The 72,089-nt window shown below is 39.8% G+C and overlaps 1 protein-coding gene and 1 pseudogene across 1 annotated transcript; one reads left to right on the top strand and one right to left on the bottom strand.

Moving 5' to 3' along the window:
- Positions 1 to 24,316: 24,316 nt before the first annotated feature.
- LOC100398408 (small nuclear ribonucleoprotein D2 polypeptide 16.5kDa pseudogene) lies at positions 24,317 to 24,853 on the bottom strand (annotated as a pseudogene).
- Positions 24,854 to 38,804: 13,951 nt separating this feature from the next.
- Positions 38,805 to 44,699, top strand: NUDT11 (nudix hydrolase 11). The gene is made up of 2 exons (XM_008989312.4): positions 38,805 to 39,424; positions 43,247 to 44,699. Coding segments are annotated over exons 1-2 (495 nt in total). The 5' UTR covers positions 38,805 to 38,930; the 3' UTR covers positions 43,248 to 44,699.
- The last annotated feature ends 27,390 nt before the right edge of the window (positions 44,700 to 72,089 follow it).

Genomic DNA, 72,089 nt, shown 5'->3' with positions numbered 1-72,089 from the left:
TTAGGAAAATTTTCCTGAATAATATCCTGAAGGGTATTTTCCAGCTTGGATTCATTCTCTCCGTCGCATTCAGGTACACCTATCAAACGTAAATTTGGTCTTTTCACATAGTCCCACATTTCTTGGAGACTTTGCTCATTCCTTTTTATCCTTTTTTCTCTAATCTCTTCTTCACGTTTTATTTCATTAAGTTGGACTTTGACCTCTGATATCCCTTCTTCTGCTTGAACAATTCGAGTGTTTAAACCTGTGCATACTTCTTGGAGTTCCTGTATTGTATTCTTCAGTTCCATTAATTCACTTATACTCGGCTCTAAGTTGTCTATTCTCAATAGGATTTCATCAAACCTTTTTTCAAAGTTCCTAGTTTCTTTACGTTGGGCTACAACATGGTCTTTTAACTCACCGAAGTTTCTTATTATCCATTCCTTGAAGAGTGATTCTGTCATTGGGATGCGCTCGTTCTCCATCAAGCCTTGTTCCATTGTTGATGTGGAACTGTGATCATCTTTAGAGGGAGAGGCGTTCTGGCTTTGAGTATTCTCAGCTTTTTTACGCTGGTTTCTTGCCGTCATTGTAAATTTATCCTCCTGTCTCTTTGAAATTACCAACTTTCAGATTAGGTCTCTTGGGTGGACGTCCAGGTTGTTAGTTCCCAGGGCCAGAGCAGCGGCGCTAAAACTGATGGTGCTTTTCTGCCCAGGATCCTCCTGTCTGGCTTCCTTCTTGTGTCCGTAGTAGGCGACTCTGCCTTCCTGGGGCTCCAAACCTCGGTCAGAAGGGAAACCGGTCCTGTTTACTCTGCGCCGAGCGCTCCCGCGCCGAGGTGCCGTCACAGCCGCTGCCGGGCTCTGGTGTCCTGCTGGGGACCCGGGCCGGTCCTCCGAACCTGTTTACTTTGCTCCGAGAGCTGCCGCGCCAAGGTGCCGGCGGAACCGCTGCACCGGCCACGAGAGTCGCGCAGGCCACCCGTGTGTTTCCTCCACTGGGGGATCTCCTGCTCCGTGAGCGACCAGAATTTGTCTGAAAGTGTGGCGTCCTCTAGTTCTCCGCGCCTTTCCTGAGAGCTGCAATCCCGGGATGTTAGCGATCGGCCATCTTGGATCGTTCCTCAATAAATATTTGTTTAACCAGTATCATGATGGCTAATGTGTATTTTAATTTGGGGGACCCTATGCAGCCAATTTACTCTTCTTTTTCACTAAATCTTCTTTATTGTTTTTTTTTTTTTTTTTTTTGAGACAGGGTCTCTTTCTGTTGCTCAGGCTGGAGTGCAGTGGTGTAATCAAGGTTCACTTCAGCCTTGTCCTCCTGGGCAAAAGCAATCCTCCCACCTCAGCCTCCCCAGTAGCTGGGACTACAGGTGCATGCCACCATGCTTGCTAATTTAAAAAATTTTGTAGAGACAGGTTCTCATTATGTTGCCCAGGCTGTTCTTGAACCCCTGGCCTCAAGTGACCCTCCCACATTGGCCTCCCAAAGTGCTGAGATTATAGGCAAGAGTCACCATGCTTGGCTTGCTTTTTAATTTTTTAAATATTACTCACAGAAATTTGTGTCTTTGTTTATTTTATTATACTTTAAGTTCTGGGGTACATGTGCAGATCTTGCAGGATTGTTGCATAGGTACACGCAGGCCATGGAACCTACATCAGGCATTTCTCCCAGTGTTATCCCTCCCCAACCTCCATACTCCCCACCAGCCCTCCCATAGCCCCCCACCCCCTAACCTACCCCATTGTGTGATGTTCCCCTCCCTATGTCTATGTGTTCTCATTGTTCAACACCCACCTATAAGTGATAACATGGTGTTTGGTTTTCTGTTCTTGTGTCAGTTTGCTGAGAATGATGGTTTCCAGATTCATCCATGTCCCTGCAAAGGACACAGACTCATCCTTTTTTATGGCAGCATAGTATTCCATGGTGTTCATGTGCCACATTTTCTTTATCCAGTCTATCATTGATGGGCTTACTCTAATCTTTGGCTTACTCTTATATAATTGTCGTTGATACCAAGTTGGTTGGTTTGGGTTGGTTACAGGTCTTTGCTGTTGTAAACAGTGCTGCAATGAACATACATGTGCATGTGTCTTTATAATAGAATGATTTATAATCCTTTGGGTATGTACCCAGTACTGGGATTGCTGGGTCAAATGGAATTTTTATTTCTAGGTCCTTGAGGAATCACCACACTGTCTTCCACAATGGTTGAACTAACTTACACTCCCACCAATAGTGTAAAAGTGTTCCTATTTCTCCACATCCTCTCTAGCATCTGTTGTCTCCAGATTTTTTTAATGATCATCATTCTAACTGGTGTGAGATGGTATCTCAATGTGGTTTTGATTTGCATTAGTCCAATGACCAGTGATGATGAGCATATGATATGTTTGTTGTCCACATAAATATTTTCTTTTGAAAAATGTCAGTTCATCTCCTTTGCCCATGTTTTGATGGGGTTATTTTTTTCTTGTAATTTTGCTTTAGTTCTTTGTAGAGTCTGGATAGTAGCCCTTTGTCAGATGGGTAGCTTTTGAAAATTTTTTCCCATTTTGTTGGTTACTGGTTCACTCTAATGTTTATTTTGCTGTGCAGAAGCTCTTAACTTTAATTGGATCCCATTTGTCTATTTTGGCTTTTGTTGCCATATGCTGATGGTTAGGAAGAATCAATATTGTGAAAATGGCCATACTGCCCAAAATAATTTATAGATGCAGTGCTATCCCCATCAAGCTACCATTGACCTTCTTCACAGAACTGGAAAAAACCACCTTAAAATTCATATGGAACAACAACAAAAAAAAAGCCTGCATAGCAAAGACAATCCTAAGCAAAAGAACAAAGCTGGAGGCATCATGCTACCTGACTTAAAACTACATTACATGGCTACTGTAATCAAAACAGTATGGTACTGGTACCAAAACAGAGATATAGACCAATGGAACAGAACATAGGCCTCGGAGGCAATGCCACACATCTACATCCATCTGATCTTTGACAAAACTCACAAAAACAAGCAATGGGGAAGGGATTCCCTGTTTAATAAATGGTGTTGGGAAAACTGTCTAGCCATGTGCAGAAAGCTGAAACTGGACCCCTTCCTTACACCTTACACAGAAATTAACTCCAGATGGATTAAAGATTTAAACATAAGATCTAACACCATAAAAACCCTAGAAGAAAACCTAGGCAACACCATTCAGGGCATAGGCATGGGCAAGGACTTCATGACTAAAACACCAAAAACCTGGCCTGCTTTAGCTTTTAAAATTATTATGTTTTTAGTCAGAAAAATGAACTAAAGTATCTAAGGCAAAAATGATACAGTACATATTTGATAATATAAAATATATAATCATTCACCTACTATAGACAGAAAAATGACTGAACAGAAATCTGTGAAAATATTATGAGTGGTTGCTCGACTTTGCGTAATTTCCTTAATGCGTTTATGGCTTGACAGTTTCACAACTAAAAAATACTACTAAATACAGTTGATGCTTGAACAACATGGGTGTGAACTGCATGGCTTCACTAATATGCATATTTCTTTCAACAAAATGCAGATCAAAAATACAGTATTTTGGAGATGCAAGAAACCTGTGTATAAGGAGGGCCAACTATTAATATATAAGCAGGTTCTGTAGGACCAACTGGGGAACTTGAGTCTGTGCAAAGTGGGGTGAGTGGCGGTCCTGGAACCAATCCGCCGCATATAATAAGGGATGACTACAACACTGAAAATTAGTCAAACAAAGAAAAACTTTCTTTTCCAACCCAATAATCTGGTAGATTGAGAAAGAAAAAATTAATCCATAATCTTTTGCACTGCATATATCAATCATGCTATCAGACTTTACTTTGACTGACCTTTGAACTATAATTAGACCTTGGTCCATTCCAGATGGTTATAATAATAAACCTTCATCAAATACCATCAAGTAAAATTTCAAGCTTTTACTTGTGTTTTTCATCCAGGTAAGGTTGTGTGTGATTAACGGCAAATGGAACCTGTGTATCAGGAACAGGAGTATGACAGTTTTCTATATGTTACCTCTAGCCCACCCACTCCCTGAAATGGGCTACAACTCTGATAATTTTCTCAGAACTCTCAATATGTTAACTGTAAATATGGAGAGAACACAAGATCTGGAAAGGCATACATGGATTCAAATCTATGCTTTCCAATTTCTTAACCTTGGGGCAATTACTTGATAAACCATATTTTCTTCATCCATAAAATTGTACCAAAAATAATTATTGTAGCAGAAATGTAATCAGGACCTAGAAAGTAATCATGTTTATCATTATGACTCTTGATCATTATTGAAGAGAAGGAAAATATCGAGTAACATAAAAGATCCGTATTTGGTAAGGAAATAATTTTCATCCTTACAAATAAATAAGGGATGTCTGGAAATGCAAACACATAAGGGAAAAATCCATCCATTATGATGATTTCTCATGGAAATACCTATAGAAAAAGCATCTTTTTTTTTTTTGCCTGATTTCTCTATTTTATACTGGTCTTGTTACTTGGTTTTGATAGAGACAGGAGGGAGCCAAGGCATCCCCTAGCCCTGCCTTGGCAAAACCTTGTCTTCAAACCTAACACAGCCTGAAGGCTGAAAAACAGGACTGTCAGTCCCAGAGAATCTCCAACTGAGTGGAGACACAAAAGTTCACACCGTTTGCAGAGGAGAAGGGGCCTGGCCTCTCGAGTTCCTGTGTGGTGGAGCAGAAGCTGGCTAACAGGCTTCTCTCTCAGTCTGCTGAAAGTTTTTCTCTTTTTCCTTTTTCACCAAGTACATTCCATTTCCTCTCACCCTTCAAAGTGTCTGCGAGCCTAATATTTCCTGGTTGTGTGACAAGAACCTGGATTTTCCTACCTTTTCTGGCACCCAACATGCGGCTTGAGGAAGGGTGAGCATCACGCACAACAAAAAGTATTTTTTACTTTGGCTTCTAAGCCTTTTTCTCCTCGGACCTCTTCTGAGGGTAGAGGAAATGGCATGCCCCAGTGGCTGCAGGTGTGTGCAAGACAGAGTGGGGCATGGTGGCCCCTCTACTCCCCTCGCAGCCAGGATTTGAATGCATGGCCCAAGGGTGCCCAACAGCAGGCTGACCTGTGCTCCCTGCCATGCATCCAGTGGATTCTCCCGCTTTTCCAGCTAGGGAGTCCAGCTTCCTCCAACAGCAATTAAGCTTCTCTCCCTGGTGCTCTGGTGGTTAGCATTCGGCATTTCACTGCCATGGTCCGGATTCAATCCTGGCTTAGGCAATGAGTCCTTTCTGGTTTGATATCTGCATGACCTTTTGTTGATTCCCCTCCCTTCCATGAACCACCTTGGATTGTCCTTTCTCTGAGCCTTTAGCAAAGTTTGAAAGCCAGAAATATTGGCTGATTGGCACAGCTAAAGTCAGATAATAAGAGAGTTAAAATGATTTTCTCTTTTTCTTTTTTGAGATGGAGTCTTGCTCTGCTGTCCAGGCTAGAGTGCAGTGGTGTAATCTCAGCTCACTGCAACAGCTGCTTCCCAGGTTCAAGTGATTCTCTCCTGAGTAGCTGGGATTACAGGTGCTCACCACCACACCTAGCTAATTTTTTTATTTTTAGTAGAGACGGGGTTTCTCCATGTTGGTCAGGCTGATCTCGAACTCCTGACCTCATGATCCGCCCACCTCAGCCTCCCAAAGTGCTGGGATTACCAGTGTGAGCCACTATGCCCCGGCATAAGATGATTTTCTTAAGGAGCACTCAGCTTCATTAAAAGTGGATATCCAAGTTATAGCTATATGTAAAAGGCCTTTATGTTTTCTTTTCTTGGATCTTGTTTTGCTGGAAAACGGGTTTTTTCCCCCCTCAGTCAGCTGAATTATTTTTCTTGATTTTGCCTTGCCACTCTCAATGCATGTATGAGGCAAGAGACCTCTATTTCCCTCATAGAACCCCAGGAATTATTAAAGTGGACAGATCCCTCTCCTCTGTTGAAAGATCTTAAGGCAACTGAGTTTTCTTCTGCTTGTCTGTGTAGTTACATATGCGTTACGTATGTGATCTGTAAAAAGAACTCTGATCAATTTGGCCTAAAGGAAGACAAGCACTTGGATCAAATATTTTTTAAAGGTGAGAAAAAGGGTGTGGTACCTTTCATTTCATGTGACTTTAATCTTTAAGAAATGAAAACAGCCTTAAAGATTATTGGTAAAATGCAGATGTCATAAAAATGTAAATAGGTGGACTAAATTATGCAGGTCAGATGCAAGGTTCGCTAAGTGTTTCAAGGTTATACACTGTTTTTTGGTTTTTGAGAACTGTTCAGCTCAAAATTCTAATGGAATTTCCAAAATTCTAATGTCTATTTATTATTTATTTTATTTTATTTTATTTTATATTTTGAGACAGAGTCTCACTCCATCACCCAGGCTGGAGTGTATTGGCATGATCATGGCTCACTGCAACCTCCGCTTCCCGGGATCAAGTGATTCTCCTGCCTCACCCTGCCGAGTAGCTGGGATTGCAGGTGCACACCACCATTCCTGTCTAATTTTAATGTTTTTAGTAGAGATGGGTTTTCACCATGTTAGTCAGGCTGGTCTCAGACTCCTGACCTCAAGTGATCTGCCTGCCTCAGCCTCACAAAGTGCTGGAATTACAGGCATCAGCCACCATGCCTGGCCCAAATTCTAATGTCTAAAGTATATGCTATCAATCATAATTAAGGTTAAGTTATTGTAAATCATAGAGATAACCAAACTTATTTGTCAATTGTGTTTCTAACTGTAACTACCCTAGACATTTTGTTATTCACAGACAATTATTGTCTTGTTTTAATCCTTTTCAAAAAATGGTTTGTAATAAACTATAGAACTTTGACAAGTGCTCTCAAATACAGGTTTCTGATAATTTTGGAGATTGTGACATTGGAATAAAGGAAAAACATGAGTCCTGTATGGACTCATGAAGGCTGAAATGTTCATGAATATCAAGCAAAACAAGAGCCAACAGAATGAACTCAGGAAACTGAAGCAAGCTTTTTTATTTTTGGTTGGAATATTGCTGATCCTTGTTTTGTCTTTCAGGGTCAAGGAAATTTATTTTGAACTATTTATGGCCCTTAATAATTTAGTAAATATACTCCTGTGAACAAAATTTGGAGCATATTTGTTTCTCTCGGCGTGGTTCCTCTGGTATTTAGAAAGTATCTGTGAATGTTCTTAACTTATGGTGATATAGTTGTTTGCACTAGTGTAAGAGGAATCCATTTTCTTTTGCAACAGTATGTAATTGAAGAAACTGGTTGTTTTACCAAGGCTTTGACTGGAAGGGTATGCTTTCTTTTAAGGAGTCAAGCTCAATTTGCAGATCTGATTAAAGCCCCTTGGGGAAACTGACCTCACACCCTTGTCTACACAGTCCCTGTATAGTGTTCCTTACTTGTGATCAGTAAAGAATGACACTTTCTAAGAGGTCCAGGAGCTCCAAGTTTATCTTGGGAACTTAAGAGGAGAGGATCACCCAACTCACATGTATTTGAGGATACAAACCCATGGCTGGGCTCAGCTTTAAAAGGTCTTATCTGAGATTCCTTGTGGAACATAGTTCCATCAAGATCAATCTAAAAGGCCTGTGTATAGTTATTCTTGCTGCACTTCATGCAAATAATCAGGCCAAGTATAAGACCAAAGTCTATTTTGCAAACAACTCAGAACTAGCATGATTTTTTTTAATTGTACTTTAAGTTCTGGGGTACATGTGCAGATCTTGCAGGATTGTTGCATAGGTACACACAGGCCATGGTGCTTTGCTGCCTCCATCCCCCCGTAACCTACATCAGGCATTTCTCCCAGTGTTATCCCTCCCCAACCTCCCTGCCCCTGCTGTACCTCCCCTAGCCCCCCATTCCCCAACAGACCACACTGTGTGATGTTCCCCTCCCTGTGCCCATGTATTCTCATTGTTCAACAGCCACCTATGAGTGAGAACATGCAGTGTTTGGCTTTCTGTTCTTGTGTCAGTTTGCTGAGAACGATGGTTACCAGATTCATCCATGCCCCTACAAAGGACGTGAACTCATCATCTTTTATGGCTGCATAGTATTCCAGGGTGTATACATGCCACATTTTCTTTATCCAGTCTATCATTGATGGGCATTTGGGTTGGTTCCAGGTCTTTGCTATTGTAAACAGTGTCACAATGAACATACATGTGCATGTGTCTTTATAATAGAACGATACATAATCCTTTGGGTATATACATAGTAATGGGATTGCTGGGTCAAATGGAATTTCTTTTTTTTTCCATTTCTAATATCCTAAGATTTTTTTCTTTTTTTTAATTGTGCTTTAAGTTCTGGGGTACATGTGCACAACCCACAGGTTATTGCATAGGTACAAAAAACCCTTCAAAAATCAATAAATCCAAGAGCTGTTTTTTTAAAAAAAATCAAGAAAATAGACAGACCACTAGCCAGATTAATAAAAAAGAAAAGAGAGAAGAATCAAATAGATGCAATCGAAAATGATAAAGGGGATATCACCACAGATTTCCACAGAAATACAAACCACCATCAGAGATTAGTACAAACAACTCTATGCACATAAACCAGTAAACCTGGAAGAAATGGATAAACTCCTAGACACTTGCAAAATTTTGCCAGTGCAATAAGACAAGAAAGAGAAATAAAAAGCATACAAATTGGGAAGGAAGAAATAAAACGGTCTGTATCCAGACAACATAATTGTGTATGTTGAAAATTCTAAAGAAACAATAGAAGAAGTCTTGGAACTAGTAATAAATTATAAAGAGATTGCAAGATACAAGTATAATATATATAAGTCAATTGCTTTCCTATATACACACAATGAAATATTTGAATTTGAAATTAAAAATACAATACCATTTACATTTTCAGTAAAAATTAGCATAAATCTACCCAAATATGTACAGGATATATATAAAGAAAATGACAGAACACTGGTGAAAGAATTCAAAGAAGAACTAAACAGATGGGGAAATATTCCATGTAAATAAATAGGAAGACTTAATATTGTTGAGTAATTAAGTTCTTCCCAACTTGATCTATAGATTCAATGCAATTCCAATCAGAATCACAGTAAGTTATTTTGTCAGTATCAACCAACTGATTCTAAAGTTTACATAGAAAAGCAAAATATCAGAATAGCTATGAAAGCATTGAAGAAGAACAAAATTGGGGAACTGATATTACCCAACTTCAAAAGTTACTATAAAGGCACAGTAGTCAAGATAGCCTAGTATTGACAAAAGACTAAGCAAATAGATCAAGAGAATAGAATAGAGAGCCCAGCAATAGACTCATACAAACATAGTCAATCCATCTTATACAGAAGAAGAAAGGTAATTCAATGGAGAAAGGCCAGACTTCTCAACAAATGAACTGCATGCATGCAGTTCTACATACACAAAAAATCTAGATATAGACCTTGCATCTTTTATCAAAAGTAACCCACGTAATTGTTAATATGTAAAACACAAAATTATAAAATTTCTAGAAGCTGGCAGGGGAGAAAATATTGGTGACCTTGGGTTTGACTATTATATTTTAGATACAATACCAAATGTGCAATCTCTGAAAGAAAAAAATGATTTCAGACTTTATTGAAAATAAAAACTGCTCTACAAAACACACTCTTAATGAACAGGCTGGGCGAAAATCTTTGCAAAACACATAACCAATAAAGGACTAGTATCCAAAATATACAAAGAGCTCTTAAAACTCAATAATGTGGGTGAAGGGGAGAAGCAAAGCAAAGCACACTGCCATGTGCGTACCTATGCAACTGTCTTGCATGCTCTGCTCATGTACCCCAAAACCTAAAATCCAATAAAAAAATTTAAAAAAAACCAAAAAACTCAATAATAAAAAAACTAAACCACCAACTTAAAAATGGGCAAAATACAGGAGCAGATACCTCACCATACAAAATGTACAGATAGCACATAAACATAAAAAATGCTCATTGACATATGTCTTTATAGAATTGCAAATTGAAGCAATGAAAAAAAGCCATTATAAACTTATCAGAATGGCAAAAATTCAAAACACTGTCAAATGCTCAATGCGGAGCAACAGAAACTGTCATTCATTGCTGGTGGGAAGGTAAAATGCTACAGCTACTTTAGAAATCAATTTGGCAATTTCTTATAAAACTATGCATATTCTTACCATAAGATCCAGCAATTGAACTCCCAAATGAGATGAAAATTATATTCACACAAAAATTTGTACACAAATATTTGTACCAGCCCAAACTTGGGAGTGGCCTGTCGTAGTCTATTTTCTACTGCTCATACCTCATATCTGGACCTGGGTAATGTGATGAAAAGTAATTTATTTCTTACAGTTATGGTGGCTGAGAAGTCCAAGGTCAAGGGGTCACATTTGGTGAGGGCTTTCTTACTGGTGGGTAATCTGCAGAGTCCTGAGGCAGGGCAGAGCATCAAATGGTGAGAAAGACGAGCAGGTTAGCTATGATCTCTCTTCTTCTTCTTATAAAGCCACCAGTCTCACTCCCATCAATGCGTTAAGCCATGAATGAATTAACTCATTCATGATGACAGAGCCCTCATGACCCATTCACTTGTTAAAGCCTCCCCCTAGTACTAGTACTGCCACACTGAGGATTAAATTTTCAACATTTAAGTTTTGGAAGTGACAGATATTCAAACCATAATACAACCAAAATAATAAGTGAATGAAGAAACAAATTATAGTACAGCTATACAGTGACATTTTATTCAAGAATAAGAAATGAGCTATCAGGCCATAAAAAACATGGAGGAAACTTAAATATATATTGCTAAGTTAAAGAAGCCAGTCTGAAAAGGTTATATATGGCATGATTCTGACTACAGGATATGATATGGAAAGAGAAAATGTTCAGTATTTTTCTGAAGTTTCTGGGGCAAGCTGGAGGAGCAAATAGGTTGAGTATAGGGGATTTTCAGGACAGTGAAACTATGCTGTATGATGCTGTAATGATGAATACATCTACCATATTTGTCAAAAGCCATAGAAGTGTAAAACACAAAGAGAAAATATTAATATAATCTATGAACTTTAGTTAATAATCATGTATCAATATTGGCTCATCAATTGTAATAAGTGTACCACACTAATGCAAATGTTAATAATGGAGGAGGGGAGTGTGTGGGGGTATATGGAAATTATCTGTACTCTCTGCTCATTTTTCTGCAAGCCTAAATTTCTAGAAATCCTCTATTAATTTTGAAATTAAAAAGTAATTTATTTTAGTACAATATCTGTTTTTGAGATATTTGGTGTTGGCAAAGTAAACTTTCATGCATTCCACAAATTATGAGTGCCTGCTATATTCCTGCACCTTTCTCTCTGTTCCTAGGTTATCTAAAAAATGGGGCCAGTAATAGCTACCATTTTATAAATGATGAGAAGCAGTTTTGACCATTTGAGTTAGCATTCCCTTCTCTGTTCTTAGTGTCCACTGTGTTTACTTCTGTTCTGGTTCTCCTGATAATAATGAAGTAATTATCTGTTTATCTCTGTATTTTCATTAATCTGAGAAGTCATTGATATTTGTGACAGAGCTTGTGTCACATGCAACTTTAAAATTTGGCATACAGCCTAGAATCTGGTGTCCAGCAGGTGCTAAATAAATATTTATTGTATGAATGTGGATGATTCCCAATCTGATCATTGCCCAATAAAAAAACATAGCTATAATTTTATGAGCTATTTATTAGTTGGGAAAATTTACGATAAATTAATGAATACAGGCTATTGCGGTCCTCAGATTATCTTTACTTAGAGAATGTTTATGTAGTTGATCATTGCTGTTTTTAGGAACTTCTAGTACTAGTACATTCTGGACCTTTTTTTTTTTGAGACGGAGTTTCACTCTTGTTGCCTAGGCTGGAGTGCAATAGTGTAATCTCGACGCACTGCAACCTCTGTCTCCCAAGTTCAAGCGATTCCCCTGCCTCAGCCTCCCAAGTAGCTGGAATTACAGGCATGTGCCACCACGCCCGACTAATTTTGTATTTTTAGTAGAGATGGGGTTTCTCCATGTTGGTCAGGCTGGGTCTTGAACTCCTGACCTCAGCTGATCTGCCTGCCTCAGCCTCCGAAAGTGCTGGGATTACAGGTGTGAGCCACCGTGCCCAGCCTACAGTTCCTTTTTAAAGCTTCTTTTCATTGATGTGTTTTACCTCTAAGAAGAGATCGAGAGATTTCTGATTATGAGAGGCCATGTTTCATTGATCTTGGTAGGTTCGGGGTACAGATTACTTCTGGAAATATGGTGGGCATAATTGAGTGTTTGTTGTTTTAATAAATTAATATGTTGTAGACTGCAGACAGGAAAAATAATGGATGCTATTTTTATAGCAACGTTTATATGGTGCTTTTTTAAAACAAAAAACTGTAGATATTGAATATGTATACCTTAATGTGTTAAGAGACAAGTATACACCCATGAAATGATCAAAACATTATCTCTCTCAATGCCATAATCTTATCATTCACCTCTGAAAGATTCCTCCTGCCCTCTTTAGTTTTTTTCCTTTTCATGATAAGAACACTTAATGAAGATTTACCCTCTTAGCAAACTTGAGTATAAAATCAAAGGTCCTGTATTATACACTAGACCTACAGATGTTACTTATTACATATAACTGAAATTTTGAACCCGTTAACCAACACCTGCCCCCCATTTCTGCCTTCTCTTAGCCCCTGGCCACTACCACTCTACTATCTGTTTCTATACGTCTGACAGTTTTGGATTCCACATACATTACAATTGAGATCATGCAGTATTTGTCTTTCTGTGATCTGACTTAAGTCACTTAGCCTAATGTCCTCCAGGTACATCTATGTTGTCACAAACAGCAGGATTTCCTTCTTTTATAAGGCTGAATAGTATTTCATCATCAACAGACACTGAAGTTGTTTCCATATCTTGTCTACTGTGAATAATGTTGCAATAAACACAGGAATACAGTCATCTCTTGGAGAGCCAGATTTCAATTCCTGGGATTTCTATTCCTATCCAATTTTCTTAACAGCATGTATCAAAGAAATCATCTTTCCACATTGTGTAATCTTGGTTCCCAGCATATTTATTTTTGAGTGCTCTATTCTGTTCCATTGTTCGATATGTCTACTTTTATGCCAGTAGCATACTGTTTTGATTACTGTAGCTTTGTGACGCATTATGGAACCAGGGAATGTGATACCTCCAGCTCTGTACATGCTCAAAATTGCTTGGCTATTTAGGGTTTTCTGAATTTTAGGATTATTTATTCTGTACAAAAATGCCATTGAGATTTTGATAGAGATTGCATTGAATCTTTAGATATTTTTGGGAAGTATGGACATTTAATAATATCAATTCTTCTCAGTACATGAATGTGAGATACGTTTCCACTTATTTCTGATTTTTAAAAAAATCATTTGTCAATGTTTTATAGTTTTCAGTGTATGACTCTTTTACTTCCTTGAGCTACATTTATTTTTATTTATTTATTTATATTATATTATATTATTTATTTATTTATTTTTGAGCCGGAGTTTCGCTGTTGTTAACCAGACTGGAGTGCAATGGCACGATCTCAGCTCACCGCAACCTCCGCCTTCTGGGTTCAAGCAATTCTCCTGCCTCAGCCTCCCAAGTAGCTGGGACTACAGGTGTGCACCACCATGCCCAGCTAATTTTTGTATTTTTGGTAGAGACGGGGTTTCACCTCGTTGACCAGGATGGTCTCGATCTCTTGACCTTGTGATCCACCTCCCTCGGCCTCCCAAAGTGCTGGGATTATAGGCGTGAGCCACCGCGCCTGCCCTTATTTATTTTTTAAAAGACGGGGTTTCACCATGTTGGTCAGGCTGGTCTTGAACTCCCGACCTCAGGTGATCTGCCCGCCTTGGCCTCCAAAGTGCTTAGATTACAGGTGCGAGCCACTATGCCCCGACTATTTATTTATTTTTTTGAGACAGAGTTTTGCTCTTCTTGCCCAGGCTGGAGTGCAATGGTGTGATCTCAGTTCACTGCAACCTCTGCCTCCTGGGTTCAAGCGATTCTCCTGCCTCAGCCTCCCTGAGTAGCTGGGATTACCAACATGCACCACCACGCCTGGCTAATTTTGTGTTGTTAGTAGAGACAGGGTTTCTCCATGATGGTCAGACTGGTCTTGAGCTCCTGACCTCAGGTGATATGCTTGTCTTGGCCTCCCAAAGTGCTGAGATTGACTGGCCACCTGCATTTATTTCTAAGTATTTTATTTGTTATGCAATTGTGAATCGAATTGTTTTTTGAAAACTGCTTTTTGGATAGGTCATTGTTGGTTTATACAAATGTAACCATGGAAACAAATTCCCCATGAATACTGAGGAATGACTATCTTATGTTGAATAGGAGATCTAAGAGTGGGCATCCTTGTCTTTCATCCTAAGATGAAAATCTTAGGAGTAAATCTTTCAGGTTTTCATCATTGAGCATCATGTTAATTGTGAGTTTTTCCTCTATGGTCTTTATTATGTTGAGGTAAGTCTTTCTATACCTAATTTGTTGAAAATATTTAGTGTAAAGAGGTGTTAAATTTTGTCAAATGTTTCTTCTGAATCTATTGAGATGACCATGTAATGTTTATCCTTCATTCTATTCATGTGGTTTATCGGATTGATTAATTTGCATATGTAGATCGATTCTTGTATCACAGGCATAACTCCTATGTGGTCATGGTATATGATTCTTTTAATGCGTTTTTATATTTGGCTTGCTAATAATATTTTGAGGCTTTTTGCATCTATATTCATCAGGGATATTAGTCTGTAGTTTTCTTTTCTTCTAGTGTCTTACTCTGGCTTTGGAATCAGGGTGATGCTGGCTTCATAGTATGAGTTTGTAAGTATTCCCTATTATTCTGTTGTCTCAAGACTTTTAGAAAGATTGGTATTAATTTTTTAAATGTTTCACAGAATTTATCTGTGAAACCATCTTGTCCCGGATTTTTCTTTGTTGGGACATTTTTGATTATTATTTTATTGTCATTATTTGTTTTTAATGTCATTATTTGTTTTTTGGTATGTTTGGGCTTTCTATTTTTTATTGATATAGTCTCAGTGGGTGCCCTTTTATATGGTTTTCTCAATATCTACTGAGTTATCTAATTTATTAGCATTTAATTGTTCATAATAATTCCTATAACATTCCCTACCCCCAGCCATAGAATGTCTCTTCTTTCACTTCTGATTGTATTATTTGAATGTTTTCTTTTTTGTTATTAGTCTAGCTAAGGGCTTGTCCATTTTATTTATCTTTTCAAAAAACAACTCTTGGGTTTTAAAAATTTTATTAAATTGTTTTTCTGTTCTCTATTTTATTTACTTCTGCTATAACCTTCATTATTCCTTCCTTCTGCTATCTTTGACTTTAGTTTGTTCTTCTTTATCTAGTTCCCCCAGGGAGAAAGTTAGTTTGCTGAAGATCTTTCCTCTTTTTTCTTCTTTTAATAAACCATTTATTGTTACAAACTTCCTTCTTAGTACTGACTTGGCTGCATCTTATGTTTTGCTGTGTCGTGTTTTGGTTTTCCCTTGTCTCAATGTATTTTCTAATTTCATCTTCAATTTCTTCTTTGATGCAATAATTGTTTTAAAGTGTGTTATTTAATTTCCATGCATTTGTGAATTTTCTCATTTTCTTTTTATTACTGATTTCTAGTTTCATTCCGTTGTGATCAGAAAAGATACTTAGATTGATTTTAACTTTCTTAAATTTGTTAAGACTTGATTTGAGATTCAACCATGACATATCTTGGAGAATGTTTCGTGTGTACTTGAGAAGAATGATTACTTTTGCTGCTGTTGGGTGGAATGTTCTGCATATGCGTGTTGGGTCTATTTTGTCTGTAACATTGTTTGCTGAGAAATGCTGAGTGTATGACAAAATATATTGTTTGTTGAGAATGATGGCAAGTAAAACCTTGGCCACTGCCACTCCCTTCCTCCTCACAAGTGGAAAACTGCCTGGGGCATTCTAAATTAGCAAAACAGTATATGTGTATCATATACTGGTTAAAACAATTCTTTAAGCATGGGCTATGTGACTCTACCCCTGTGGCTCCCTCATGGAGAATACTTTATGGTTTGTCCTTGATCAGTGGCAAGCAGGCATCTGTTGCCTACCTAGTTTATCTTGGTTCTATGAGAAAACACAGAACACCTGTTTGTTAATAATAATCACCTGTTCAGAGAGACTACGTGGGTCAGAGTCTGCTGGAGGCCCTCAGCCCGGAATGCTGTCAGCCCCTGGAGGCTCTCAGTTCGGAAGGCTGTTGACCCCAGAATAGTCCCACATTGCTGTTCTGTCTGGGTGTCTGCTTCTTAATGCCTTCAGTGCCACCTGGGTGGGGATCTCTATGGCCAAGCTGGACTCAGTAATTGTTCCCATCTATATTTCCTTGTTGAACTTCCATCTGGAGGAGAAAGAGGTTGTGATGTTCTAGTGTACAGTAGGGTGACAATAGTTAACCATAATGTATTCTATATTGTAAAATAGCTAGAAGAGAGGATTTTGAATGTTCTCAATATAAAAAATAATAAATATTTGGTATGCTATATTTGCTAATTATCCTGATTTGATCATTACACAATGTATACATATTATCAAGACATCACATTGCACCCCATAAGTGTATACAATTATTAAATGCCAACTAAAAGTAAAATAAAACTTTAAGAAGGAAATCTTATGTCACTTCTAACAATACAAAACACATAGTATTATGTGCTAGAGTAAGAATTTTATAAAAAATTTAATGAAATGTAAAAATAAATTTAAATATTAAGATTGAAAATAATACATTTCATTATTTTTCCTTTCATTAAGAATTCTATAAATGCTATGCTAAGTAAGTTTTATAACTGCTTTTTCAATGTTGTACCACTCAATTCATCTTGGTTGCCTGTTTGCGATTCTGGAAGCACAAACTTGTGAAAAAGAACACACTTTTGAAATTTGACAGACTGGGCCTGGGTTTCAATCCTAATACCTGAAGTCTATTGCTATCCAACCTTATGAAATATAAAAATCCTAACTACTTTTCATTTCAGAGGATGAAATTAACATGGAAAGCAACTAGCACACCACCTAAAAAACAGCAAGCACTCAAAAGCACCAGCTGCTATTATTGTTCAATAAATCAGCTGAATAACATTAACGTTTTCAGAGTTGAGCTTTATACATTTTTTACACACTATCTCAGATGTTTGAATCCCTGTTTTCCAGGTAAGAACAGTTAGTCTCATAGAAGTTAAGTGGCTCATTTTCTTGAGGATTCTATTTTCTAATTTCTCACCTCAACTCCCAGCCCATATACCATTCTAACCCCAGACACAGCAAACTCCTCCAGGTCCTCTGAACTTAACAAGCCTCCTCTCACCTCCATATCCACTCTCTCCTTCAAACACACACATGCTGGTAATTTTCTATTTGTTAATCAAGCTTTACTTTCTTTACCATCTTAAGTTGTCTATATCCCCTTATTTTCTGTCTCTCTGCACCAAAATGGAATATCAATGAGAGGAGGTTATCCATCTGTTGTACTCACTGCTGTATCTCCAGAACCTGTAAGGCCTGTAGTAAGTGATCATTAAATAGTTGTTGAATTAATTACCGAACCCTTGAACCAGTCTTGCATACATAGTTTGGCACATATGGGACTCCCACTTGAACTCTTGGAAACATGAAAGTAAGACAAGTTAATCTTACTGGGAAGGCTCAGCATCTACAGAGACCAATACACTGAAAGCTACTAGAGTCAGACCAGGATAGAATTCTACCTCACTCTCTCTCTTACTATAATAGTAGTATTACCTTGGGCTGGGCACAGTGGCTCACGCCTGTAATCCCAGCACTTTGGAAGGCTGAGGTGGGAGGATCGCCTGGGGTCAGGAGTTTGAGACCAGCCTGGCCAACATGGTGAAACCCTGTGTCCACTAAAAATACAAAAAAGTTAGTTGGGTGTGGTGGTGGGCACCTGTAATCCCAGTTACGTGGGAGACTGAGGCAGGAGAATCGCTTGAACTTGGAAGGTGGAGGTTGAAGTAAGCCAAGATCACGTCATTGCACTCCAGCCTGGGTTACAAGAGGAAGATTCTGTCTCAAAAACAAAAGAAAAAGTTGTATGACCTTGGGCATGCGTCCCTACTTCTGAGTCTCAGTTTCCTTTTACAATTAACTATCCTCATGAAATATTTGAAATTATTCAATACTTTAATTCATCCATTCAGCAAACATTTATTGAATGTCTCTTATCTGACAGGCACTACTTTAGGCATTGGGGATAAGTTGGTAAACAAATCACATCTATCAGCTGTCAGTCTGATGAAGTCCCCAGACAACTGTTTATAGAACAGTGGATTTGCAGCTATGATAGGGGAAATGCGGGGTTCTGGTAGCAGGGGTTGTAGGAGTAACTGCTTTTCTTCGCTTAATCTTTTTGTTTCAAACAGTGAAGTCTTGCCAATCATCAAGGCCTAAGGCCTGCCTGCTTCTGGAATCATTCCTCCATATTTGTAATTTCTTAAGCTCTGTGATGCTGCTGATATTACTTTTGATTGACAAGGCTCTAAGTGTAAACTTGAAATTTTTCCCAGAGGCAAAACTTATTCAACTGTCAACGGTATTTGATAATAACAAAAAAGGTGATAAAATAGCTACCACTTATTTTCAAATGGCCTTATGGATTCTGATTTTATTCATTGGGTCACAACCCATTATTATTATTATTATTATTACTCATTCTCATGTTCAAATGGTCAAATTACAAAAATTACTTTTGTGCCATGTATGTTGCTAAATGCTTTCAATACCTTATTTTATTATTTTTTTTAAATTTTATTTATTTTTTTGAGATGGAGTTTCATTCAGGCTGGAGTGCAGTGGCATGATCCAGGCTCACTGCAACCTATGCCTCCCAGGTTCAAGCTATTCTCCTGATTCAGCCTCCCAAGTAGCTGGGATTCCAGGCATGTGCCACCACACCAGCTTATTTTGTATTTTTAGTAGAAATGGGATTTCATCATGTTGGTCAGGCTGGTCTCCTGACCTCAGGTGATCTGCCCGCCTCAGCCTCCCAAAGTGCTGGGATTACAGGCATGAGCCACCTCGCCCGGCCCAATACCTTACTTTAAACCTCACAACATACCTAGACAAAAATCCTATTTTTATGTGCATTTGCATATTGGGTAAATAGAATTAAAGAAAGCTCAAAGTCATATTGTCAGTAGAGACAGGTGATTCAGAGTGCAGACTTGCTTGTAAAAATCATTGTACACCAAAATAAACCAAAGCTTTTTAGAGAAATATCTGACTCAAGGGCTGGAACAGGGAAAGTACAAATAGCCAGGAACATCCTGTTGCACTAGAAAGAAAAGAAAGTGTTCCAGCTAAGATAGAGATATGACAAAAACACACAGGAAGTTTCAAGGGCTTCAACTAGCCAAATGTGGACCAATTTGAGTATCAAAATAAATTTTGATGGTAATCTATTATTACCCAGTGACTAATTATATACCCATGAACCCATAATGAAATAAGTAAATACATAAATAAGTGAACAAATTAGGAAGATGTGTATGATGGTTAATATTGACTGCAAACTTGATTGAAGGATGCAAAATACTGTTCCTGGGTGTGTCCGTGAGGGTGTGGCAAAGGAGATTAACATTTGAGTCAGTGGGCTGGGAGAGGCAGACCCACCCTCAATCTGGGTGGGCACCATGTATGTAGTCAATTGCCAGTATCGCTATAATAAAGCAGGCAAGAGGAAATGGAAGAGCAGACTTGCTGAGTCTTCTGGCCTTCATCTTTCTTCCGTGCTGGATGCTTCCTGCCCTGGAACATCAGACTCCTAGTTCTTCAATTTTGAGACTCTTGGACTTAGACCACTGGTTTGCCAGGTGCTCTCGGGTCTTTGGCCGGAGACTGAAGGCTGCACTGTTGGCTTCCCTACTTTTGAGGTTTGGGGACTCAGACTAATCCACCAATGGCTTCCTCAACTTGCAGACGGCCTATCATGGGACTTTACATTGTGATCGTGTGAGTCAGTTGTCCTTAATAAACTCCCTTTCAGGCCAGGTGTGGTGGCTCACGCCTGTAATCCCAACAATTTGGGAGGCCAAGGTGGGTGGATCACCTGAGGTCAGGAATTCAAAACCACCTTGACCAACAAGGTGAAACCAGTCTCTAAAAAAAATAATAATAATAAACTCCCTTTCATATATGCATATATCCTATTAGTTCTGTCCCTCTGGAGAACCCTGACTAATATGATGGGAGAGGTCTTCATGACAGTACAATGCCAACTTATTAAATGTTGACAGGTTCTCATAACTCCTGTGTTCATTGCAGCACTATTCAAAACAGTTAAAATATGGAATCAAACTGAGTGTCCATCAGCAGATGAATGAATCAAGAAAGTGTAGGCGATAATGGAATTCTATTGACCCTTAAAAAGAAGGAAATCCTGCCTGAGGACTGTGGTGTATGCCTGTTCCCCCAGCACTTTGGGAGGCTGAGGCTGGAGGATTCCTTGAGCCCAGGAATTCGAGACCAGCCTGGGCCACATAGTGAGACCCTGTCTCTACAAAAAAATAAAAATTAATGTGGCATGGTGGCACACACCTGTGGTCCCAGCTACTCAGAAATCTGAATTGGGACAATCCCTTGAGTCCCAGAGGTCAAGGGCTCTGGGATGCAATGAGCCATGATTGCATCACTGCACTCCAGCCTGGGTGACAGAGTGAGACCCTGTCTCTAAAGAAACAAAAAACAAAGGAAATCCTGTCATCTGTGACAACCTGGATGACATTATGTTAATGGCAGTAACCCAGGCAGGGAAATATAAAGGCCACATGATCTTATTTATGTGTGGAATCTAAAAAGGTTGAACTCATGGAAGGAGGGAGTAGAATCCAAGCTACCAGGAAATTGAAAGAAGGTGGTTGGTGAGCAGTTCATCAAGGATGCAAAATTTTAGTTAGATAGGAGGAATAAGTTCAAGAAGCCCATTGTACATTATGGTGACTATGGTTAATAACACTGTATCGCATTATTGAACATCACTGAGAGTAGACTTTGTGTTCTCCCCACAAGAAATAAGTATGACTCGTAATGTACATGTTAATGAGCTCAATTTAGCCATTCCACAATATATACATATTTCAAAATATCATGTTATACATGATCCATATTTTATTTGTTGATTAAATTAATAATTATATTTTAAAGTAGGAAATGAAGGTGTGATTATAGAAAGGCATCAGTTTTCAACCATCATGCATTAGTGGACTCAGGTGGAATTACCAATGGATGACTAGATGGAATATGTCCACAGTCTCCAAGTATCTAGCCACACAATCTTTAAATTTCAAGCAAAATATAGTAACTTTACTTGACATAACCTGCTGAATACAATTTTCATCAAGTGATTAAATTTGACATTACCAGATATGGAATAAATAGGTACTTTGCCAACAGATGGAATGCATGGAGAGAAAATACTATCATTTTGCGGTATTCCAGACAAAATTGAATCGAATCATGAGGATAGAAAAGCAGGCAAAGCCAAATTAAAGGACACGCTAGTAAGTAGCCCATAATTTAAAAACCTGTTATGGTCATGAAATACAAAGAAAATCTGAGGATTTGTTCAAGCAATTCTCCTGCCTGAGCCTCCCAAATATTTGGGATTACAGTCGCGTGTCACCACACCCAGCTAATTTTTGTCTTTTTAGTAGAGATGGGATATCACCATGTGGGTCAGACTGGTCTCAAACTCCTGACCTCGTGATCCGCCCACCTTGGCCTCCCAAAGTGCTGGGATTACAGGTGTGAGCCACAGCATCCCGCGTGTTTCAATGTTAATAAAGATAACATTTTAATAATTATGCTGTTTCTGTAAGAACAATATCCTTATTCTTAGGATGAACACTAAAGTATTTAGGAGTAAAAGAACATGTCTCTAGCTCACTCTCAAATAAAAAACTTTTAGAATATATAAATACACACACACACACACATATATGAAAATACATCTCTGTTTATGCATCTGTGTATTGAGAGAGAGTCCGTGAGTGTAAAAATTTGTAAAATCATAACAGTGTAGGTATTAGGGAGAAGTACAAGTGAAGGTTCTTTGTCTCATTCTTGCCACTTTTTTGTAAGTTTGAAATTACCTCAGAAAAAAGTACCTCCCCCAAGAAAAGTAATGTGAGCTCTGGATACCAACTAGGATAAATTCGTGGCTACTTCATTCATCAGCTGTGTGATAGCAGAAAAGTTATGAATAATTTCTGAATAGAAAGTTTTGGACCTGTAAGAAAGGATAATCATTGAGCTTACCTATCTCCTAGGGCCATGGTAAGGATTAAATGAGATGATGCATATAATATGTTTTCAGCAATATCTTGGATGGAGTGAGTATTCAATAAAAGTTAACTCTCATTGATGTTTTTTACTTTTTGTTTTCAGGGGACAACATTTGATTAGACAGTTCTGGTTCCAAGGATTCAGGTCTATCCGTATCTCTGAGGTGCCTACCAGAGGTAAGATTCTAAGGCTTCTGAGAGTCATATAATAACTCAATAAAGGACCTTTCATCCTTATTAAAATTATTGGCCCAAACATTTCCAATCTTAGTATCTGGCCTCTTACCATCCACTTAGCTGCCTATGTGTGTTCCTGGAGCCAAACATCCTCACATTAACGTCTAGTGTGTACTAAGGTCCCTAGGCTTCTATACGTGCCTGTCTGTTGAATGGGAATTTAATTATTTTCAGGCTTCCTTCTACTAGCCCAATGTACCATAGTAAAATGTCTGCCACTGATTTAGAGGCTACAATATGCCATGCACAACAACCCTGGGGAGCAGGTTTTAAACCTATCTCTCTTTTCTAAGTGAATACACAGGCTCAGAGAGGTGGAGAGACTTTCCCAAAGTCACAGAGCCAATAAGGGGTGGTACATGGAATGCCTCACCGCAATACCCATGGCCTTGCTGCATAACTGAGCTGTATTCTGCTCTAACACTGTATATTATTATTAGGCACTATCTTCTCAACCTGACTCTAATCTCAGTGAAGGCAGAGAACACTATTTAGCTCTCATGTATACCCTGGTACCTTCTTCACTCCTAAGCACACAGTAGGTAAGCAAGGAATATCTGTTGTCTCTTTAATGTGGAAAGAGAAGTTGCTTTTAAACATTTCTAAAAGCCTCTGTAACAAAGTCGCTCTTTAAGTGTACTCTAAAAGCTCTGAGCAGAGATGTGATTCTGTAAAAATTGCTACAAACTAAACAGGGTGGGTTAGAGTTGTTTACAGGTTAGAGTTGTTTACGTAGGTGGCAAAGCTATAACGAGCAGCAAAGTAGAGATTCTAAACAATGAGCAGGATGGTGGGAACCTCTGTTGAGGAGATAGACAGTTGTGTTTAGGGAGGGGACATAATGATTTCTAGGGTTTTATCAATATTTGATTTCACTGTTTTGGGTTGTGGTTACACAGGCTTTCACTTTATACTTATTCATTATTTATCTTTGTATATCTGTTTTACATACTTTAAGCTGAAACCAAGAAAAAGAGTAAGATTGGTCGCAGGGAATAAAGAGTAAGATTTGAATAAAGGTATTAATATGGCTACATGAAGAATGTATCAGTCAGGAGGGGGTTTGTCAGTCATCCATGAAAGGAAACTCTGCTAATGCTCATATAGGCATCATGTGGGAAAAACAAGTCTCTACATGATTTTTGGTCCCACTGCCAAAGAATTACCCAGTATGAGATGGAAATATTGGATGATGTTAGCCTCACACCATTAACAGACAAAATATATCTATGAAAGATGTCAGCTCTTTCCCCATCTTAATTACCTTAATTAAATTAATTACCTTAATCAGCTTCTCTTCATTTTGTAACATTTGTGTACCAGAAATCAGCTCTTTTTCAGGTTCACACACAGACACACACACACACACACACACACACACACATCCAGTCACACCAAGGCACTGATGTGTTTCAGTGGACATTGCGATTGACTCCCCAACATCCATTCTGTCTCCTGTTTATCTAAGCCTGTCATGGCAACTCAATATTCTTGACATCCACTGGTTTTGGAACAGTCATGTGACCTAATTCAGTCCCATATGTTGGAGTTGATCGTGGGGATATGTTCTGGGAACTACTATGTCATGGGTTTTGTCTCTTTAAAAAGGTACATTGGACGATATATTCTTTTCTTTTTCTTTTTTTTTTTTTTAGAAAAAAACACAGAGCTTTATTATTCTCAACATCAGCGGCAGCGGTCTCTGTAGGACAGGGGAGTGAGTTCTGTTGACTGACAGGGATAGGTGGCTCCTACTTGCCGGCGATAAGCGGATTCCGCAGGACCACGATGACCGAGTCCCCACGCAGGAACATCTTGGAGATGTAGCGGTCTTTGTTGACCGGCTTGGACTTCTTCTTGCCCTTGCCGCTCTTGGGTACCTCAGTCCACATCTCCTTCACGTTCTCCAGCACCATGTTGCAGTGCCTATCAAAGGCCTTCACGCGGCCCAGGAGTTTCTTATTGTTGCGGCAGTTGATGAGCACTTGGGTGTTGTTCTTGACGGACTGCGTGAGCACAGAGAGTGGACCCGTGTTAAATTCCTCCTCCTCTCGCTTCTGCAGCTCCTCTGGGGTCATCTCACTCTTGGGCTTGTTGAGGAGGCTCATGTTGGTGGCTAAGCTCTCGGTTCACTCCGGTTTCCTCCGCGTTGCTGCTGCCTGAGCGATATATTCTTTTCTATGTGTAAACATTACCATGCCAAATCAGAGGCCTAAAAGTGCTTTAGCCATTTTACCAGTATGTTAAGGATACCCAGAGGGACAGAGAAGAGAGGAAAAAGATCTGAACCCTTTAAGGCATCCTTGAGCAGAGTTCCCATGTATGGGATCTGCCTACTTTTGACTTCCAGTCTATTTTGGAAATAGAGCAAGTGTTTAATGAAGAATAACTAACTGCCGGGCACTACTGTGGGCCCTAAGGATACTGCAGCAAACAAAGCAGACAACCGTGTCTGCCCTCGTGGAACTCAAATTTCCATGTAATTATACAAACAGTAAAGAAAACACATCATTACATCCCACTGTATGTCAGAAGATGACAATGGTATAGAAAAAAATTAGAGGAAGTTAAGAAAGATCTGGAAGGCTGAGCAGCTGGATAGGGCTGAGAAGTTGGAGAGGATAGGGCTCTCTCACAATGTGATATTTGAGCAACATCTAATAAAGTTGGTGGAACGAGCTATTACATATGTGGAGGAAGAATATTTCAGGCAGAGAGAACAGCCAGTAAAAAGCCTCTACTATTACAGCTAGGGTTGATGGAGTCGGATCTAGTGGGGGAGTTGTTGGATTTTAGAGAAGTAGCAGAATATCAGATCACCTAGGAACTTGCAGCCCATGAAAATGCTTTGATTTTTTTTTCTCTCCATGAGACAGAGAACAATGACACGAGTGGCATCATCTGACACAGTTTTCAAAAGGATACCTCTGGCTGCTAGGATGAGACTAATCATTAGGAACAAAGGTACAGGGAGATAAACCTGTAAAAATGTTATTGCTGTAATCCAGGCAAGAAATTGTAGTGGCTTACAATGAAGTGATATGGTGGAGGGGGGCAAAATCGCTCACATTCTCAATATATTTAAAGTGCAGGCCCAACAGTATTTCTAGATGAATTTAATGCCCAGATTGATACCACTTTTTCTAAGTCAGCATCTAAAAACATAATGTTAACTGAGATGAGGAAGAATGAAAGTAGATAAAATCAGGGGAATGAAATAAGAAATCCGAATTTTACACAGTTAAAATCAAAATGTTCTCACGCCTATAATCCCAGCACTTTGGGAGGCTGAGGCAGGCAGATCACCAGGTCAGGAGATTGACCCTCCTGGCAAACACGGTGAAACCCCATCTCTACTAAAAATACGAAAAATTGGCCGGGCGTGGTGGCATGTGCCTGTGCTCCCAGCTACCTGGGAGGCTGAGGCAGGAGAATCGCTTAAACCTGGGAGGCAGAGGTTGCAGCGAGCCAAGATTGCACCACTGCACTCAAGCCTGGGTTATAGAGAGAGACTCTGTCTCAGAAAAAAAAATCAAAATATTTATTTAACATGCATGTGGACTTGCCAAGTGGGCAAATGGAAATAGACCATAGAGTTTAGGTCAGCTATCTAAACTGGACAGAGATGAGAGTGTAGATCACACATGAAACCACAACACTGGAGAAGATCACCAAGGTAATGAGGGCAGGCAGCAAAGATAAGGGGACTAAGGATTGACTTCTGAGGCACTTCAGCATCAAGAGGTCACAAGGAAAGGAGGAGAATCAGCCAAGGAGACTCAGGAGTTACAGCTAATGAGGTCACAGAAAAGCCAAGAAAGTATTGTACTGGAACTCAGGAAAGAATGTACATCTGGGTAGAGAGAGTAATCAACTCTATACAAAAGAAATTTTTTTTTTTAGATGGATGTTTCCCTCTTGTTGCCCAGGCTGGAGTACAATGTCACGTCTCGGCTCACTGCAACCTCTGCCTCCTGAGTTCAAGCCATTCTCCTGCTTCAGCCTCCTGAGTAGCTGGGATTACAGGCCTGTACCATCACACCTGGCTAATTTTTGTATTTTCAGTAGAGGCAGGGTTTTGCCTTGTCGGTCAGGCTGGTCTCAAACTCCTGAACTCAGGTGTTCCACCTGCCTTGGCTTCCCAAAGTGCTGAGATTACAGATGCGAGCCAAGGAGATTACAGATGCGTGGGCCCGGCCTAACTCTATCCAAAATCATAAATACGTTAATGAAGGAGAGGACTGTGAAATAGCCATTCGATTTACAAATATCGGCGTCATGGTCACCTTGACAAGAACAGTTTCTGTTTAATGGAAGGTGCATAGGCCTGGCTGAAGTATGATTAGGACAGAATAGGAGGAGAGCAATTGGACACAGTGACCATAGACGACACTCTGTGGGAAGTTTGCAACTGGGGGAACAGATAAATGGCACTAAGCAAGTAAAAGGAGTGAAGTAAACAGGTTTTTGGTGTTTGCATTTTTTTAAGATGGGAAAAATAACACCAGTGTGTATGCTGACAGGAATAACGTAGAGAGGGAGACAAAGTCACATCATGAGGATGTTACAAATGCTGTGAGATTATCAACTTGCTTTTTGATTTAGCCAGTCTAAGTAAGATTTTTCTGTTGTGTGTAAGCAAAAAAAACTGCCACAACGTGAGTGAGCAATTGACTTGATATGTCTGACTTTTCTGTCTTATGCCAATTGTGGAGGCGTAATTTAAATATTGCTCTTTCATGTTTTGAATGATAAACTATATGGTCACAATGATTGGACAGGAATACTGGTTCTACAATCATAGATTCCAATCCTGGGCCTGACACTTAGAAGATGTCATCTAGGATAAATTACTTAGCTTCTGTGTCTCATATGAAATGTCTTCCTAGGAACATAGGGATAATAAAGGTACTTATGGTGTGTTGCTGAATCAAATGAGGTAAAGCATTTAAAGAGCTTATGAAAGAACTTGCTATGTGGTAAAATTTCATAAATATTAAAAGTCCCCATGCCATATGATAAAAATTCCCTTTTGGAGTTAAAAACATAAACTGCCTGATTAACTGTTTTGCCAAGTCACACATATAACCTGAAAATTAATTCATAAACATGCAACTAACAAAGTAAAACTATTCACAGCTCCACTTTATAGGTATGATGACAGGGAAGTAGATCATTTAACTAAGATACAAAGGAAATTAAAATATAATGGTTAACTTACAAACTGTGTCCAGGCGCTTGGTGTATGGTTAACTTTATGTGGCAATATGACTGGGCTACAGGGTGCCCAGACATTTCAGCAAACATGATCCTGTGTGTCTCTGTGAGAGTAACATGTTGATTTCAGCCTTGTAAGGCCCTAAGTGGAGAACACAGTTGATTCATGGTAGACTTATGGAAACTGAAATGATAAATGTGTGCTGTTTTAAGCCACTAAGTGTATCGTAATTTTTTATGCAGCAATAGAAAACTAATATACAAGTATTTAAGTTATTACTATATGGAATCTGTTGGGGTTAAGGTGATGCACTGCTTTATCTAAACCACTGCAGAAGATGAAGAATAATTTCTGGCTCGGCCATAACCTACGTAGCTCTAAGGTGCAAATTAAAGTAGGTACAGCTAAATGCACAGTGTTGAGAATGCTAAATGTTGTGTAGTGAGGACTGATTGCAGTACAGCCATGAGAACAGGCAGCTTGAGGTCTGACAGCAACAAGAGAGGACACTTTCAGGTAAGACGGTGTCATTATCAGTGTTAAGGGGTCAGATGGTAGTGAGGCCCCTTCTGTCCCTGCCCTTTAAATGAGGCAGAGATTTCAGTTCCAGGGTTCTCCTGTGGGGCCACAACAGAGAAGCAAAGCCAGGGGAATGGCAGGCAGTGGTTCTGAATTAAACTAAAATAATTTATTTTGGAAAATGCCTGTGATAGATATTCCTTGAGGCTTTAGAGTCTCTAACACCAGCTAGCTCTGTGATTCAATCAGAGTTCCAGGATTCCAATTTATAAGAGGTATATGTGTGTGAGTGTGCGCGCATGTGTGTGTGTGTGTGAGTGTAAAACACCTCCTTTATAAATAACTGTGACAAATCTTTACAGACCACTGGCTCTAGGGTTGAGATACGGTTGCATGATTTTCTGTATGAGACAGCTGCGAAGTTCCTGAATGTTCATGTCAAACCCGGAGCCTACCACAGTGCATGAAACATGGGGACTTTCTGACTTTTAACCAAGCTCCCATTTGTTAATAGCTTCTAGTACCAGTGTATTGCTGAATTCTGATGCTTCATAACTGATGTTGGCTTAGTGTATGGCTTCATAACTGATGTTGGCCTTTCTAATAATCTCTCAGTTTCTGAAATGTCCTCACAGCAGGATTAATTTGGAAATTCCCCTAGGCTTTATAAGTAAAGAGTGATTGCATAAAAATAAATTAACTGGAGATATTAATGAATGACTATAACACTGCTAATCCAATTATTTAAGTGTTTAGGTGAAAAGCATAAACATGCGGGAACATGAAATTACGCCTCTGAACCCACAAATAACAGTAATTTCAAGCACAGACACGCATGTTCAAAGTCACAAGGATTCAGTCCTCCAGATGTGAGTCCTGCTCCTATTTCCTCTATTCTTCCTCCATCAAATTTTGTGTCTCCTCTCCCTCTTTTCCCCTCTTTCATTGGAAATAGGCCCTCTGCAGACTACAGTTGAGAATTGACACTTTTTTTTGGTTTGTTTTCCTAGGAGTTGTTATGAATAAGAATCAGTTTTCACTTGGACTTTACATCTGCTCTATCAGTCATTTACACTACATGAAACATATAGGCATTGTAGAGGGTTTGCTGAAGGAAGACATTTCATACCGAAACGCTGATAGGAAAAACACCCGTTTCTAAATTGGAGGCAGTACAACGTTGGCTTTCCATATAGGAAACTTGCTTTTGTGTATCAGGAGCCATGTAAAGTCTTCTAGAAGCTGGTACGTGTCGCAGGACTAGAAAGCAGATTCATTTGTCCATGGGCCTCTACAAAGTGCATAGCATCATTTTCAGCACACAAAAAGGGGTATTTATTGAACTTAGTCACATATAGACATTTTCAAATCTTCGCCCTCAAATATAATATTGTAAACTAAATGCTTCACAGGAAAGGAAAAATGCCATCTGTCAAGAGTCAAACTCTAAAACAGAGGGATGACGTAACAGCAGTATGGAATTTTAAAATCCATATTAGTAGCTTTCAGAGACACAGGGATTTCTTTCTAAGATGGTGTAAAGTGTGGGGATAATGCAGACCAATATAGGCAATGAATTGTGACGTATGCCTTTTACATCCCAACTCTGTGCTTCCTAGCTGTATGAACAGAGAGGCAAGTAATCTATCCTTCTGAGCCTAAATTTCCTCATCTGTGAAACTGGAAGAAAGAAACTTAAGTCACAGGGATTTTATGAAAACTTTAGTAAGATATGTAAAGCACCTAATACATGGTGGATCCTGAAACAGCAATTATTATATATTCTGATATTGTAGTAAAGAGAAACCACCTTCCCCCAATATAATTTCTCTTTTCTTTCTTTCTTTCTTTTTTTGAGATGGAGTTTCACTCTGTTGCCCAGGCTAGAGTGCAGTGGTGCAATCTCAGGTCACTGCAACCTCCACCTCCCGGGTTCAAGCGATTCTCCTGCCTCAGCCTCCCAAGTAGCTGGGATTACAGGCATGTGCCACCATGCCCGGCTAATTTTGTATTTTTAGTAGAGAAGAGATTTCTCCATGTTGGTCAGGCTGGTGTTGAACTCCTGACCTCAGGTTATCTGCCTGCCTCGACCTATAATTTCTTAATTAGAAATTTGCGAATTTCACACAATGAAAAGTTCATCTGACACAAAAATCAAGGATGGTTCCTTCTGAGATGTAAACTGGTAGTCAAAGGTGTTTGATCAAAGCTAAAGTGAAAGAATCTAAGAATGTGATGGCTGTTCCCTCATAGGATATGCTACTGTCATGTAGGAAAAGTGCTAACAGAACTACTGATGTTCAAACTTGCCTCAAAGTAAATAACCTGGAAAAGATTGAAAGAAGGAAATATTTTTCTTGTCTTGCACTCCCAGAGAATGGCTGGCCCAGAGCCCATGGTCAGAAACACTCTATCATGGTGGTAATCTCTCCAGAACTGGCTGAGTTTGTTGGTGGTATGAGATGTTTTACTGTGGAACAGGGAATGCAGCCATCTTCCTGATCGCAGTTTTGATACCAAACATCACGTGTATGTGCCTTGTTGTCTTCATCTAATGAATCAGTGAAGTTTTAGAACAGCTTGGTGACCTTGGAAAGACTGTTCTGCTTCTGATGAAAGTGGCCTGAGCCTGTGGGTACACAGTGTCATTGATAAGTAAACTATCTTCCCTCGTTGGCTGGCCTGATATCTTTGTGGAGGGGAAGGCATCCTTCCAAGACTGGAATTCTCTCAGTCAGGGACTAGCTGTGCATAAAATATCCTCCTCCAGATCCAGCCTCATCAAGATCTTGAAGCAGTTCTTAAGTATCAATCCTTTTATCCCTTCACAAGAACTTGAAATGAACTCCATTCCTCTGCATCTGCAGAAATTAGCGTTGAATTATTTCCAGCATTTGGCTGAAGGAGCAGGAAAACAACCTCTAGGATGAGGAGCTTCTGAAAGTGTTAGGAGATGGGAGATGAATTTCGCAGAGATGTGTGTGTGACAGAAGGGGTGGGGAGCAGAGAGAACAGCAGGGGCAAGTTAAGTAGTGGGGGTCTGCCTATACTGCCGTCTTTGTGGGGTGTTCTCATCAATGAGCTTGGAAGTTTCCACCTCATTCAGATACTTCCTAGCTGTCAGATACTGGGCAAGTTACATAATGCCTTAGATCTCAATCTTCTCCCTTGTGAAAATGGGAATGACAACACTGCCTTTGAAGGGTTTTCATTGGGGTTAAATGAAAAAGGTACATGAAGTGCCTAGTGTAGCCCATCCATCGTTCTGTGCCCTATTGCACAACAATAGCTTCAACTTTGTTTTCAACTCTTCCATAACATCGTTCTGCTCTCATTGCATTTAATTATATAATCATGTTTCTTTCTGAATGCCACTGTCTTATGAAAATAAAGTACAATATGTAAATCATAGTACATGTCCTGCCCAGATAAAACCAAAACCATTTAGGTGATGAACGACTGAGATCTGGAAACATCACCTCAAGTCATGCTGTGTGGTAGGAACTGTGCTACCCTGAGTAGATGCCTTGGAAAATGAATCAGACTTCTGGCCTTCAGGTATATTACAGCTGCCCAGCTGCGTTTCTATGGCATCTGGCACCTATGTGGTGTTGAAACAAATGGCAACTACTGGAATAGCTTCAGAATGCAAAGACAATGTTTTCCCATAAGTATCATTTGTGAAAGTTTAATTAATTCAACGATTCTTCAGTATTACCCTTCTGGTTGTATCAGAGAGTGTGGATGGTGGGTTTACAAAGACCAACAAAACATGGCCCTTCCCCTTATAAGTCAACCAGTCTAGCACAGGAGACAAACACATTCATTACATCCACAGGTATTTTCTGAATGACTCCAGTGTATGCTTACCAGAGATCTGGGCTATGTGGGATAAACTGGTGAGCAAGAAAGACCCCTACCATCAGGAGCCAGTACTGTAGCAGGAGCCATCATCAACTAGGAGAGACAACTGCAAAAAACATCAATAAGTAATTACATAGTCTGTTAGATGCAAAACACTATAACAGAAAGGAAACCTGGGCCAAGGAAAAGGGAATCAGGAGTATCAGTGACAGGGTGGCAAGGAAGAATGGGTTTAGTAATCCATCATAAGGTGACCTGGGTAGGCCTCATCCAGAAGGTAATCAAGGCCTCCAGGTGAGTGAGGAAGTCATCCTTGTAGACATGAGAGAAGAGCATTCCAAAGAGAGGGAATGGCTAGAGCAAAGGCCCTGAGGGGGGAGGGAGCCTGCCTGACAACCCAGAAGCTGCCCGAGTCCAGGTCCGCTAGAGATGTGTGGCCCATGGAGAGCGGTAGGGGCAAAGTCAAAGACGAAATGGGCCAGATGTTGGAAGGCCTCGTAGGGTTTGTAAGCATTTAACATTTAACTCTGATGCACAATCTCAGGGCGGCTGAAAGGGGTTTTGTTTCAGAATTAGAAGTGTGTGCAGTGTAGAGAAAAGGGAAAAGGAGGGTGACAGCAGTGAGGTAGGATCAGGTAATGAGCATAGAAGTGGGAGAAATCAAGGCACACTGCATCTTTATGAGAGTGGCAGTGTTCACCAGGACATGACAATTCCATGGATCACTGGGGCCACATCCATGACCTGTGCACATCTACACCATTGCTCACAAAATCACAAATGTAGCAGTTCTTTATGCAGCCTATCATTTGTCCAGGAAACAGACAAAACAATGAGGGAGGTTACTTTGTATTCCATTCATTTTTATTTAAATCCTTTCTAGGGAATTAACTAGTATAGACCCAAAATGAAACCACCTTTGTGTTTGAACAAGTGTCCTAAGTACATGAAGGAAGAAAAATTGGGGAACATATGAAGGTTGATGTAAAGGACACAAGTTACCCCGCTTTCCCCAGACCTAGGTTCATTCGTATTTCATTTAATATTGTTATTAAATAGTTAACAGGTATAATAACAACTATCCTTTGCGATCCATGTAGATCCTGTCACCACTTCTCATTCAGTCAATATATTTTAAATCCCTACTGGACACCAGATCACGGGCACTGTATTGACTCAGAGGGGAACAGACATATTTCAGGCTGGTTCCCAGTCCTCAAATTTCTCACAAGCTTGCAGACACATCATTACAGAGCTCCTTAATTAAAGCTAACGACAGAATTAAAGTTAAGGAAGCCTGGAAACACGGCGGGGGGGGGGCTACTTTAATCCCAATGTAAATGATGGGCCGGCACATGGTCAGGAAAGCTTTCTTGGGAGAGGTGAGGTTCTGAGTAGGTAGTCCTATTATCCCCCTTTACACCTGAGAAATATTACGGTCAAAAATATTAACTTGCCTTAATTCGCCTAAGGCTGCATAGCCACTGAGAGAGCGGGATTTAAATTAAGTTCATTTGCATTTTAAAACACCGTTTTTCTTTCTCACGGACTACTACCAAAATCACCCTAGCTCTGCTTCCCTTAAGTATTCTGAAAGTTTCTCAGGTACGTTGCAGTTCCTCTCCTGATAGCTGGGTCCAGCTGTGACTACTGTCAAGCTCTGAGAAGGTCTTTAACATTCCTGATCCCAGGTAACAGCTGTTTCTGGAGAGCTGCTCTCTTAGGACTGTACTCCATTTAAAGCCTAGTTAGAAATGTCAGCTGACATGGCTTTCTCACTAAGTAAAGCACCCAGTTTCCCTGAGGATGCTTCTACTGTTCCTGTCAATTGCCCATTTGCCTGCCCCATCCTAACTCCGAAAAAAAAAGGCAGAAATATGTATCCTAGACTTGTTGGTTTCAAGGTAGATCCTCTCCGCTTTCATCCTAGGGATTCTGGAAATTTACATGGACCTCTATTCTCTTGGGTGCCTGGATCTTCCAGGCCAAAAAAAACCAGAAAGGAGGAAGACCATACCAAAAGGAATGACATGCATTGTCTTTGTCAGCAACTCTTAACATAAGGGAAACGTGCCATGGTGAATGCAAGATGATTACCTTTGGACTCAGACAGGCCAGGGTGTGGATCCCAGCTCCACCACTTTCTGACTTGCTCACATTAAACTATCTCAGCCTGTTAATCTGTTCAAAGGGATTTTGATACTTTTCAGGTTTGCTGGTACAAAAATATTAGGCTCATATAAGAAAGCAGACCATCCATAAATCAACATCATGACCTGGTGTGATGACAGCATAGAATATCTCTGTTTCTGTATCACTTCGTTGCATTTTATCTTGCAAGGGAAATCAAAGCCGCAAATCATGAAGTTACATCTGGAAGTGACACAACTATTATTTGCTGGGAGTGAGAGAGGTACTCACATGCTCTTTTCACATATTGTCCAGAAGAAGAAGATCATGATGGAAAATACCTTTCACTGGAGTCAGTGAATCTTAGCTACTGAATACTTTACCCAAGAGGTCAATGCTGAATGTCATCAACGAAGGCCACAACAAACCATAGCTGTGGATAAGTATAATCCTTATAAGACATGCTGCTGTTGTGTGAGTGCAGGCTATGGAGACATGTAGCCTTAAACTCAAATACAAACTCCACTCTAAATCCTCATTTTCTCTTTTATAAAATGGACTTACGAACTGCCTCCCTCCCTAACAGTTAATGGGATAGCAGTTAAGTAGGATGCAGGGCATAACACACAGCCTCTCACAGGGTCTGTACGCAACAATGTTAGATGTCTTAACCTCATCCCTTTCTAACTCCAAGGAAAGTGAAACGCCAGCGTCTTTAAGTAGACATGACATTTCTACAATGAACAACCTTTTCTTTCTCTGATTGTTTTTGGTTGATTTTGATGAATGGTGTTAATGGTTGGAGCTGCTAGTTTTTAATGCATAACAAAGTGCCCCCAAATTTTATGCTTTAGACAACAGTAAATTATTTTGTTCACAATTCTGCAGGTTAGTAATTTCAGCTGGTATCATCTGAGTGGTTTATTTGCTGTTCATGGCTAGGCTTAGTTATGCATCTTCAGCTAGTGCACTGTTCTGCTAGGGGTCAAATGGTCTAGGATGGCCTCACCCATATGTTGGGCAATGGGTTCACTGTCAGCTGGAGTGAAGTGGAAGAATCCGCTATAGATATCTCATCAGCCAAGTAGCCCCGCCTTCTTCACATTGCTGTCACAAGGTTTTAAGCACAAAATGAGAGGGGACAACCCAGTGTGTGCAAGCGCGTTTCAATTCTCTGCTGGCTTCTGTTCACGTTTGCTTTTGTCCCACTGGACACAACAAATTGCATGGCCAAGCCCAGAGACGACGACAATGTGGAAGGAGATACAGGCTTCCATGAACAAACTGCAGTTTCACTCTGACGGTCTATTACTATAGTGATTCCTGAATTAACACTGTTCATCACTGGAGAAATACTTAAATAGGCGAAACCACAGAGTGGACTGCTGTTCTCTTAAAAGTGATTTTCAGATTTTCACTCTTGTTACGTAAGTCATAGCTTTTCTTGCCCTATTACTATGATATAGATGAATAATAAAGTTATTAGGCTGTCCTTCCATTGCTGTAAAGAAATATCTGAGCCGGGGCAATTTATAAAAAAAGAGGTTTAATTGGCTCGCAGTTCTGCAGGTTCCACAGGAAGCTTGGTGCCAACAGCTGTTTAGCTTCAAGGGTGGCCTCAGGAAGCTTACAATGGTGGCAGAAGGCAGGCGGGTGGGCAGGTGCATCACATGGAGAAAGCAGGAGCAAGACAGGGGAAGGTGCCGCGCACATTTAAGTGACCATATCTTGTGAGCACTCACTATCAGACAGACAGCACCAAGCCATGAGGGATCCGCCCTCACGATCCAAACATCTCCCACTAGGCCCCACTTCCACCACTGGGGATTACACTTTAATGTGAGATTTGGGGGAGGACAAACATCCAAACTATGTCAGTTGTGAAAGTTTGTGGAGAAAGTAATTTAAAAATTCCCTTTGCGTTGTATTAAGCCTGTTTTAAGTTGTGGATCTCCATATCCAGACTTTTCCAGTAGGGTTTCAGTCTGTGCCTCTTTCCATGTTATAATGTCCTATTCTTCTTCCCTGCCACAAATATTCCCCTTGGAAGAGACTTATTGCACAGGCACAGTGTGATGTAGAACTGATGCTGATGGAATAGACTAGAAAATGGCACCTCTTTCTTGTCAGACAAAAAGGAGATAGTACCTGGCAATTGTGAAGCAAACCTGCCCAGTGGCCGGAGCCTGGATTGGCGCCCCCGCCGCCACCCCCAGACAGCACACGAGTCTACTAGCTTTGCTAGAGTGAGTTGTGATTTATTCAAATCATGTTTTAAAGCTCTGAGTAGAAGTTCAAACATTTTGTACTACTAAGTCCTAATCATATTTTTTAGGACACCTTGGTATTTTATTTGTTTTGTGGCGGTCGATAGAGCCAAGTTGGATGTCATCATTTCCCATTTTAATTCCTACATGATATTGCTGGTATGCATGAAAGCTTTTGATATTTTAAATCATAATACTTTATTCTTCCATTTATAGCGATTTAATTTACATGTTTTCCTTAGCTGTTTCCCAAGGAAATATCCATATCATCTACAAATAATGACAACTTTGTGCTTTTACCAATATATATTACTTTTATCTCTTTACAACTCATTCCACTAGAAAGAACTTGTAAGACAATATTTAACAATATTTTGACAGTAGGCAGATTTGTCTTGCTCCTGATTGTAAAGCAGTTTTCCCTAGTTGTTTAACATCATTTGTGTGTTTGTGAATTTGAGAACCCTGAAAAATATTGCCTGTTAAGTGTACTTTCTTAGTTTGTTTTTAATCCCAGGTGTTGAATTCCTTCAAAAGCTCTTCCACCATCCATCCATCTTTAAAATATGGTGAGGAGCAGTAGTGTCTCTATTGTGGTCACTCTTTTTATGTGTGTATTTTATAATTTTGTTCATATACAACCCACAGCGTTTTGTCATATTACACTCTAGGTAGTGCAGATATTGCTTGCACTTGGGAATAGGAGCATTTTTATTTGTGATTCTGGTTACAAGAGGAGTTGAGCAGATCCTGGGAAAGTGAACTCAATTGTTTCTCCATTTCCATTTGAGTCCATTTGCCCGAGGTGAAGGAATTACTTCATCGACAAAAGAGGCTTTCATGATACCCCCTGGCTGATGCCAATAGAGTGCCAATAAGAGAGAGACCAAGGTGCAACCAAAGTTAGGGGAACTCAGAGGGCTACTATGAGATGAGGAAACACCAAAAATAAATGAAAAGGAGAAGAAAAGCTCTAGGTTGTTAAATTTTTGGCGGTGGGTTACCATTTCCTGGCCAAGAGGACAGTATGAGCAGAGAAAGAGGAGAGAGAGCAGCAAGTGGCCTTGCTGGAGTCTCATGCAGGGAGTCTTTTAAAAATCAAAGTGTGCAACAGGAGGGGATCTCCACGTGCATGGTTTCCCAAACCCCAAGTGGTGCTTATCAAAGAGAAAGATAGTGAAGGGTGGAGTTTGTGGAGAATGAGAGATGTCTTGGGCTTTAATGCAGGACTACTAGATGGGTGGTGCTCTGGTCCTTAAGGTGTACGTTCATCGAAGTGGAAATGGCTGCAAAAAGGAGGCGAGGAGTGTACCAATGAGGAAACTGAGGCACAGAGTGTTCAGGCAGGTTGTGAACAGGGTTTTATGAAAAGCGTTAAATTACTGGCTGCGCCAAGATGCTCGGCAAGGTGGGAACCTGTTGAAGAAATAAAACTGCATCATGTGACTCAGCAAAGATGCACGGCTACTCTTCCTAGAATCCCGTGGGTGATACTGACAACACCAGGGCCCAGGTCCCATGAGTAAGCCAGAATGGTTCATCGTGGGAGGGGATGATGATGACGACGCCCTTGCCCCTGTCGTGTGTAAAACGACTGTATGGTCGGTTTCATGCAGCGCGGTGGGGAGGGAGAGGAGAAACGTTCGGCCGCGCCACATTCGCGTTTGGGTCAAAGGCACACGTGGAAGCAGTCGGCCAAAGGCACAATGCGGTGAATTCAGCTGTGTGCTAAGGAGGTTCCCGGCCCCAGGAGTGCGCGGCGCCTGCGCAGTGGGCCTGAGGCATCGCGCGCTGCGGGAACCGGGAGACCCCCGCCCCCGCCCCTCGCCCTCCACTGCGCGAACGCGCACGAGAACGGGATTGCGGCCGCAGCCGCGATTGCGCCTCACTTCGCTCTGCCCGGCAGCAGAGGGAGGGAGACGCTCCCCCGAGACGCGGGTGGGCTCGGTGGAGAGTCGCGGGCTCGCGAGCGGCTGCGCCTCCTCCACTCCGGCGGCCCCGGGTTCGGCCGGCCGCCCCTCGTACTGGCTAACTGGCTGACTGACGCGCCTCGCCGCCCCCGCCTCCACCCGCGCCCCGCCCAGCCTCATTTCTACCTCAGCGCTCCCGGCTCGCAGCAGACTGAGGCGCCTCTCACTCCCTGCCCCTCGCCTCGGCCCTTTCTCTTCCCAGCACCCCGGCTGCTCCCCGGCGGCGCCGGCTGCAGCCCACAGCAGCGAGCGGCTGGAAGAGGCAGCCTCGAGGATGAAGTGCAAGCCCAACCAGACGCGTACCTACGACCCGGAGGGGTTCAAGAAGCGGGCGGCGTGCCTGTGCTTCCGGAGCGAACGCGAGGACGAGGTGCTGTTAGTGAGTAGCAGTCGGTACCCGGACCGCTGGATCGTGCCGGGCGGGGGCATGGAGCCCGAGGAGGAGCCGGGCGGTGCGGCGGTCCGAGAGGTGTACGAAGAGGCGGGAGTCAAGGGGAAGTTAGGCCGGCTCCTGGGCGTCTTCGAACAGAACCAGGATCGCAAGCACAGAACGTACGTGTATGTACTGACTGTCACGGAGCTGCTGGAGGATTGGGAAGATTCGGTTAACATTGGCAGGAAGCGAGAGTGGTTCAAAGTCGAAGATGCCATCAAGGTTCTCCAGTGCCACAAGCCCGTGCACGCCGAATATCTGGAGAAACTGAAGCTGGGCGGCTCCCCAACCAATGGAAACTCCATGGCCCCGTCCTCGCCAGACAGCGATCCCTAGTATGTACCACTCGGCCCGCGCAGACTTCTGTTTGTCCGCCTCGCTTAAAATGCATCCCGCCTGGAGCACCTCTCGTGCCATGTGCGGTCTCACCGGGAGGAGGGAGGCTTCTTTTGTTTCCTTGGCAGACCCTCTGAATCACGCTTGCAAACTGTCTGGGTTGCCAGGCCCTGTTTTCAGACAGTTCGCACGTTTTTCAGATGCTTTCAAAATCGCTTCTTGGTTACACCGTAAAATGTTTCGGGAAGCCTAAGCCGCTTGGGGTTTTAGGTGCCTTAACTGCTCACCCTGCTTCTGGGGTGTGTGTGTGGCCGCTTGGGGTTTTAGGTGCCTTAACTGCTCACCCTGCTTTTGGGGGGCGTGGGGGGGAGACAAGGGGTGTGGGGGAGTGTGTCTGCCTTTGCGTCCTGTGATGTTTTTGGTTCTTTTACATTTCACACAGACTCACGGGGTGAGTCTGCGTGCGCATTTTCATACCAGTCTGTGGTTTGTTTGGTAGTGGAGGCCTTTAAAGTCTTACCAGCTTGGTTGTGTGGGCATCTTTTAGTATTTTTTCCCCTTGAGTTGTTTTCTCCTTTGCAGCGTTCGCCCTTGTTGTCAGGGAGCCCTTCTGTGGTGGGAGTTGGTTTAAAAGATCAGTTTGGAATTTGTTAAAAAAACTAGGGAATTCTACCTCTTGTGCTCTTTCTGCACTCGACAGTCAAGTTAGCTTCAGAAATGGGATCTCATTTGCCCCTTTCAGAAATTTTTTTCTATTTCTAGGTAGACCATTTGGTTTTCAAAAAATTTTCACAAGTGGTAATTTTTCACTGCTGACTTCAAATGGCTGTTTCCATGTAGATTAACCTTATTGAATTGATGCTGCTGGGGATCTGCTAGCTAAACACATCTTACCACCAAAACTGTACTCACAGAATTTGATTTCCCATGCTCAACTTCCAACTCTTATTGCCCCTTACTGGATAGCATAGACGAACCATGGTTCTCTCAATTTAAGTTCGTTTTTGAAAGAAAGTGGTCTTTCCTCCCGTATTTGAATATGGTGACATTCTGCTTGAACTTTCCTGGCTCCTAGTAACCAAAGGAATGGAATCTTTATGGAGATGAGATCCCAATTGAGTTACCTCTAGTGATGTTCAGCTAGTACAGAGTTGTCAAACTATTAGGGTACCTGAACAATTTCTCTTAATGATAGAGAGTAATTGTTTTGTCTCACAGGACGGCCTATTCTGGGTGCAGGTGACCAGCATCTACAACAAGAAATTAACATTGCCTGTAATCCAAAAACCTCCTACTCATTATTTTGCTCTCGTCTTTTTAATACCATAGAATAGTTCGTTTTGAAACTGTCTCTACTCTTTTTTTTTGCTGCCCCCTTGTGTGCTTTTTATATTTTACCCTTCTGAACACTGAAATATTTTTCTCTATTTGGAGTGCCTTGTAATTTCACAAATAATTAATATTTTTTATCCTGCTAAACAGTGGGTGCCATTGCACTTTCTAAAATGTGGTGCCACTGTTTAGAAAACAAATCTTATAACAGATTGAAGTATAGGTAAACAATGTACAAATCTCAGTTTCTCAAAACATTTTCTGCACTAATGCTATCAAAGGAAAGAGTAGACTAAGAAAGAGTGGCTTTTAAAAACTTATAACAGTTTTATTATCTGAATTACATGGTTTGATCAAATATGGGGTATTTTTCTATTTTTCTTGTAACAAAGTGATATATATATTTGAACCTCATATTTTTAAAAAAACACTTTCTAACTTTTAATTCCCGAGGTCAAAGTGTAGGTTTGTTCCATAGGTTAATTTGTGCCGTGTTTATTTGTTGTACAGATTATTTCATCACCCTGAAGCATGCCTTTTAAATTCCAGACAAATTGACTTTTATTATTCAGTCTCAAATAGGTCTTAAAATTTTCCTCAATAACCTAGTTATTTCAGAAAGTTCTTAATTCTACATTGATATTGACCTAGGAGATATACTAGATTGTATTTTCTGGATATTTTTGTAGATAAAATTTATTCCACATGAAACACTGTCACGAATACTTTGGAGACTTAACTTGTACTTGCTATCATTAGAAGTCATTATGCATCATCTTACTTGGTTCTTAAGTTATATATCTGACAAAGTAAAAAATAATGTGCAGTATTCATAGTAACCCACTCTTAAAAATTGTTAGCTTATAAATATGTTGTGGTTTTTCTTTTTCTTTTTTTTTGTTCCAGAAACACTTAGAATATGTAATGGTACTTTTCAAGACTTATTGTCAATTTAAATTAAGCAGTCTTTGAAAAAATTTTCTCTGGAAATTAGCCTCATCAAAATAGTTAAGAGCACCAAGGAGATTCTTTTTTTAAAACTAATCAAGAGTTTCAGGTTTAAAAGCATTAGTGCAGAAAATGTTTTGAGAAACTGAGATTTGTATTTTGTTTACTCAGACTTCACTGTGTGACAAGATTTGTTTTTGGAACAGTAGCACCACATTTCTTTTTAATTTTTAAATTTTTTTTGAGACAGAGTCTCACTGTGTCGCCAGGCACCAGGCTGGAGTGCAAGTGGTACGATCTTGGCTCACGGCAACCTCCGCCTCCCCAGTTCAAGTAGTTCTCCTGCTTCAGCTTCCCAAGTAGCTGGGACTACAGGCACATGCCACCATATCCAACTAAATTTTGTATTTTTAGTAGAGATGGGGTTTCACCATGTTGGCCAGGATGGTCTCGATCTCTTGACCTCATGATCCGCCCACCTCGGCCTCCCAAAGTGCTGGGATTACAGGCCTGAGCCACAGCACCCGGCTGCACCACATTTCTTGAGAACAGAGGTGGTATAGAAAATTTCTACCACCTCAGTACTCCAAAAATTGATGTACAGTTGAGATGTTTTTCCTTCTAAGAATATTAGAGTTCACTTGTACATATTTTATTTTGTGATAGCAGGAAAATGTACACCTAAATTTTACAGCCCTCCCTTGATAAAGAAAGGAAAAAGAGTACTCTACACAGACAATTGAGGTTTGCAGACATGAATCAGAGATTTATTTTCTGCATGTTTTATAAATAGCTTACATTTTCAGCTGGTCAAGTGTTTTATTCTTGTGAATATATAAAGAGGAAAACAGATTAATATAGATGCATATACTAGAAATGTCATTGGTGCTGTCTATAATATATACAATTTTTTTCAAGAAATGTGTCTGTGTGTTTAAATATAAAATTTGTTGACTACACTTTAAAGAAACAAACTAAAGGGAAGAAATTCTAAAATAATTTGAGAAGGCTAGTATAAGAATGCCAATTTGTTTACATTTAGAAAATGTGGAGGAGCCACCAGGTACTCTCAGAAAGACTTTCATCAATATTTTTTTGGTAGTGGTCTCTTGATAAGCTATTAATACTAATGGTATTTAGCAGATTTTAAATATGTTTGGGCAAACAGCAGTATAAGAAGTGGAAGTCACTTTGCTAACTGTGCTAAAACGTAACGCTTTTATAATTCACGCCTGTAATCCCAGCACTTTGGGAGGCCAAGGCAGGGGGATCACTTGAGGTCAAGAGTTGGATACCAGCCTGGCCAATATGATGAAACCCCATCTCTACTTCTAATTATTAATGAATTAAAACTACAAAAATTAGCCAGGTGTGGTGGTGCATGCCCGTAGTCCCAGACTGATTGCATCTGCATTAGATAATTCTGGAAGTGAAGTGCTTGATGCAAAGTGGTTGATGTACATAATAAACCCTGATACATTTGTCAGTTGGAGGAATTATTAACATAAGCTTGCTAATTGTATGTTGGTTTGTTTTTCTAGATGAACAGCAAAGATGTTCAGAATTGTGCTGAAACTAATATTGATGTGAACCCAGTGATGAATGGAGTTGTCAAGTTCAGGTGAGCACTTCCGTGTTCTGAAGAAGACAGCTCATCTGGTTTCTTCCTACATCTTGGGACACTCCTTCCCTGTCTATACCACTGACTCTTGCTCTGGTTGTTGTATTATTATATGTGAACAGACTCTTAATTCAGCACCTATAGCCTTTTGTTGTGCTTTTTTGATGTGTCTGCCTTCTTCATTAGACTATGATGTCTTTGAGAGTGAAGACTATTTTTCCTTACTCTTTGCAAATCCTGCATCTGAGACACTACTTGAAATGTGGTTGGCATCACTGAAGGTTCTTTGATTCAATTAATATTTTGTAATCACCGTGTGGCAAAACATTCCCCTTCCAATCTGGTGCTAGTAGAGTATATGCTATCTAGGCACCATGTGTGTGGCTTTTGTGTATCAGGTGTTTCAGAAATATTTCAAGGCAGTTGTAAGATGTTTGAGGACAAGAATTATTAATCCTATTTCTATGTCATACCACACAGTAGCTGCGCAGTTTGCCATCACCTTAGGGTAACGTTTTGTAGAATCAGTCCTTCGTGTTAACAACTCTAGTGTTTTTGTACTGTTGATTATTTGCTTAAAATTTTATTCAAAAACTATCACTTGCTATAAAGGTAATTGTAAAAATAAATACAGTGGATGCAAGATAATGTTGTGAGTTTTTATAAAAGTAAATTTTAAAATGATATATAAAACATTTTTTTGTAATGCCTGCCCTAACCACTTCTTACATGTCATCTTAACATCTCTTTGAGGAAAACATCCTCATTTTACAGATTTAACATGCTGTATTATTTGATGCCAGAGCTAACAGGCTGTATCATAGGAAGTTTCCAAAGTTAATTATTGCCATTTAGTTGTCTAGGTTTCTTTTGCCTCTCTCACTGATCCATTTGGCTGTAGTTTTCATACCTTTTCCAGTTCACACAGCTAGCTCCTCATCCTACCTAGTTCCTGCATATGAGAATGCAGAGGGCTGAGAGAGGGCAAAATTGTTGTCACTTGGAAAAGGCAGTTAGGAAAGAGGCTGCTGTAAGAGGGGAACACAAAATGAAGGATTTTTTTAAAAAGAGGACTTGGATCAGCTGCCTCCAGGAGAACAACTTTAAGAAAATAACAAAGATGTTTAGAGGAAATCTTGCAGAGTTTTGCCATGGGATATGTGATCTCAGCAGTCTCTTCCAGCTCCTTACAAATGACCCAAAATGGCTCTAATATGGTAGTATGTTTGATGTTTTTTACTTCACATTATAAAGCTATTACATCAATAAAAGCTTGGATTCCATTTTAGTGTTACACTCTTCCTCATGATACCAGTGAAATGTGTTGAGTCCTCAGTTGTTATATAATTTGAAATAAAAATGTAACTTCTTGATTTTTTGTTTTTTAAATTGTGCTATGGTACTGTGGTTACGTTGTTTAAAAAGATGTTCTTATCTTTTAAAGAAGTGTACTGAAAAATGTACAGGTGAAATGATACGCTACTGGTATTTGCCTCAAAATAATTTGAGAGTGGGGTAATTGAGTGCATAGATGAAACAAGATTGACCGTGAATCGGTAATTGCTGAAGCTGTGTGATGGATGTTTGAGAGTTCATTATACTATTCTCTATACTTTTGTATATGTTTGAAATTTTCCTTAATAAAAATTGAAAAAAGTATGCTTCAGAGATTACTTGTAGGCCCCCTCTCTCCCTAGACTTAAGTGCAGAAGGCTGGTCAGAAGACAGACCCACAGCCCAGGACTCATTCCTCCTCTCCAAAAACCTAGCTTTCATTCTTGAACTAAACTTGTTTGCAAACTGCTTTTCCCTTAGTGTGAATTTTTCCTTACAAAGCCCCCAGTTCTACATGCCAAAGGACTTTAGCCCCATCAGTATGTCACACATGACCAGAAAACTTTAAACCCTAGTGGTGGATGTAAGCTTAGGTTTCCAGTGGGAACTCTCATTCTACTATTTACCTTTATTTAAAAAAGCACTGAATTTTTTTTTCTAATTACAAAATTAATTCATCTTAATTTCAGAAAATTTTGAAAGCTCCATAATCAAAAATGAATAAAATGTATTATTTGACAGCACAACAGGGTGACTATGGTCAATAATTTAATTTTACTATAAAAAAATAACTAGAAGTATAATTGGATGGCATGTAACAAAGGATAAATGCTTGCGGTGATGAATGCACCTTTTACCCTTACGTGATTATTAGACATTGTATGCCTGTATCAAAATACCCCATATACCCCATAAATATATACACCTACTGTGTACCCACAAAAATTAAAAATTAAATGTAAAAAATCACATGAGCCTTTTACACAAATAACCGTTTAAATATATATATAAATATAATTTCCAGTCTTTCTATTTACAGATATAAATATATGTAATTCAAACAAGGATAGCACAGTGTGCCTCATCCACCAGAATATTTCCAAATAATCCATGACCTTTTTATTGTTAAGCATACGCCATACAGGCATCTCGCTATTTCTTAGAATGTTTTAGGCTAATGCTCAGAGAGCCATGATAGAATTTTTTGCTGCTTCTACCTTGCACAAATAAAGAAAGCATAGCAGAAAACTTGGGTCTGAAATCTAGACCAAGCTCCACTCACCAAGACCTAGTACAGGGTGGAATCGGCCTGTTTTGTGTTTGTTTTTGTATCCTAATTCCCACACAGACTTTTTTTTTTACCAACCACTGAGGCTGGGGACGAGCCATCAATTCACAGGGACTGCTCCTGTAATAAATCATACAATTGCATTGTATTTGCTAAAAGTAGGCCTGTTATTTGTTTACCTGTTTTCCAGAAAGTTTTCATCTTCTCTGACTTCTCAGCAAGCCACAGTATCACTGCCTCTGCAGGCCCTGACCCTCATGAAGTTGGTGCTCCTCTGGGCACAGTGGTATCAAAGTGGTAAATAAGGATACACCACTGTGGACTCAAAAGGGAATCCTGCTCTCCCTTTTCTACCTTCTTACCCCATAATGTGCCCACACCCTTCCCTAATTTCCTACAGCACCATCAGAGTCTAGGCTGTGACTTTTAATGAGATTTTACTGAAGATTACCAGATAATGTGAGGGAAACGTAATAAAAAAATACAATGTACAACTACTGCACAGTGTATAGTAGAAGGGTCAGATGCTTTGTGGGTTTTGTTGCTAGACTAGTTCTCTGACACAGGCTGACTCCAAACGGCCTAGAGAAATCCCTCCATCCTTAAACCCCTACCGCTACCAAAAACTGAGAATCTGCAGTTTCAAATTGTGGACATGGATATTCCCATACCTGAGGAGAAAACTGCTCCCTCAACTCAGTCTCCAAATAGCACCTGAGGTGTCTATTTCTATTCCCAGAATTAAGATTATAAACCTGAAATCAATGAAATAAATCAAAGGACTAGAATGTGGTGGGTTGGGAATGGAAATTCAGTTTTATCTTGCTCAAAAGCTCATGCTCTTTTGGTGAAGTCAATGGCAATATCTCATAGTGAATTCAGTGGTCCTCCTCTATACTGGATGGTAAACATGGAGAAGTGAAAAGCCTATCCATGGTCCGAAAACATCCATTAACATTGTGACCTGTGTAAGCCTTCACAGCAACGTGAAGAAGCAGGCCAGGACCTCTGAGCGTTTAGACTTTTGGGTCAGTGCTGAGGGGATAGAGGGCTGAGGGCAGAGTTGATAACAATTATTTTTCTTTTATCTGCTTACTCAAACTTAGATCTCATTTCTTGGGTGTTAAAAAGAAGACATACATAGTAAGACTGCAAAGTCATTCTTAACAGATGGTTCCAGTGGTGGCATCACGCACCCTAGTGGACATGTTAGGAGTTAGCTCATTCCTAATGTATTTTTAAAGAAAAATTTATTACACTATTTTCACATAAATTATTTGAGCTCAAAGTCAGATGGGGGCAGGTAGAGGAAATTCTGTTAGTTCCAATTCAGATGAGAAAATTGAGTCTCAGCAAGGTTAGGTAAAATGGTATAGGTCACAATTCCAATACGGAACAAAGCTGGGATTAGATAACCAGGTATGTAGAATGCAGCTGCCATTCTGCCATAAAAAATGGCTGCCCTCGCCACAAAAACAAACAAGTGTAACTGTGAGATGATGTATATGTTGATTTGCTTCACTATAGTAACCATTTTACTATCTATATGTATCTCATAACATATATACCTTAAATATACACAAAATCTATGTTTATATATGTACTCTTACATTTGTTTTAGAGCAAAGAATCCTTTTCCAGAACCACTTGCTGTCCAAGACCATTTACAATGACCTTTTTCTAATCCTGAATTCAATCTTAGTACAATTACTGTATGAAGAAGGGGCCTTCATCATGTTTCAATCAGTAAAATTTTGAGTTCTTTAAGCTGTATTTTTCCATCTAGCTTTAACCTGGTAGATAAATAGTCAAGTATTTGCATTGATTTAGTGCCTCCATCCTTAAAACTGTGCTTTAGCTGTGATAAAGCTACTCAGAACTTTAGGCCAAGAATTCTGCTACCTCAGGGTATGTGGATTGAGCAAATCAGACATAGTTCTTTATGGAACTCTCAGTGTATTGAGGAGACAGATTATACATTCCAACAAAATACACTAAGTATTTTTTGTGATAGTGGGGATTCAGCCGGCTCTGCTAGCTCATAGTCCAGGCAATTAACCTATACAAGGGGAGGGAGAAGAGAAAAAGTTTCTTGTAGAAAATGCCATGTAATTTGACATCTGAAGGATAAATGGGATTTAGCCAGTAGAAGTAGGGAAAGGGTATTCCACAGAGAAGGAAGAACAAATATGAGGTTCTGGAAGACAGATAAAATATGGTGCTTTGGGGAACAGGAAGAACTTGTTCATTATGTCTAGAATAATGTAGGCTAAGGGTGTAAAAGAGAAGAAGGGATCTTCTGGAGATGAAACTGATAGGGTAAGAAAAAGCCAGATTATAGAGAGTCTAATGTGACTTGTTCAGGTATTTGAGGAAAGGAGACATGACATCAATCTGAAGAGTAGAAAATTGTTTGCTAAGGGGCTAAGATGAAGCTGTGGTAATAGTCCAGGTGAGAAATGATGGTGACCTGAACTAGGGTGTTGACTATGTTGAAAGAAGTAGACACACTTAAGAAATATGTGGGCCAGGCACCATAGTGGTTCATGCCTGTAATACCAACAATTTGGGAGGCTGAGGCAGGAGGATTGCTTTCTGCCCAGGAGTTTGAGGCTGCAGTGAGCTGTGCTTGTGCCACTGCACTCCAGTCTTGGTGACCAAGCAAGGTTTTGTCTAAAAGAAAAAAACATAAATATGTGGCATTGAAAGGAGTATATGTTGATTAATTGGATGTTGGAGATGAAAAGAGGTATGGATGTCATGGATATATTTTTAGAATATTTGGCTGGAGCAACTGAGTTGTTGGTGTGCCATTCCTTTAGATGGAACCTAATAGAGGAAAAATATAAAAGTGCCCACTTTCTGGTCCAAAATGAAGTGATACTTTAAGGCAGGAAGCCTGTACTTCTCCTCATGCAGGCCTGAGAAGAATGTGAGATTAATTTTATAAATGTGAGTTTCTGGTACCCAAGGGGCATTAACTTGGAGATGTTCAGAAGGCCAGAGATACCCTGATGTGCAGCCTAGGAAAGAAGAATGAGTGGAAACGTAGATTTTGGAGTCATCAGTGGATGGGCAATAGGTGAAGAGGATATAAATGAGATCATCTGGTAGAGGGTGTAGAGAGAGGACAGTGAAGATCTCTCTGAGTAGTGTCAACATTTAAGGACTTCCAGATGGTATGTAACTGAGTACTTCATGTAGTTAAGAAAAAGAGAATGAGTTGTTATTTTTTTATTTTGGTCGCTCCTTTTCTATTTCTTCCATTTTTCCCTGTTCCCTGCTTCCTGCTTGGCCCTTTAGAAATGCAATTACAACCCTGTACCTCTGCTTCACTTCCTACAAGGTAATTTCATCTGACCATGTGTTTAGAAGCTCCAGAGGGGAACTCTCTCCCACCAGGAGACTGCTATGAGGACAACAGTCAATTTATAACCCAAAGTATGCCTGGTACGAAACTCTCTCCCACCTGGAGAATTTCAGCCACATTCATAACCTAGTTCTGCCCATGAAGAAGCCAACTCGACTACCTGGTAGATGAAGCAACACAATGAGCACGCAGACCCCCACCTGTTTGCTTCCTCCCCTACATGCCATTTGTGCTAGGCCCCCTTTTAAAAGCGCACACTTTTTACTCCAAAAAGTGAAGCCATACTTTTAAGGGAGTCTGTAATTCTTCCCCTAAGCTAGGTTTCGAAGCAAAGTTCACTTTCTTCATACCAGACTTCGCTTTTGTTAATTGCACTGTGCAAGTGGTCAGCAACTGAACCTGCACTTCGGTTATAATTTTGATGGCCCATGTGGGGACCTAGCTCTGTGTTCTCTAGGTGATCCAAGCCTGTCAGCCTGATTTTACCACTGGGTGAGGCGTGGGGTTGCCTATGAGTGCCAGTTGCTCTTGGCTAGCAGACCTATAACAGGACCATTAGGGAACTTCCCAACAGCTGCCAGAAAGGCTTTTGTTCTTGGTAAACCTCCTTTTTACCTCCCAGCATGATGTCTGCTGCTTTCATTGCTTCACTGGTACAAGGACAGTGACCTCTGAAGAAGCCAGCAAACTCTGGAATTGAGTGAGTGAGTTAGAGTGCATTTACCACCTTCTGCCTCTTTTAGGGTGCTGCTGGGGCCCAGCTTTATTTAGACTTAGCTGATAGTGACACCATTTCATCATTTTATACGTTTACATTTGTTTGTGCAGCATCAAAGAAGCTTTTGCTGGGCTTGGACTCAGCTGCCTGTGGAGCTATTTGGAACTGGGGTGGGGGATTCAGGACCTCACCCAAATCTTTGATTGGTGATTCATTTGGAAGCATGCTGTTTGTTTCCATATGTAAATGTATGGGTTCTGATCCCTTTACTCTCTACCTCCTATTTCACACTTCTGACTATTTGGGAGAGCCTCCCCTTGGGGCACTGAGGCTCTCCTTAATGGAAGATAAATGAGAATGGTGAGGGGAGTGACCCTGCACTGTGTGATGGCTAGAAGGCTCTCAAGTTTCCTTTCAGTCACTTTACATCCTTTTCTTTTTTTAATTGCATTTTAGGTTTTGGGGTACATGTGAAGAACATGTAAGATTGTTGCATAGGTACCCACGTGGCAGTGTGGTTTTCTGCCTTCCTCCCCATCACCTATATCTGGCATTTCTCCCCATGTTATCCCTCCCCAACTCCCCATCCCCTGCTGTCCCTCCCCTATTTCCCTTCCACAGACCCCAGTGTGTGATGCTCCCTTCCCTATGTCCATGTGTTCTCATTGTTCATCACCCTCCTTTGAGTGAGAACATGCGGTGTTTGATTTTCTGTTCTCGTGTCAGTTTGCTAAAGATGATGGTTTCCAGGTTCACCCATGTCCCTACAAAGGACACGAACTCATCGTTTTTATCATTCCCCACTCATAAAACCTTCTTACCCTCCTCTTTCTCATGCCCCACTTGTAAAACCTGGCTTCTGCATGGAGGCCTGCCAGGCTATACCTTTCTCTTCTTTTTTGTCTGCTTTAAATTATTACTAAGCTGCTGGTACTGAGATAGGACCCATTATTTGTGGTCTAACTAGAATGTAAACATTGGAACTTCATTTGAAACTGAAGGGAAAAAGAGTAAAAGGTTTCTTTTAAACAAAAAGCCACCACAAAGACTGCTTTACCAAAATTTATTGGGGCAAACAAAGTTTAGCCATGTAAACAAGTTCCAATTTCATGAAAGAATAGTGTGGCTTCAGCTTTTATAAAATGGTGAGTTTGTATATTTTTTTTGACAGACTAATTTGTTATTAGTTCAATGATAACTTCTGAGTTATTAACAAAATGCCCACATGTTTACCTTTAAGGTTCTTACTTAAACACCTAATGTTTATAGGTCTTAGAATGGTTAACAAGGCAATAACATTACATAATGACCACCTTTGTGTAATAGCTCAGTTTTCAGAAGTAATCTAAATAAACTGTTAGAAATGGGAAAGTTGGGTACATGTAAATGACATAAATGCTTGTAAGTAGACTTACTGTATACTTTAAAATCTTAGAATTCTCTGTTTTGGATGCTTATTGGATGTGTGGGTCATTTCCAATTAAAAAGGGATTATTATATGGGAAAATGTTCTAAAAATTGTGGAATGGTTCTCATCTGTAAACTGCTAATGTCCAATAGATAGTTCAGGACTTCTTGATTCCTAGGTTTACATAAAATGTACCAAAGAAGCTGGGTTCTTATTGAGAAAAAAATAATTTTGTGTAATTAAAAAGTTATCTAAAAGTTAATTGAAATTATGGAGCTTAAAAGGTTATACATGTAACTTTCTGTATTGCTTTTCAAGTCCTTGTGCTGTTAAGTTACAGGGCTTTGACACTTGGATCTGAAAAGGGTACATGATAATGTCATGTCTAGCCTTAATTCTTGTGAGCAATTAAAATCCTTTGCAAGCTCAAAAATGACTGCTCTAGGTCCTTCTGGAAAGGGCAATGGCATGTGGCCCATCCCATAGCTCAGTAGTTTAGGCTTTGGCCTTTCACAATGACAGCCTAGGTGCAATTCCCAGCTTAGGAGATGAGTCTATTCTGGTTTGCTATTTGTATGTCTTTTTGCCATTTATTGATTCTTCTTCCTTTTGTGGACAGCTTCTGATTTCCTGTCTTGAAATTTTCCTTTCTCTGAGCTTTTGAAAATCACTTACCATCTTTTTGAAAATGCCCCATGCACGTATCGTTAAGTCATACCCTTGGTTAAGGCTTATTGATTTCATGTAGGAGGCTACCTTTATTTAAAAAAAAATTAAAAGTCAGAAATATTGGCCCTTCGTCCTAGCTCAAATCTGGTAATAAAAGATTTAAAATATATATATATTTTGAGAGCTCTGTAGTTAGAAATTGACTTTAAAGGTGACATTTGAGTTATATGTGTACATTAAAACAATACATGTACTTGCCCTCTAGAAACTTCTCAGTCAGTAGAATTCTGTCTGATTCTCCATTTACTCCTGTCCAATCCTCCTTCCTCTTGTATCTAGTATTTTATTACCCTGCCAGATCTGCTTCTGTCTGTGTATGTATATGTGTTGTATGTGTAATGCTTATATCAAAGAGCTATAATTAATTGGCTTAAAGAAAAATAAGTGCTTAACTAAAATATTTTGTTGGAAAAATAAAAACTGTAATATCTTTTAGTTCACATGACTGTAGTAATCTTTGGTAAATAAATGTAGTTTTAAAGGTTATTGATAAAACTCCCTTCAACGTTTAGACATTTGGTCTAAATTAGACAGGTTAGATACTGTTTTCTAGATGCTTTAAGGTCATGAACTGCTTCTGTGATTTTAATAATTACTTGTCTGTTTTACAGCCAATTAGATTATCTAGTTAAGGCCTGGGGACATAGGGTTAGCCAGTTTCCCTGGCTAGGCTGGGAAGAGTAGACATTGTCTGCAGCTCTGTCTTTGTCCTGGGCTCTATAATCTTATATGTGGTTAAAATTGCTTATTTACCAGGTTTTTCACCAAAAATAAAAGTTGCTGAGAGTTAACATTGTAGCATGTAATTGAGACTACCGTAGAAACAGTTTTATGTGCAAGTTGTGTAAGGAAAGTAGAATGTATTTTTAGTAAAAGGTTATAAGAAGGCATGTAATTATGGTTTTTGTTAAAGGAAATATAATTTTGTCTAATTGAGAGATTTTTAAGGATTGTCCTAAGATAAAAGAATAATAGGACAAAACAGAGAGCTAAGCAAGGTGTAGAAAATTTGTGAGAGATCAAACTTGTAAAGGAAGTTCTGTGGGTATGAGAAGTAGGCTAAAATTTGAAGGAGGTTATTTAGTTTTTCCAAAAATTAAACATTAAAAGTACACTGATGCAGGGCCAGAATCTGGGCCCATGTGTTGGAATTACAAGATCTTCTTAGAGTATAGATCTGCTATTTAATAGAAAATTGTAAAGTGTTTTATGAAAGGCTTATGGAAATTTTACTTTATGGTCAAACTAAGATTGGACAGATTTGTTTACAATGCTTTATTAAGAATTGGATTTCCCCAACCTAGCAAGACAGGCCAACACTCAAATGCAGGAAATACAGAGAACACCACAAAGATATTCTGCAAGATGAGCAACCCCAAGGCACATAATTGTCAGATTCAACAAGGTTGAAATAAAGGAGAAAATACTAAGGGCAGCCAGAGAGAAAGGTCGGGTCACCCACAAAGGGAAGCCCATCAGACTCACAGCAGATCTCTCAGCAGAAACTCTACAAGCCAGAAGAGAGTGGGGGCCAGTATTCAACATCCTTAAAGAAAAGAACTTTCAACCCAGAATTTCATATCCAGCCAAACTGAGCTTCATAGTGAAGGAAAAATAAAATCCTTTGCGAACAAGCAAGTACTCAGAGATTTTGTCACCACCAGGCCTGCTTTACAAGAGCTCCTGAAAGAGGCACTACACATAGAAAGGAACAACCAGTACCAGCCATTCGAAAATCACACTAAATGCTAAACAGCATCAACATAATGAAGAATCTACATCAACTAATGGGCAAAACAGCCAGCTAGCATCAAAAGGACAGTATCAAATTCACACATAACAATATTAACCCTAAATGTAAATGGGCTAAATGCACCAATCAAAAGACACAGACTGGAAAATTGGATAAAAATCCAAAACCCATCAGTGTGCTGTATCCAGGAAACCCATCTCACATGCAAGGATACACAAAGGCTCAAAATAAAGGGATGGAGGAAGATTTACCAAGCAAATGGAGAGCAAAAAAAAGCAGGAGTTGCAATTCTCATCTCTGATAAAATAGACTTTAAAGCAACAAAGATCAAAAGAGACAAAGAAGGCCATTACATAATGGTAAAAGGATGGATACAACAAGAAGAGCTAACGATCCTAAACATATATGGACCCAATACAGGAGCACCCAGATACATAAGGCAAGTTCTTAATGACCTACAAAGAGACTTAGACTCCCACACAATAATAGTGGGAGACTTTAACACTCCGCTGTCAATATTAGACAGATCAACCAGACAGAAAATCAACAAGGATATCCAGGGCTTGAAATCAGACCTGGAGCAAGCAAACCTGATAGACATTTACAGAACTCTCCACCCCAAATTCACAGAATATACATTCTTCTCAGCACCACATCACACCTACTCTAAAATTGACCACATAATTGCAAGTAAAGCACTGCTCAGCAAATGCAAAACAACTGAAATCATAACAAACAGCCTCTCAGACCATAGTGCAATCAAGTTAGAACTCAGAATTCAGAAACCAACCCAGAACTGCACAGCTTCATAGAAACTGAACAACTGGCTCTTGAATGTTGACTGGATAAACAATGAAATGAAGGCAGAAATAAAGAAGTTCTTTGAAACCAATGAGAACGAAGACACAACATGCCAGAACCTCTGGGACACTTTTAAAGCTGTCTCTAGAGGAAAATATATAGCAATAAGTGCCCATGTGAGGAGAATGGAGAGATCCAAAATTGACACCCTATCATCAAAATTGAAAGAGCTAGAGGAGCAAGATCAAAAAAACTCAAAACCCAGCAGAAGACAAGAAATTACTAAGATCAGAGCTGAACTGAAGGAGATTGAGACATGAAAAACCCTTCAAAAAAATCAATAAATCCAAGAGCTGGTTTTTTGAAAAGATCAACAAAATAGACAGACCACTAGCCATATTGATTAAGAAGAAAAGAGAGAACAACCAAATAGATGCAATAAAAAATGATAAAGGGGAAACAACCACAGATCCCACAGAAATTCAAACCATCATCAGAGAATATTACGAACAACTCTATGCACATAAACTAGTAAACCTGGAAGAAATGGATAAATTCCTGGATTCCTGTGTCCTCCCAAGCCTAAACCAGGAGGAAGCTGAAACTATGAATAGACCAATAACAAGGTCAGAAGTTGAGGCAGCAATTAAGAGCCTACCACACAAAAAAAGCCCAGGTCCAGATGGGTTCACAGCCGAATTCTACCAGACACACAAAGAGGAGCTGGTCCCATTCCTTCTGAAACTATTCCAAATTATACAAAAAGAGGGAATCCTTCCCAAATCATTTTATGAGACCAATATCATCCTGATACCAAAACCCAGCAGAGACCCAACTAGAAAAGAAAATTTCAGGCCAATATCCATGATGAACATAGATGCAAAAATCTTCAATAAAATATTGGCAAGCCGATTGCAACAGCAAATCAAAAAACTTATTCATCATGATCAAGTAGGATTCATCCCGGGGATGCAAGGCTGGTTCAACATACACAAGTCTATAAACGTAATTCACCACATAAACAGAACCAAAAACAAAAACCACATGATTATCTCAATTGACGCAGAGAAGGCATTTGACAAAATTCAACAGCCCTTTATGCAAAAAACCCTCAATAAACTCGGTATCAATGGAACGTATCTCAAAGTAATAAAAGCTATTTATCATACTGAATGGGCAAAAACTGGAAGCATTCCCTTTGAAATCTGGCACTAGACAAGATTCACCACTCCTATTCAATATAGTACTGGAAGTTCTAGCCAGAGCAATCAGGCAAGAAAAAGAAATAAAGGGTATTCAAATAGGAAAGGTGGAAGCCAAATTGTCTCTATTTGCAGACGACATGATAGTATACCTAGAAGACCCCATCGCCTCAGCCCAAAAACTCTTGAAACTGATAAGCAACTTCAGCAAAGTCTCAGGATATAAAATCAATGTGCAAAAATCACAAGCATTCCTCTACACCTATAACAGACTTAAAGAAAGCCAAATCAAGAATGAACTGCCATTCACAATTGCTACAAAAAGAATAAAATACCTTGGAATACAACTCACAAGGAACGTAAGGGACCTCTTCAAGGAAAACTACAAACCACTGCTCAATGAAATCAGAGAGGACACAAACAGATGGAGAAACATTCCATGTTCATGGTTAGGAAGAATTAATATCGTGAAAATGGCTATACTGCCCAAAGTAATTTACAGAATCAACGCTATCCCCATCAAGCTACCATTGACTCTCTTCACAGAACTGGAAAAAACCACCATGAACTTCATATGGAACCAAAAGAGAGCCCGCATAGCCAAGTCAATTCTAAGCAAAAAGAACACAGCGGGGGGCATCACACTACCGGATTTCAAACTATACTTCAAGGCTACAGTAATCAAAACAGCATGTTACTGGTACCAAAACAGAGATATAGACCAATGGAACAAAACAGAGGCATCGGAGGCAACACAACATATCTACTACCATACAATCTTTGATAACCTGACAAAAACAAGCAATGGGGAAAGGATTCCCTGTTTAACAAATGGTGTTGGGAAAACTGGCTAGCCATGTGCAGAAAGCAGAAACTGGACCCCTTCCTGACACCTTACACCAAAATTAACTCCAGATGGATTAAAGACTTAAACATAAGACCTGGCACCATAAAAACCCTAGAAGAAAATCTAGGCAAAACCATACAGGACATAGGAGTAGGCAAGGACTTCATGAACAAAACACCAAAAGCATTGGCAACAAAAGCCAAAATAGACAAATGGGACCTAATCAAACTCCACAGCTTCTGCATGGCAAAAGAAACAGTCACTAGAGTGAATCGGCAACCAACAGAATGGGAAAAAATTTTTGCAGTTTACCCATCTGACAAAGGGCTGATATCCAGAATTTACAAAGAACTCAAACAGATTTACAGGAAAAAAAAAACAAGCCCATTCAAAAATGGGCAAAGGATATGAAGAGACACTTTACGAAAGAAGACATATATGAGGCCAACAATCATATTAAAAAACGCTCATTGTCACTGGTCATCAGAGAGATGCAAATCAAAACTATATTGAGATACCATCTCACGCCAGTTAGAATGACGATCATTAAAAAATCTGGAGACAACAGATGCTGGAGAGGATGTGGAGAAATAGAAACACTTTTACACTGCTGGTGGGAGTGTAAATTAGTTCAACCATTGTGGAAGACAGTGTGGCGATTCCTCAAGGCCTTAGAAATAGAAATTCCATTTGACCCAGCAATCCCATTACTGGGTATATATCCAAAGGACTATAAATCATTCTACTATAAGGACACATGCACACGAATGTTCATTGCAGCACTGTTTACAGTAGCAAAGACCTGGAATCAACACAAATGCCCATTGATGATAGACTGGATTGGGAAAATGTGGCACATATACACCATGGAATATTATGCAGCAATCAGAAATGATGAGTTTGTGTTGTTTGTAGGGACATGGATGAATCTGGAGAACATCATTCTCAGCAAACTGACACAAGAACAGAAAATGAAATACCGCATATTCTCACTCATAGGCGGGTGATGAAAAATGAGAACACATGGACACAGAGAGGGGAGTACTAAACACTGGGGTCTATTGGGGGGAAAAGGGGAGGGCCAGTGGGAGGGGGAGGTGGGGAGGGATAGCCTGGGGAGAAATGCCAAATGTGGGTGAAGGGGAGAAAGGAAGCAAAACACACTGCCATGTGTGTACCTATGCAACTGTCTTGCATGTTCTGCACATGTACCCCAAAACCTAAAATGCAATAAAAAAAAAAGAATTGGATTTAACATTAATAGTACACTAAATGCAAAGGTGAAATTTGCCTTGCTCTTTTGAACAAGATTTTCATGTGATATTAAGATAATGAAATATTTTTGTTTGCCTTTTGAATAATGCTTTAAAAAAAAAGAAGGGAGAAAAAAGAGATTCAGTTGTCCTCATGCTGTCTTTATTGGGTTTTGCTTGGAAAGCTGAGTCTACCCTCTATCAATGAGTGAAGATTTTTCCTTTAAAAAACTTTGGAATTATTTTGGTTAAATAAATAACCTATAGTTACCTGGGAATCTATTTTGTAATATCAGATGTTTAAAGCTTTGATATTAAACTTTGCAAAGTCAAATTCTAAATTAAGCTTTTTTTTGACCTGGTTAACTCTTTTATTAGGTCTCCTAAAGTCCAAAAGAAATATATTTGGCTTATTTGGTATATTAAAGCCATACAGGAAGCACTGTCACATATAAAATGGTGTTTAACTTTCTTTCTTTGGGTTATATTCATGTTACTGGTATGTTTTCCAGAACTGTATAAGGTTCTCATAATTCTGATATGTCTCAGTATACATTATCAGTAATAATTAAGATTGCTATGTTAAGTTATTGTATGACACAGAGATGACCAGATTTCCTTGTCAATTGTGCCTTTCTTTGTGAGTATTCTGTGACTTTTATCATCCATAATTGTTATTTTATTTTACTGCTTTTCAAAGGCAGTTTTATAATCAGCTGTAGGATTCTGACACGTACTGTTGAATGCAGGTTTCTAATAATTTTGGAGATTGTTACACTTGAATGGACAAAAAAAATTCCAAGACTCCCATAGAGAGCTAATATGTTCATGAATATTTAGCAGAGCAGGAGTTAATTACATAGACTGAACTAATGGAAGACTTAATCTTTTTATGACTTTTTGTTTGAAACATTGCTAATTCTTTTGTTTCTCAGAGTCCAGAAATCTTTTTTCTTTTGAGCTATTTATAGCTTTTAACAATTGAGTAATGTACACTTGTGTGAGAAAAATTTGAAGCATATTTCTTTCTCTCTACCTGATTTCCCCAGAATTTGAAAACTATTTGTAAGTATAATTAGTTTACAGCAGTATAGTTATTTATATAAATTCAGTTAAGAATCTGTTGTCTTTTGTAACAGGACACCATTGGAGACACTGGTTATTTTACCAAAGCTTTAATTGGATTGGCATGCTTTCAGATATGAACAGATGGCTTTAAGAAATCCTAGTTGACTTATAGAGTCAATTAAAGCCCCTTGAGAAAAACTGGCCTGATACATTGTCCATGCAGTACAGGGTTTCCTGACCTGTGGAAAGTAAAGAAGTTCACTTTCTGACAGGCTTAGGAGCCCCAAGTTATCTTGGGACTTCAAAAGGAGAGGAACTCACTCAATCCATGCAGGTATTTGCAGGCACATATAAATCTGTGGCTGGGCTTGAGGCTTTAAAAGGTTTAATCTAAGATTCCTTATAAATAAAAATTCCAGAAAAGCCAATTTGCAAAGGAGCTTATGTGGCAAATAATTATTCTTAATGTACTTGATGCAAATAATTAGGCCAAGCATAATAAGACTAAACCTTATTTTGCAAATAAATTTATCCTACTGTTATTTGTCTTTAGTAAAAATGGGGACTACAAAGAGAAAAATCATGTTTTAGAAAAAGCTGTAGTACACCTGTTGTTAGATTCTATTCTTGTCCATTGCTTTTGAGTTTTTATTATTTTCTGCAATTTGGACTAAATCCTGAATTCTTTCTGGACTACACGTCCCTAAACAAACACTTTCAATTTTTTCTTCCATTTTCCTCATTTGAACTCAATGAAATTGCTACTACATTATTTCTTGTAATACAGGCCAGAAAAGCATGTCAGGCTGCCACAACTTTCCTCCTCTGTAACCAAAGATGCCATGAGTCTAACATCTGGAAAATTGTGCCCAATGTTAACCTTTATTTTTCTTCTGTTTCCATAGAAATGCCTCTTATTCAAAATCTGTTTGCCTTCATCACATACAGACACCTAGCCCATCTGCAGTGCCACCTCCTGGATGGGACACAGCTATTTAACTAAACTAATCCGTTCTCAAGAACTAGACAGGGCTTCTGACCACCTTCATGAATATTCATAACTCTTCCTGTAACCGTTAAATACATACTTAACCATCTTGTCATCATATCCAGTTACAATTGGAAGTAGGGAACCTGCATGATAATTAAGACTAACTGTTGTATATACATTCCAGGTAATTTGGGAAAATGTCTCATTAGCTTTGCAAAACATGCATCAACAACTCAAACCTATGTCTGATACAGTATTGTCAATAGATCAATGGTTGGTATACCGGTTCAGGTCAGGACCATCTTGGTAGAAAAAGCTGCTTGTAACATTGGCCCTGACTGCAGGGATAGGCATATCCCTCTGTTGTGGAGTTTACTGCGATTGCACACTTTGTATGGGATTGAAAGACAGGCTTTCCCAGAGACTCTTCAGACTTCACACCATAATGTTCAAACAAATATCTGTAAGTCTGGGTACTTATGAATATTTCCAACTACAAGCAGATCAGTTTCATTTTGAAAACCAATGACTATTATGCCCTTTCTCAGCAGGATGTAGTCAGAGTGAATATGGCACTCAAATCCCATAGAAATAAAATGGAACTTGACAGTGGGAAATTACAATTGAGTACCCCCATATATCTAAGAGAAAGAAAATGAATTATTATTATTTATTATTATTTTCTCTTATTTTGTCCATTTCCCCATTGCCCACTTCTTATGTAGCCCTTTAGAAATGCAATTATAACTTTTTATCTCCCCTTCATCAGACACTCCCTACAGGGCAAGTTCATCTAACTATGTTCTTAGAAGCTGCAGAGCAGAGCTCTCTCCTACCAGGAGACTGCCTTGAGGGACAACAGTCAGTTTACAACCCTAAGTATGCCTGCTATGACACTCTCTCCCACCTGGAGAATTTTGGCCATCTTTACAATCTAGTTCTGCCCACAAAGGCACCAGTTTGGCACTTTGGTGCCTGGTACAGAAGGCACCAAAGTGAGCATCCAGACATCTGCCTGATTGCTTCCTCCCCTGCATGTTATTCATGCTAGGTCCCCCCCCCTTTTTTTTTTTGAGACGGAGTTTCGCTCTCGTTACCCAGGCTGGAGTGCAATGGCGCAATCTCGGCTCACTGCAACCTCTGCCTCCTGGGTTCAGGCAATTCTCCTGCCTCAGGCTCCTGAGTAGCTGGGATTACAGGCGCGTGCCACAACGCCCAGCTAATTTTTTTTTGTATTTTGAGTAGAGACGGGGTTTCACCATGTTGACCAGGATGGTCTCGATCTCTTGACCTCGTGATCCACCCACCTCGGCCTCCCAAAGTGCTGGGATTACAGGCTTGAGCCACCGCGCCTGGCCTGCTAGGTCCCCTTTTAAAAGCGTCTACTTTCTGCTCCAAAAGTGAAGTGGTAAGGGAAGCCTGTATTTATTTCTTCCCCTAAGCTAGCTTTGGAATAAAAAGTTACTTTCTTTCTTTCTTTTCTTTTTGAAACAAAGTCTTGCCCTGTCACCAGGCTGGAGTACAATGGTACCATCTCAGCCCACTGCAACCTCCACCTCCCAGATTCAAGTGATTCTCCTGCCTCAGGGTTCCAAATAGCTAGGATTAACCATGCCTGAAATAATCTTTTGTATCTTTAGTAGAGATGAGGTTTCACCACATTGTCCAGGTTGGTCTCGAACTCCTGACCTCATGATTCACCCACCTCAGCCTCCCAAAGTGCTGGGATTACAGGTATGAACCACCACACACGGCCAAAAGTCTCTTTACCAGAGCTTGCGCTTGCTAATTGGACTCTGCAAATGGAGTGTCTGACCTGCGTTTTGGTTATAGTTACATGAGGATCTTGGTGAACCCATTTCCCAGAGAAACACCATGATTCAGTGGCAACTATGTGTGTACGCACACATGCATGCATACACACATGCATGCACACACGCACACACCAAGTCTTTAGAAATTGTCATGAGGGCATACAACAAATGCAGAAACATTTAAGAAAATTACTAAATCTTAGAAAAAATGGTTAGAATCTGTGAGTTTCTATATATGAGCTACAAGCTGTTCTATCTCCTCCAGCCTCATATGATAAGCTCTACTCTAGGCTTCTACTCTAGGCCATGTGGATAGGACCAAGAAGACAGGGGCTCCTATCTCTCAAGTTCTTAATCTATAGTTTGACCCAGGAGGAGAAAGCCACCAGTTTCTTATACCTCCACAGCCCCATTTTGCAGAATGCTAGTCCAGGCAGGCAAGTCCGGGCTGGAGGACTAGCTCTCACTTGTAGGGTGAAGCCTCTGCCTCACGTGTGATAGGCTAAGACTAGTGGGTTCCCAATCTCCTCTGTGTCAGTGTATTTGTAAGGTAAAGTTTCTATATGGAGACTGGCAAGCTGAAATGACCAGAGGCTACCATCTCTCCTCAGTGTCCACTAATAGAATAGGGTGTTACTGTAGAAGAAGTGGTCTACTATATCTACACCCAGCCCAGGTACACTTGTCCAGAGTTTACATATATGTAGAAAGACAGGACAGAAAGTACAGCATCTCTGCCTGAAAGGATTGAATTTATTGGGAACAAAATCTGGAGAAGTTAATGCCTGAAAGCATTGTTGAAAACAATGAATATCTTAATGGTGAGCAATTAAGAGGGGCTTGGTGGTTCCATGCTACTAGTAGCAACAAGGGAACAACACTATAAAACAGTTTAAGAGATATCTAAAGACAACTCCACTCAACAACAAAATATACATTCCCTTTAAGTACATGTAACTTTCTGCAAAATAGATCATATGTTAGGTCATAAACATGCCTCCTCAATAGACTTAAAAATATTGAGATCATACAAATTGTGTTCTCTAACCAAAGTGGAATTAGTTTAGAAATCAATAACAGAAATGTGTGAAACTCACAAATATGCAGAAATTAAACAACACGTTCCTAAATAACCTGTGGGTCAAATGAGAAGTTACAGTGGAAATTAGATATTTCAAGATGGATGTCATCAAAACACCACAGCAAGAAGCAGCTAAAGCAGTACTTACAGGGTAACTCATTTAAATCTCCAGAAAAAGGCTGGGCGCGATGGTTCACACCTGTAATCCCAGCACTTTGGGAGGCCAAGGTGAGCAGATCACAAGGTCGGGAGCTGGAGAGCAGCCTGGCCAACATGGTGAAACCCCGTCTCTACTAAAAATACAAAAATTAGCTTGGCATGGTGGCATGCGCCTGTAGTCCCAGCTACTTGGAAGGCTGAGGCAGAACAGTCACTTGAACCCCGGAGCAGAGGTTGCAGTGAGCCAAGACCACACCACTGCACTCCAGCCTAGGTGACAGAGCAAGACTCTGTCTAAAAAAAAAAGAATAAAATAAATCTCCACAGAAAAAGAGCAAACAAAACACAAAATAAGCAGAAGAATAGGAATACTGAATATTAGAATGAAAATAAATAAAATAGAGAATAGAAGAACAATAGAGAAAACCAACAACAATAAAAGTTTGCTCTTTAAAATGATCAGCAACCAGGATTGTATCCAGAATATTAAAAAATGCTTAAAAGTCAATAATAAGGCAAGTAATATGATTAAAAATTGGGTAAAGGATTTGAATAGACTCCTCCAAAGAAATACATCAGTGGACAATAAGCACATGAAAAAATGCTTAACTAATAATAATTATTAGTTATTGGGGAAATGCAAATTAAAAACACAAGGAGAAGTCACTTATCACCCACTAGAATGGCTATAACCAAAAAGACTAAAAGTAAGACTTAGTGAGGATGTGGAGAAGCCTGAGCCCTTGTTCATTACTGGGGAGAATACAAGATATCGCTACCACTTCAGAAAATAGTTTGGCAGTCTTTTAGAGTGTCAAGCAAGCTTACCTTATGACCCAACAATTCTACTGTGAAGTATCCACCTAAGAGAAATGAAAACGTTTCACAAAAAGGCTTGTACCTGAATAATCATAGCAGCGTTATTCACTATAGCCAAAAGTGGAAACAATTCAAATGTCCATCGACTATGACTATATAAAGAAAATGTTGTATATCCATACAATGGGATATTATTTAGCAATAAAAAGGAATGAAATACTGATAGATGCTATAACATGGATGAACATTGAAAACATTATGCTAAGTGAAAGAATCCAGGCACAATACATTACACACTGTATAATATTTGTTTTATATGTAATGTCTAATATGGGCAAATCTATAGCATCAGAAAGTAGAGTAATGCTTGCCTATGGCTAGGGGGACGGGGAAAGAGGATGGACCTCTACTGGGTGCAGGGCTGCTTTGATGATGATGAACGTGTTCAAAATTAGATCATGATGTTCACAGAACTTTGTAAATACTCTAACAGCTATTGAATTATACACTTTAAATTGGTGAAGTTTATGGTATGCAATTATAGATATATTTTAAATTTACCTGTATCTGGAAACAAATTCAGATGTAATCATATCTTAATAAACCTGTTAACAAAAAACATTTCTGTAATGAGCGGAGGGAGAATCGCATACAAAGGAGTCATCGAAAGCAGTCATCAAAATCAAGAGGCGAATTGAGGCTATATAATATTTTAAGGAGGGAGTTCTGAAGAATATGGAGTATTATAGTGGCGATGACAGAAAATATCATTAATGAAAACTGTCAACAGAGTGGCAGAGTGGTAAAGCAGATGGCAGTGGGCTGAGGAATAAGTGAGGGATAAGGATCTGAATTCAATGAGTAAATAATTCATTCAAATGGTTTGATTAACTATTGAACAGAGGCAAGAAATAGGATGGTACCTGAAAAGTAAAGTCAGATTGAAGGAGAGTTTTAATGTTTTCAAGGTGTCAGAGACTTGGGCACCTTTATTTGTTAATGGGGAGGAACCCTTAGAGAGGGAAAGCCTTGAAGGTATAGAAAGATGTCGTAATCAATAGAACAAGGACTTGGCATGTGAAGCACAGTGAAGGAATTTATCTTAGATGGTGGGGGGGGGTGTGTGTGTGGAAGATTACCTCCTCCACTGTACCAGGAGGGAAGGAGAAAAAAACTGGATGTGTATAAGGAAGCTTGGTAGATTTGTATTATGAAACTAAGGTATGTTACACCTGAGATATTCATTTCCCTTGGAGAGGTACTAGAGTTATCCAGTGAGTATGAGGTGAGAAAGTGTTAATACTAGAGGTTAAGAGAAAGTGGGGGCAGTATTGACATAGCTCTGTGCAGAACAGGAAGAGCGGACTGAGGAAACAGCAAGAGGACAGCAGTTGAGGACCCCAGGTGAGGCTGGAAAATGTGTGTGTGGCGATAAATGGCTACAGACACATAGAAGCTCTATTTAACATGACCCTGTTTCTTACAGCTCAATGCCAAACTAAACAAAACTTGACTGCTTTTATTCCAAAAACAACGGCTCTATTTGAACATGTTTATTTGGATTTTATACTCTTCTTACTTCAAGAAGCTCACAATCCACATATTCAAAGTTTGTCTCATGATTAGTCCTAACTGCCAGTGAATGCTATGTGTATGTGTCTGAAGCCAACAGGCAATGAGATGGAGAGGAATGTCTGATGGGGGGATATAGGGAGAAGTCCTGAAGGAAAGAAGAACAAACTTGGAGCAATCACGTCTTATCATGGCCTTCAATGTGGGGGCCACATCCTCAGCAGGACAATCTGTGGTTCCAGTGCTCTGAAGCTTCTGCTGTGCTCCCCTGGTGGTAGGAAACTGACTGACCCTTGTTGAGGACTACATTGAATGATCAGATACCTACAGATTAGTTGTCCCAATTAGGCCATGCTATCATCTCTGTTACTATTTAGTTGGAGAATCAGACAAGTACTTCAAGGAGCTATAGGATTCAACAGTGCAGTTTCACTTTAAAGATAATTCGAAGCTAGAAGACATGCCATGGCTTCCAAAATCAGAATTTTGGAAGAGACTATAGTGGCATAATAACAACTAATTCACAATTTTTATATCCTGTGAAATTTGCAGTGAACTTTGAAATAGATAATCTGAAAGTATTTAGCAAATATTTAGCGGTTGCTATATACCAGGTACTCTACTATTCAATATATTAAGCAACTGAATTGTCATAAAAACCTTGTGAGGTCAGTAATATGCCATTTTATAGAAAAGAAAACTAAGAATTTAAAATTTGCTCACTGTCCTACAGCAGATAAAGGGTAGCACTGTTTCAAATCCAAGCAATCCAACTCCAGATTCTGTGTTCTCAACCATTGTGCTGTATTATTAATTCTGTTGTTTTTAATCTTATCAGTAATGTTGGGTGAATGGAATCTTCAGCACACCATAGAGCTCATGTACAACAAAGCCAGGATTTAAACTTAGTTTTCTTATTCCACAATTATCTTGTCCTACTTCATGCGAAGTATGAAGCATTAAACAATGTAATAATTCATTCATCTAAATCTGAATCTGTGACCTTGCAAAGCCTCCCGCTCCTAATACGTTCCCTTCTCCTAGGGTCCTTGGTGACTTGCCATTCACCAAGTTACTCGGAAAATGGCAGTAACTAAAGATACACTTCACCATATCAATACTCTATTGCCATACTTCCCTTTTAACTTTAAGATGAAAATCCACTGTGATCCTGCAGTTGCCTAAAGTACTTATCTGACTCACTCACTAAACTGTGATTGTGACCAAGAGGGTGGCATGGCTTATTTTATTACAGGGAGGAGCCAGTAGGCAGGGAGAGAATGAAGACATAGGAAGATGTGGTGATCAATGGAACAAGAGCCTGAAAGGGTAAAAAGAATTGGGAGTACCTCTCCTACCTGCATCCCACACTGTACCAGGCATATACTTCTGTGTACCCTGTCACAATACTTGTAGTTATTTGTTTCCAGGGTTCCCCTACTAGACCATGAGTTTGTTGAAGGAAAGAACGCTGTTTCATCCATTTGAATCTCAAATTCCTAGTGTGGTATCAGACATTCATTTATTATGACTTCTGAAGGGGTAAGTTTGCATAAACTCATTGGTACAATAAAATCTATTAAACACTCGCGGTTGTATACTAGGGATTGAGCTGGAGAAGCTGCTTTTATAAAAATTGCTTTTTCTGTGATTCACCAATGTTCCCAGGGGAGTATATAACACATATACAGTCCTTTGTAGTTCCCCAAAACATGTCTACATGTATTATGAAACTTAATCCTCACACTAACTCTGAGAAGTAGTTGTCCTGTTCTGTAAAATGGGGAAACCAAGAATCAGAGAAGTTAAGCAACTTTTCCAGAAACAAAGGTCAAAAATGTTCGAAAATATACCAGTCAGTAATACACACATACATACACACACACACACACACACGCACACACAACACACACACACGGAGGAAAGGTTTTAGTTTTAGGTTTGTTTTCATTCTAGGATACTACTACTTCTGGGCCATGAAGCCCAGAACTTACCGTTTTGGAGTCTCGTGTGGGGCATTTTTATAATTGGCCTTTTTAAATTAAAAATCTTGGCTGGGTGTGGTGGCTCACACTTGTAATCCCCACACTTTGGGAGGATTGCTTGAGCTCAGGAGTTCGAGATCAGCCTGGGCAACGTAGTGAGACTCTCATCTCTACAAAAATAAAAAATTAGCCTGGAGTGGTGGTGCATGTCTATAGTCCCAGCTACCTGGGAGGCTGAGGTGGGAGGATGACTTGAGCCCTGTAAGTCAAGGCTGCAGTGAACTGTGATCACACCACTGCACTCCAACCTGGGTGACAAAGCAAGATTGTGTCTCAGAAAAGTTGATTTGTACTTGAAAGAAAATGATAATGGTTTAGCATATGCTTTTGAGCAGGATTTTTATAACATTCCAAGTCCAGTTTACATTTATATGAATAGTCAATTAGATGGTGTTCCAGAGCAGGACATTCTGGGATCTTTATGAAAATCCATATTATACTGTTAATTTGATTGGATTTTGAAAGGGCATTAAGTCAAAATTACCTTTAAAAGTGGGTGTAACAGAACAAAAAGTAACACTCAAGGTTGAAGTGAATCAGTCAGCTTTTGACAGTCTGCAGAAAAGAAAGGCATTTACTGTCTAGACTGTGCTTAGCATTCTATACAGCATCAGGGCCTAGTAGTTAGAACTCAGAGGAGCTGTACTTAAACCAATAGATAGGGAGTATCTTTCTGACTTTCCCATATATCATAAAATACGCCAGATTTCAAAAAAATATTTGAAGCAAATGGAGCCACTGAAAATCTAAGTGGTGGCAGTCAAGTAAAACAAATGAGGTTTGGGAGTCCACATTACAGTGAATGAAAACTGGCTCAACCATTTCCCATCCATGTGATCTCAGCCAAGTTACTTTACCTCCCTGAACTGCAGTTTTCTAATCTAATGTTGAGGATCATAATAGTATACCTAGTTCATAAACATTATCTCCTCTGATAATTCTTTCATGTCTACCTAGGTTGAGGGGCCCTCATCTGTTTCCCAAGGTCTTCCATGCTTATTTATGTAATAGCTCTCCTCACAACTTCATGTAGGCACAATTCTACATGTAGGCAGAATGGTCTATCTTCTGTCTACAGGTTTGTCCGTCCATCCACTAGAACACGAAATCTTTGAGGCCTGAAGCCCCGCTTGAGTCATATCTGTATCCCCAGAACCGAACACAGTGCCCAGTATTTACTGAATGAATTACTACATTTGCTACTTGCTCAATGAAGTATTGCTATCATTGTGTCAGTTTTGTTCTTACTTGTCTTTGTAAATCCAGCATCGAGGACACTGCCTGGGTCATGCTGGGCAACACGAACTTTTTATTTCTTAAACTCTTTATTTTAAAATAATTTAGGATTCACAAGAAATTGCAAACATAATTCAGGGTTAGGACTTCTGGAATGGTGGTATGAGGAGCTAAGCAGATCCTTTCCCCTAGAAAAACATATTTGAAACTAGACAAAGTCTTTGGAGATTGACCAAAGGGCTTATAACTAATTGAGAAACTTTTTTTTGTTTTTTAGATGGAGTCTGGCTCTGTCACCCAGGCTGGAGTGCAATGGCGCGATCTTGGCTCACTGCAACCTCCGTCTCCTGGGTTCAAGCATTTCTCCTACCTCACCCTCTCGAGTAGCTGGGATTACAGGCACCCACCACCAGGCCCAGCTAATTTTTGCATTTTTAGTAGAGATGGAGTTTCACCACGTTGGTCAAGCTGGTCTCAAACTCCTGACCTTAGGTGATCTGCCCACTTCAGCCTCCATTGGGATTATAGGCGTGTGAGCCACCCGGCCTGGCCAAGAAACCTTTATTCAATACAATCTACTGAAACTCAGTAGTAATAGCAGAAAGCTCTGGCATTTGAGCCACAGGGGCTGCCTCAGAAACCCCCACCTCCATTTTTGTATTCCTGAAGAACTATTTCAGATTTAGTAGCTGAGCAGCAGCAGCTGAGTGGCTGTTCCCATCTCCTCTGTAACACAATTGTTGCAGAAAATCTCTTCATTTGGTTCAGCAGTCCATTGGCAGTACTCAATTTCCCCAGGTGCCTGTGTTGGGAAAACATAATTACAAAATCTGCCAATCCAGAAAACCTGTACACAAAAGTAGAAAAGAAGGAAAACAGTTTTATTATTGAATAGGCATTAAAACAGAATGTGATGTGCATCACAGGCAAACTGCTAAAGACATTGCAAAGATAGAAAGAAAAATCATCTTTTTATATAGCCCAGTTAGATAGAACCTATTACATACATGTTCCCAAGACAGAGTAGTCTTCATATGAGAGGACGTAATAGCACCATTTGTTACACTTAGTTAATTTAAAATTCACCTGGTAATTGGGGGTGGCCATTTGTCTTTGCTAATTGCCTTTATCCAAAGAAACTGTAAAACTTCTCATAATTCTATTATACTTAGGTAGCTGTAATTTGAAACCAGACACCTACATTAAATTCCCAAGGAGATAGGGATGCTATCCTCTTTGATGTTTACATTTTAAAGAGATGTCATCCAGGTTCTTGAGGAAGACATTTATGTGTTTTAAAGCTGGCCAAAGGCTTATTTAGCTTTGTTAAAAGACAACGTTAGAACAAATTTAGTTATAGATCTAATTTGCTTTTATCTGTGATTCATGAATTGGGGAAGCATCCATTCTATAAATAATAAGATCTCCCAATGGGCAGTGGCAGAACCGTAGGTATGGAAAGGTGGTAACAAGGAAGCAGAACAATTGGAAAATAAAACGGATGGGTTAACATCAGGTTACTTTGGGTTACTTTTTAAAAAGGGTTAAAGCAGAGGAGGCTTCCTTATTATGCTGAAACAGGTAGACTAGAATCTCCTGTTTTCAGGAAAAACTGATCTGTTTTAGAATCTGTTTGCTTCGTTAAAGTTTTAGTTTGATGCTGTGCCATTTAACATGAGAGTCTCTATTTTATTTTTTTCTTGAATGTTGGGACCTAGTGCAGGAGCTCAGTCCAAAACAATGGCTTCCTGTAAATTTTAACAGACTAAAAATATTTACATATCTTTCTAAGTGAAGCAGGAGCAGCTGTGAGAAACGGACCTCTCGGACATCAAACTAGAAAAGGAAGGGATTCTTTTCTGTATAGTTTGAGCTCCACCAGGTTACAGTGTCCACTGTTCCATTATACAGTCTCTGCCCCATGCAGCTAAGCTTTCCAACTGGAACAGTGAAGTCTGTTCCTTCTCTGGCCAAACAATATTGTCCAATAATTGAAACCTTTAAAACTCAGAACTGTTGGTTTGAACCCTTTGAGCTGAGGTCAGGTCAGGTCAGGACAGGGTCAGAGGGTAATAACTCATGGGCTTCCATGGCCACCTGTCACCCATAGTCATCCCTCCACATACATAGCAAGAAGTAACATTGAGGGAATGGGCCACATTTTTAGCAAATTGGAGGAACAAGTTTTTTGTCTTTTTCAGAAGTTCCGGCACTGGCTTATTTAATACACCATAAAAGTGCTGGTATAGTGGCTGAGCTGAGCATTTTTGGATTTTTCCCTGAATCTGGATACTGACTCCAGGGTCAAGCCCTTTCCCATCAATTCCTAACATTACACTCTCCCCTTTTTCCCATTTAGGGTCTTGGGGGTTTGTGATTATTAATTCTACTGGGTTACAATGTCCTGAGACACAAGGAACATTACTCCCTGGAATGGTGTCTCTCTCTTTTACAAGATGAACGGGATTATTTGTATTATTTTTCCAAGTGGCCTGGATGACACATGACCCAAAAATGCAAGCACTGCACCAGTAGCTTCTCTGGCGTTATACTTATGCTCTTTTGTATAACTTTGTTCCCATCCAAGGGAACCACAGCCCCCACTGCTGAAATGATAGGCATTGATGGCTGCACAGGCATCAAACCTTAGTGTAACCTGTTTTGGGCTTCCGTTCTCCTCTGTTTTAGCTATTAGTTTAGTAGGGCTATTCCTTCGCCCTATTAGGAGTCTAATTTCAAAAGTCGTATGTGTAGGGGGCTCTGATGGGCCATAGCACACATTGGGCTGCCCATCCTCTGGATTACACACCTTATACTGAGTACCATTATATAAACAGGTTCCCTTCTGTGTTCCTGTACGTTCATAATAACTGTAGAACAGACGAATGGCAGTAACTTTACATCCTACCTCAATAACCTGGTGTACACACTGAGAGCATTCTTCAAAATTAATGTCCCTATTGTACAAGTCCAAATATTAAGAATAACGAGTCTCACGATGAATTTTCTCATGCTTCGGCCATGCATGGGCCAGCCAGCTTCCGGGATATGGCTGGAGCAGGGCTCATTGTCCTTCTTAAGGTGATTCTGCAGTCGTTGCCTGGGGTCTGGTGTAGCTTCCCAAGTCTCAGCTGCTGCCGGTTTTCACACGGCTGTGATGGATCCAGGCTGGGATTCCCTCTACCTTTATGACTGTGGGAGTGGTCAGGATCACAGTCTGGGGTCCTTTCCACAGTGGCTTTAGAGGGGCTGCATTCCAGTCCTTTATTCACAT

This window comes from Callithrix jacchus, chromosome X (genome assembly GCF_049354715.1).
Source record: "Callithrix jacchus isolate 240 chromosome X, calJac240_pri, whole genome shotgun sequence".
NCBI lineage: Eukaryota > Metazoa > Chordata > Mammalia > Primates > Cebidae > Callithrix > Callithrix jacchus.
This window is presented reverse-complemented; position numbering and strand designations above follow the sequence as displayed.

Excerpts from the sequence above, each read along its gene's own strand:
- NUDT11 (XM_008989312.4), top strand. The coding sequence starts at position 38,931 with ATGAAGTGCAAGCCCAACCAGACGCGTACCTACGACCCGGAGGGGTTC.